The 72,089-nt window shown below is 30.5% G+C and overlaps 4 protein-coding genes across 6 annotated transcripts in view; 3 read left to right on the forward strand and 1 right to left on the reverse strand.

Annotated features, from left to right (window-relative positions):
• Positions 1 to 3,485, forward strand: part of LOC118048659 (cyclin-dependent kinase inhibitor 3) — a 3,570-nt gene extending 85 nt beyond the window's left edge. The window contains exons 1-3 of the mRNA XM_035058427.2: positions 1 to 578; positions 2,650 to 2,853; positions 2,980 to 3,485. The exon at positions 1 to 578 is cut by the window's left edge and continues 85 nt beyond it. Of these exons, the coding sequence (XP_034914318.1) occupies positions 118 to 578; positions 2,650 to 2,853; positions 2,980 to 3,049 (735 nt within the window). The 5' untranslated portion in view covers positions 1 to 117 and the 3' untranslated portion in view covers positions 3,050 to 3,485. The remainder of the gene's footprint in view (positions 579 to 2,649; positions 2,854 to 2,979) is intronic.
• Positions 3,486 to 18,858: 15,373 nt separating this feature from the next.
• Positions 18,859 to 21,699, reverse strand: LOC118048660 (cytochrome b5). The gene is made up of 3 exons (XM_035058428.2): positions 21,396 to 21,699; positions 19,402 to 19,468; positions 18,859 to 19,305 (listed from the first exon to the last, which is right to left on the reverse strand). Exons 1-3 carry the CDS (start codon positions 21,480 to 21,482, stop codon positions 19,055 to 19,057), a joined length of 405 nt encoding a protein of 134 aa, XP_034914319.1. The 5' UTR covers positions 21,483 to 21,699; the 3' UTR covers positions 18,859 to 19,054.
• A 10,797-nt stretch (positions 21,700 to 32,496) lies between these two features.
• Positions 32,497 to 38,677, forward strand: LOC118048662 (26S proteasome non-ATPase regulatory subunit 1 homolog A). Its single transcript, XM_035058429.2, has 13 exons — positions 32,497 to 32,827; positions 33,263 to 33,332; positions 33,674 to 33,779; positions 34,040 to 34,151; positions 34,219 to 34,387; positions 35,020 to 35,489; positions 35,579 to 35,714; positions 35,847 to 36,101; positions 36,192 to 36,412; positions 36,501 to 36,759; positions 37,009 to 37,241; positions 37,367 to 37,886; positions 38,088 to 38,677. Exons 1-13 carry the CDS (start codon positions 32,682 to 32,684, stop codon positions 38,409 to 38,411), a joined length of 3,021 nt encoding a protein of 1,006 aa, XP_034914320.1. The 5' UTR covers positions 32,497 to 32,681; the 3' UTR covers positions 38,412 to 38,677.
• A 3,365-nt stretch (positions 38,678 to 42,042) lies between these two features.
• Positions 42,043 to 44,362, forward strand: LOC118048663 (transcription factor FAMA). 3 transcript variants are annotated; one of them, XM_035058431.2, is made up of 5 exons: positions 42,043 to 42,201; positions 42,423 to 42,541; positions 42,637 to 43,341; positions 43,545 to 43,952; positions 44,064 to 44,362. In XM_035058431.2, the coding sequence occupies exons 2-5, from the start codon at positions 42,518 to 42,520 to the stop codon at positions 44,151 to 44,153; spliced, it is 1,227 nt and encodes a 408-aa protein (XP_034914322.1). In that variant the 5' UTR covers positions 42,043 to 42,201; positions 42,423 to 42,517; the 3' UTR covers positions 44,154 to 44,362. The 3 variants fall into 3 exon arrangements, with proteins under 3 accessions (XP_034914322.1, XP_073262119.1, XP_034914321.1); XM_073406018.1 differs by having other exon boundaries at positions 42,045 to 42,541; XM_035058430.2 differs by lacking the exons at positions 42,043 to 42,201; positions 42,423 to 42,541 and having other exon boundaries at positions 42,550 to 43,341.
• The last annotated feature ends 27,727 nt before the right edge of the window (positions 44,363 to 72,089 follow it).

The following is a 72,089-nucleotide window of genomic DNA, read 5'->3' on the forward strand; positions in this document are numbered from 1 at the left end:
TGGACCCGTTCTGTCTTTCTCTAGTAATTAACCCCACCCGCTTCCCCTTTTCAGCTCCCTCTTCCTTTCCATCTCCCTACATGAGAGAGAGGTAGAGACGGGTATAGTTTTCAAGAGATGGGCAAGTATATGAGGAAGGCTAAAACGACAAATGATGTAGCCGTGGTCGACTTGAGTTGTGGTGTCCGTACCCGAGCCAAAACCCTAGCTCTCAAGAAACAACAAGCCCTCAGATTGCATGCTTCCTCTGCCTCCCCTCCTCCCCCCTCGTCTCCCGCCGGATACCTCCAGCTTCGCAGCCGCCGTCTTGAGAAGAAACCACCTCCAGTTCCATCATTGCATCATGGCTCCCCGAGAAGGCAGCAGCAGAGACTGGGTGGTCAGAACAATAACAAATTGGGGCAGCAAGAAAGCCCTAGCCCTATTTTGAAACCGAGTTCGCGGGTGGATAAAGATTCCGGGTCGAGTCAAGAGAGAGAAGGGGGGGAGAGTAAAGAGGTTGAAGAGAATAATAACAGCAATAGTAAAGACTTGGGTTCTTTTGGAGATAATGTTTTGGACATTGAAAGTAGAGATAGGTGGGTTTTCTTACTTTTCTTTAATTTCTTGAGAAGTTTGAAATGCTTTCTTTTTTCTTTATTCTAGGGTTTTTTTGTTGAAATTCTGAGTAATGGTAAAATGGGGGGACGTTGAAGAAGTGTATGCGTCTGCCTTTTCTTTTCTTAAAAAAATTGCTTTTGGAAAAATTCGGGGCTTTTCTTTTTTCTTTTTGGTGTTTAATTTTAGGGCTTTCCTATTTGGTTGATAAGTTAATGGAAGGAAAGAGGGGTAATCGATTTGGGTTTTCATTTTTTTTTTTTTTTTAAATCGGGTATAGTTTGGGGTTGGGGAAATTTGTGCATTAGTGTTTGATTGCTGAGAAAATGAGAGAAAGAGATGAAAAATAGAAAAGTCGTGTGTTTCTTGGGGGTTTGAATGAGTTTTTCCATGCCTGTGCTTTTTTAATTGCTGAGAGTGAAAGAGAAGAATCTTGACATGTTAAAGCCTCAATTTAACCTCGTTCATGATTTGGGTTTTTCTCCCTCTTTTCTGGCTGTGTGAACTTTTTCAGGGTTTTCTTTCATCTATTTGGTTTAGTTTAAAGCTTTGGTTTTAATATTGGGGGCTTGAGAAGACTATAATTTGCATTTAAAGAGGAATTGTGGCAGCCTTTTGGGTGGTTAAGCTGTAACTTAAGCTTCATTTCTGTTAAAACAAAACTCGTAGCAATAAAGAAGAGAATTAAAATTTATTTCATTGCATCCCCAATAATTGCTTGACATAAAGAAGAGATTTTCTGCTTTACATATAGATAGTTGGAGTTTTTTCCTTTTTAAAATAAGAACAAATTGTGGTGGAGTCTTTTTCTGAAGCCTTACCTTTTATATTTTAAAGTGATTTTCTTTATAAGAATTTTGCTTCCCTTTCTGTTTGGTTTCTGAGAAAATGCAGCGTGGAGAAGAAATTTAAGATGTTGGATCTAACCTCAAGACTCTTAGTACTCTAGACCCATGAAACTAAAACCACGCTACCAATTTCTCTAATTCTCTTTCAAGTGCTTAAAACATCTTCCTTCATGTATAGTTTTTTTTCTTCACTGAAGTGTGATTTGCATCTAGGGGAATTAATGCCGTAACTTTGTTTCGTGGTTTTAATGAATTATTAACCATCTTCATGGATAACAGGTTTCGTATGACTTCATTGCATTTTGCGGGTCGCTGATTAAAAATTCCATGATTTTGTCTGCCTCTGTTTACTGGACTTTACACTGAACATGCTTTACAGTTCTTTCCAGGTTGCTTTTACTTCAATTTGGTTGTTACTATGCGGGCCCTTATTATACGTGTCTCAAAACAAAATAGTTTTACTTGCGTGTCCTCTTCTTGTAGTGCTCTCAGACATGGATGCCATTCCATTATTTTAATCAAAAGAAACAAATCTGTTCCTTTGGTTCTTCCAACAACAAATGGCTCTGCGTTTTTTAAGCAATATCATTATTGTTTGGTGTTTTTATTTTGAACATAAATATGCTTAGTGTGTGTTTTTCTTGTTATAAGACTTGGTTTTTATTTATGCTTGGACACAGGATGCTCTAACAGAAACTCTGATTTGATTCAAAGCCTCAAGAATGTTTATGTCTTGTTTGCTTCATGTAATGAGGATGGGATATCTAAAGTGGTTTTCTACTCCTTCCTTGATCCTTTGGTGCTTGTAACTATCCTCTCTATATACGAAAATTGAATATGGGAAATACAAGACCTCATTTTGGGTATTTTCTGTTGTAATTCCCGAAATTTGTGAAGTTTATTTCTTAGTTTTTTGTAGCTTGAGGTACATCATAGTAAAAAATTGGCACCTTTTGCAGAATGTACGCGGCCTGCAATGTGTTAATGGCTTGGAAAATCTTAAGTTTACATGCTGACACGATTCATGTCTCCTTTTTATTGTTTTTGGCACAAGCTTTGTATTTATTATCAGTTCTGATAGCTTTATGACACGGGACTTACATCATCATATGCAGTTGTTTCTCCTCATTTCATTATGCTATGTTATTTTCCCTTAGGATACATATTCACTGTGCCCATGTCATATTTATCTTCTTTGTTACAGGAGCACCAGGGAATCCACTCCTTGCAATTTAACAAGAGGCACAGAAGACACAAGAACCCCTGGTTCTACTACTAAGTCTGCGAGCCCTACTGAAAGTAGCAGGAGATTACAGAACTCAATGCAAAGACCAATCCCAACAACCCGTGAAATGGATGAGTTCTTTGGCCCCGCTGAAGAAGAGCAGCTAAGGCAATTTACTGAGAAGTATGTGCCTCCCATCTATTTGCTTATCTCATTTGAATGATTGCTTAGGATCTTTGGACTATCTTCTAATGTTTCTGCTGCGAAGTTTACATCCTCTTAGCTGATATAAATGCTGATTTTTGGCAGGTATAACTTCGACCCTGTTAGTGACAAGCCGCTCCCTGGACGTTATGAATGGGAGAAATTGGATCCCTAAAAGACATTAGCATTCCATCAGGACATTTCCTGCAGACTGATGGTTGATCTTGTGCTTAGAATTTTATAAGTAGCAGGAATTAGTAGTAGTTCTACCGGTGGTGTTGTTATTTCCATTTTCCATCACCTCTTCTTTTAATTGTAAAGAAAGTAGGTTTGTCAAACATGTGTAGACTAATGGTCTGTAACATAACAGGGGGTTATGAGTTACACAACAAAATACAAACCAAGGTCCTATGTCTAACAAATCTTCTGAGAGGGGAAGTGAAGATGTAGATTTAGGCTTCAGGCAATTAGGTCAGTCTCTCTGGTACAGAAATTTACTAGATTTTCTTTTTCACTTAGTACTGTAATTTCCTCCCCTTATTTGTCTATACCTGTACTGGTGCAACTTCTAAAAACTACGTGGAATAAGCATGACCCTTTTCCCCTATTTATTTTTTTTGTCTGTATCTCTGTCATCTACTGGTCTCTGCACAGTTCAATTTTGGCTGGTTTGTATCCATGTGAGACGGTGCATCGAACCTCGGCTTTTGATAAGAGGCTAAATATTGTTCATAACTGTCCAGTTATTTTAACTTTTTGGCTAGAATGGATGGGTGGTGGTTGCGGTAGGGTAGCTCATTTGGAGTCTTTAGATGTAGTGAAAGAATCTTGTCATGTCATCAAGTTCCACTTTTCACTTCAAAATTGTAATCTCCTGTTCAAATTTGTGCATCCTGAGGTAGGTGAATGGAATTATGTAAGAACTTTGCAAGGTGCTTTTGTGGAAGGGTAGTCGGAAATGGAGAAATAAGCTTGACTCTACTGTGTTGCTTTTTAATCTTGTCATCCGTCTGAACGGGAAGATTTGGTGTCAACACTTGACAATAAGGAAGTCTTGATTGTATTTTCCTTCGAGGCTGCTAAAATGGAGGTTGAAAAGAATTATTAAAAGACTTTGATTTCTCAAAACACGGGCGTGAACAGACAACAAAATATGAAATCTCTAGTGCTGTTGTTGTTCTTGTCAATGGCGGTGGCCAGAAAAGTCGAAAATCCATCTTGTTGAGACGGAGCCATGGAATCCTAGCAATAGAGCATGCGTGGATAGCAAGAAAGTGAATGATTTGCCAAATCCTAAATGGAGATAGTCAAATAGAGATGCCTTTTTCTTGTGGAATATAAGGCAATTTGGTCACACATGTAATGATAGGTTGCTGTGATTAGAAAACACATATTGGTGGTTATAGTGGTGGCGGTGGATGTGCCTTTAAATGGTTGAAATCAAGGAATCTTCAATTCCCAATAACCCTTTATTTGATTTCAAATCTTTGATCAATTCTTCAAATGAGCATTTAATTTCTTTGTTGATTTACAAAGGGGGAAGGCAATTTCAAGGAAACTACCTTAAACTTAACAGCAGCCTCTGCATGTTTGTTTTTGTGTTGTTTTGCACATCATAATGCTAGCTTTTTTATTTTTTATAAAGAAGAGTAATTGTATATACTATAGAATCATTTTACGATATACTGTTACTGTGATGGTGATTTTTTTTAAAATATTTTTTATTTAAAAATATATTTATAGTTTTTTTCAGAAACATTTTTACACAGTGAAAACAAATGACAATATCTGTGCAGATACGGTGTCCTTATTTTTCAGAATTGGGTGGACCCCAATATTGATTTTTTTTTTATATATGCTAAAAGCCTAGAGGTGGTGGTGGTCGGTGGGTGGCGGTGGTGGTACTATGGTAGACTGGTTTAGACCAGGGTGACCCATTGTGTGCATGGTTTTGGATCCAAGGTTGAATGAAGCTGTAAAATTTCCCACGCACGGACTGTCTCTTTGTGGCTTTTGAAGAAACTCAGGGTAGCTTTCTCGAGGCGAGGCCTGCCATTTTGCAGAAATTGCCAGACATTTTGTACCAAATGTTGCCAAGAAGCAGAAGTATGTTTTACATGTGTTTACAAGCTGCCGATTCTACGGCAAAAGTGGTCCTAGAAGACTTTCTGCTAGATTGATGATGACCCCATCTGAAGCTTTTCAAGAAAAAAAAAAAAAAAAAATGAGCGTAGCTCGGGAGATCTGCAGTATTTTCCACCCCAACAACCCTTCTTCTTCAACTAGTGTAAAGACTATTCAGGAGTAATATGGAACTTCTGAACAGCAGAAAATATCAGTGCATCAGCAAAAGAAAATCTCATCTGAATCATTGCGTGTTCCCTTGGCCAACGGCTGCTTGAATCGCAAAGAAACAACCGCCCTATTGAGTTAATGAAATCACTTGAGAGCTCCGATCATTTTCACTCATAAAGTATGGCGATTCAGTTTATTTGACCAGTAGTGTATAAAATGTTCATCATGGAGACAAGACTGCGGCTAGGGGTTGCCATGCCGGTCACCAGCGACTGCCTCTTTTTTAGGCCATCAATGGCCGGCATGCAGTAGCATCTCTAATGGCACGTGAAGCGCACAGATGAGCTACATGAGTTAGTGATGATAGGCTGCATGCCTCCGATTGGTACCTGCCGGAGAATAATCTCTAACCAGACGGCAGATTTTTTTAAATGGCCAACTCCTCCTTGATAAATGAATCACAATGTGCTAGCATTTCATTCATAGGGGACAATTACCAAGGTGTGGAATTCTTGTCTTGGGAGGAACGTGTTGTCACATCAGGTGTGGAATTAGTAACCTAGGTGGGCAGCACTTTATTTTTATATCTTTTATTTTATTTATTGATTTATAAAATTAAATAGAATTTTTTAATTCTTTGTTTGGATAATTGATGGGACTTTCGTTTCTTTACTTATGCAATGTTTTCACAGTCTAGTTCATTGATGAATTTTATATTCCAAACAATTTCTTTGATTTTTTAAATGTGAAGGTGTATTTTTTATTCAGTTGTAAAATTAGTTATGCTTTTCTTGTTTGAAAATTTTCAAACTCAGAGCATTATTATTTAGAATAAAATGTATATTAATTGGTATTTACTATTTTTTTTAAATATTTCATTGAAAAAAATATTAATTCAAACATTCTTGAACTTCTAATTTATTTTCTTCATTAATAGATTTTATAGCCAAGTATAAGATACCATCTGCATCATATCTCTCTCAATCTAGGTCCTAGAACAAATGTCTTTGGAGGGAGGTGTTCCATACAAAATAGATAAAAATCTAATCTTAGATCATTCCATGCTTAGCTATTTTAACATCTAGTCTATATGCATGGATTGAAACACAACTTTCTAGATCTGTCTTGATAGATCTTTATATCCAATATATAAGTTGCTTTTCCTAATTTTTTTATAGAGAAATTCTTGGACAATCAAAACTTTACTAATTAAAGTAAATATATGTCATTTCTAAATATGTCATCTATATATAATATTAGAAAAACGACACCATCCCTACTGGCCTTTTGTAAACACAAGGTTTATCTATATTTTTGATGAAATCAAATCTATGAATTATACTATTAAAATTGAATATTTCTACTCTTTAAAGCTTGTATAGTATATTTATACATTGCCTTCCATGTTAGTTTTTCTTTTAAAGACTCGCTTAGATCCATTGAGTTTTATCTGTTTAGGTGGATCAACCAAGTTTCAAACTTAGTTAATACATGAAGTCTATAGCTTCAGGTTATTTCTTGGAATAAATATCATATATTACTTACATGTAATTGGTAGGCTCATCAATTATGAGCAACATGTCATTCATAATTTTCATGAGAGGTTCTTGTCTCATTAATGTATGACATGTCCTACTAAATTTATAGAGATTTTGTATTTTTTAAGGTTCAAGCTAAACATTCAATGTTTTAGCCTTGTGAAAGTATTTATTTGGATGTAGTGTTCCAAGAGCTGTAGAGAATTTTATTCTCTTTTAGATAATCCTTGAAATATTAACCACTTAGATTCAATCGAAGTTTCTTAATACTTATTCCAATCTGTATTTTAATTTTATTACAATTTATATTGAACCTGAAAATTTTAAATTTAGGTATATACAAACCATTCATATAATTATCAGATCTATAAAAACATCATTATTATAAAAGAACAGCATTTATCTTTAATAATATATTTAAATCTTTTAAATATGAAATAAAATGGAAACAATGTTTTAAAATACTAGAACAAAATAACAATTATAAAGTTCTAGTATCAACCCATTAGGCAAAATAAAATAAGTAGTTCTTACAACTAATGCAACAACCTTTGCTTCATTACCGAGTCGTAAGTCCATTTTGCTTTTAATTAATCTTTTACTTTCCTTTAGTTTCTGCATGCAATTACAAATGTGAAAACCACATTCGATGTTCAATACCCAAGAACTATAATGCAAAGTAGTAGGATAATTTTCAATTATAAACATACTTGAAGTAGAAGCTTTATTAAGCTTATTTACTTTCACGGTTGTAAGGTGACAATTCCTCCTCCAATATCCTTCTTTGCCATAATAATGATAGGTACCCTTATCTTTCTTGATGCTCCTAGTAGGTTTGTTTGCTTTAGAGACAACACCATTATTCTTTTTATCCTTCTTCTTAGACATTCTAGAAGAACAGAGTTTTTTTCCTTTTTAAAGGTCCTTTCAACAGTCTTAAGCATATTAAATAATTTTGGCAATGTATTATCCAACTTGTTTATATGATAGTTCATAATAAATTGTGAAAAGCTTTAGGGTAATGACTGTAAGACCAAGTCAACACTTAACTCATAGTCCATGAAAAAACCCAATTGACCCAATTTCTCAATATAGCCAATCATTTTTAAAACATGAGTGTTCACTGAATAACCCTCCTTTATCTTGCAGCATAATAACTCCTTAAAGGTCTTATACCTCTTTTTCCTACTAGCCTCATCAAATAATTTTTTGAGATGCATAATCATAGTATGAGCATCCATATTCTCATGTTGTCTTTGAAGTTCAGGTGAAAAACTAGCTAACATCACACTTACTACTTGTTCATCATCATCAACATGACACTGATATTCATTCATAATTTCTTCTCCAGCATCCTCAACAAGGGCATTTGGAATTGGATTTTCAAGAACATACAACCTCTTTTCTTGCTTGAGAACAATTCTCACATTTCAGTTCTAATCCAAGAAATTTGGTTTAGTCAATTTGGTAGCATCAAGTATGCTTCGTAGAGATATGTTAATACTCATTTTGATCTACAAAACTATTTATATAAAGATAAAGAGTATTAGTTTCATGCACACATATTTAAATTTTAAATTTAGATAAGGTGTTTAATCCTAATTTGGTCTCCCATTATTTTTTTCCAAATTAATAACCCTCTATATTAATTTGAGAAATCTCGCTTAGATTTTTCTAATGGGTTAGGGTCTCATTTAATTTATCCGACCTTGAATGACTCAACAAATCAAAATAAATTAAATTAGATAGATAACATAATTTATCAATCATATCTCTATGTGACTCCTAGATTAGTTAGATGACAACTCTTTGTCCAAACATAGCATATATGTTTTGCCTAGCTCATACCTCTAATCTCATATGATTATGGGTGAGTTATCCAAATTATATAGGTTAGTTAAGTAGAACTTAATTTTATAGCATTAAGCATATCAATTAATAGTAACCTTGAGTGACTCGACAAATTATCCATGAATAGAATTTTAGTTTTATGCATATAAAATTGGATATACCTAAGCAAGCTTCTTTGAGTCATTGAAGGGAATTAGATAGTGAAACCCTAGGTAGTTATAGCAAGTTTTCATAAGTCCATTGCAAGCACTTCGGTTGTAGCCTTCATCACCATTTCTTTTTTTTTTTTCATCTTAGATTACATAATAATTTCCTATTTAAATTCCTATATTTCTAAATTAAATAACGTTTACATAATTAATTAAGAAACCTCGAGTTACATTCGAGAGGATTTGGATGAGAAAAGAATTACAACCTAGAATAAAAAATAAAGATAAGGCAAGACTTGTAGACCCTATTTAACAAAATTACAATCATTCAACCATCAAATAAAAACACAATCTCATTGGTCTTTAATATCCATAATCATCCATCATGAATAAAAATATTTTAATAACATGATAAATACATTATATGCTTCAATTCTAATTATTAGCTTTATGTGTTACTATAAAATAATATTTCTAACACTTAGAAATATTCAATCAAATCTAATTTGATAATTTCCCAAACAAAAAAAATTTTATTTAACAAAATTTCCATGAAAAACATTTTTTTTTCAAAATTTAATAAGAAAATTAGTCACATTAAAATTATTATTAATATCCTAAAATATTTAAGGATTCATTAAATAAATTTTCCAGATTAAAATACTCTCATTATCTTAGAAAAACCATTTTTCTAAATATTATTTAATTAACAAATTAATTAACTAAATCCTTATCCCATTAGGATATCATAAAACTTAAAAATTTGAATTAAACAATTTAATTCATTCCTAATCCTATTAGGAAAATAAATTATTTAATTAAAATTATTTAAGGTAGAAAATCCAAATTTTATTTTATTAAAAATAGTTTTTGATTAAATCCTAATTATATTAGGAAAATTAATTCTATAATTAATTTAATTTGGGTTGCAATTAAAATAAAATCAAATTTTATTTATAGGCTTAAAAAGGCATAAATATGACGGTAAAATAATATTTTATATTAAAATAAATCCTATGGTCATAAAATAAAAGAGGTGGGGTAAAATGATAAAATACCCTGAAACCCTAAACTCATCTCTTTCCCCATCTCTTTTTCCCTTTCTTTTACGATGTGTCGCTGACATGACACCTTGCCCTCACCACTAGCATGTTTTCCAGCAACAGCTGAGGCCGCAGTTGCCTACAACCATGTAAGGTGTAGTGCATCTGTAGTAGCATGAGGCTGCTTCCTTGCACAACTATGGTGGCTGATGCTACTAGTAGTGGGGCGCCCAGGGCAACCAGCAACAATGTTGTGCTAGGGTGTTGCCAACAACGACAATGTCCAACGCATTTAGCATTGCCAACCAAGACAATATGAAATATAATCTATATATTAATTATATTGTAGTTTTAATTTCTATATATTTTAATTAAGTTATACTGAATTAAATCATCATAGTTTAATTTCTGACTAGTGGTTCTTAATATTTGTGACCCATTAGGTTCTTAATATGTTGACCCAAAGATAAAATATAATTCTAATTAAATAAATTAAACAATTTCATTTATTATCAATTCATCAATTTATATTTAAAGATTAGGTGTATTGTCTAGCAATGTGTTATGATTTTCAAAATATTAGAAAAGTCATTAGTGGTTTAACTTAACCTTTTAGTGACCGGTTTCTTAGTGTAATTAATATCATTTCATCAATAATGTTTTGATTTGATACTAAAGCATGAAGTATGTTTGCCATGTTAAATCATGTTTGTTCTCTACATAATAGCCATTGATCATTTGAATAAGATTTGAAATTTTTTTCAAATCTCATTCCACCTTGGCTAAGGATTTCCCAGTCAATATTATTTGAGAACAGATAAAATATTTTTTGTAATTCATCTAGGGTAATAAATTATCTCTTGATCACTCAAGTACTTTCATATAATTCATGTTACACTCAATGTTTTTCCTTTCATTACCTTGATTAAAATAACATATAATAGGATCAAAGCATAATACTCTCTATATAAGATAAATTAGTGATTTCAAGTCTAATAATCATTTATAAAACTATCACATGAGCCTTTTTAAATATATATGTAATCACTTCATATGAAATTCTCATACGGGTCAGTTCAGTGTACAAGTTTTATAACAAAAACCTACATATTAGTTCTAGGTATCCCTTATACCTTAGTTTATGAGAACAACAACTTCTTTTTATAAATAAAAGAATATAATATGTACCATTCTCTATAACTCTAATGAATGTCCAGGATTTAAAAGAGCATTAACTAGAAATATTTTAAGAACAATATTTTGATACAATAGAAACCTCATAATTATAATATTTTTATAATTTTCTTTGTAAAATATTTTTGTTTTATAGACTTTATTTTTACTCTAGATTCATTAGTATTATATGAATATTAAAGATAAATTAAGCCTTTATTAATAATAAATATATATTTATATAAATATAATAATACTATATGTAACCAATTAGTTACGAGATATATTAAATTAATATCACCTGAAGCAATTCTTCGGATAAGACATCATTGTTTTCGAGCAAGTCATCATTTTCGATTTCAAGATTGGGAATTAAAAGGGAAGTTGTTTCCGGTGGTGGCATGTGGTTGATTAGTGAGGGAAAATAGATGTGCAATAGTTCAAGGCCTCCCTACGGTGATTTGGGTGTTGTTTTGGTGGTGGGTGAGGTTAAATGATTATTCTAAGCCGATTTGTACAGAATAAAATGAAAATTATTTCAGGTTTTACTTGAGAGATATACATAAAAGAAAATTATAAATTTTTTTTAAAAAAATATTTTTAAGAATATCATTTTGTTCAGAGCCCATGTTCACTTTAAACCGGCTCTGTGATTACTACGGTAGTGGTGGTTTGGCTTGGGGACGATCAGGGGGTTGTGGCTGCTGAATTCTGGCTGAAGTTTCAGAACGGGAAGACAGAGTAAGATGCATATTTTTCTTTTTTCTTATTTTTTTTAACTTGAAGACAATTTTTTTTATTTTAAAATAATAAAAGTCCTTATTTAAAATATAATAACAATTTTAAATTATTCTGTTGATGTTCTTTTTCGACGAACACCATTGAAGATGTAAAGTGTTACACTCTTATAGATTATCGAATGATTTATTTGGAAGTGTGGTTATGGTTGCTTTTTAAAATATTTTTTATCTTAAAATATATCAAAACTATATTTTTTTTTTAAATTATTTTTTGTGATCAGCACATCAAAACGATATATAACATACGAGAGAGAATGGTTATGGTTGTTTTTTAAAGTGTTTTTCATGCCGAAATACATCAAAATAATTTTTTTTCTAATTTTTTAAAATTATTTTTAAGATCAGCACGTCAAAACAATACAAAATATATGGGAGTATAATTGTGGTTGCTTTTTAAAGTGTTTTTTGTGCCGAAATGCATCAAAATGATTTTTTTTTTAATTTTTTAAAAATTATTTTTGAAATCAGCTCATTAAAACAATTCAAAACATATAAAATAAATTAAAATTTTTTATAAAAAAACTATATTTAAATTTGTTTAAAAATATGAGTTGGCTCACATTTTCAAACACAACCTAAACTGTGAAAAAAAAGAGAGGGTGAAATCAGAGAATCGGTGTAATTTTTTCTATATCAAATCATGAGGCAAAACTTAAATCCGCAGAAGGCAATAAATTTACCAAACTGAACAACTGGGAAAAGCTACCTGCAATAACTTCAATTGGGCAGTTTCATAGGAATCGACCTGCCCTTAACGTTCAGAAACTTTTGTACAAGCACAGTTATTGCACTGAGAGAGCACAGTAAAGTTTTTGAGTTTTAAAAGTAAAGTCTTTATCGCAATCACTGCTCTTCGTATCTTAAAAATAAAACGAGTCACTTTTTATCATCTTCTGCGTTCTCCTGCTCATACAGACGCTTAAACTTCGTGATCTGACCTAAACTTTCAACCATTTGGCGTTTTGCTATGAAGTGGTAGACTTTTGTCACTATTGCATTTGAGGGTGGATTCCTTTCTTCATCCTGCACAAATCTGCATTTCAAAAAGCACCGCAGATCTCAACATAGCTCGCACTGAATTCCATTTCTAAAAGTAAGATTTGCTCAGAAAGACGGTGTGATTTAGACCAAACATTATTTAATGCTCTGTCAATGGCCTCACGCACGTCGGATAAAGATTCTTGGACAAGCCCGGAAACATTAATATAAATTAGGATACATGATCTTGGTTGATTAACAAATCCACTTTGCGTTTATGACCAGCACTCAATAGAATGGAAACATGAATCATGATCCCAGTATTTTGAAGATCACAGACATCATATATTTCTCACCACTGTAATTTACATTTCTAAGGCTCTTCAACAAGAAATATACTCTTTAGAAACTACCAGGACATACAGGGATTGCATTGTTGATGATAAAAGAATTTATCTACAGTTGCACAAAGCCATTAAAAGCACATATAGCAAACGCAACCAATAAAAAAGAAAGAAGAAGGATTGGCCTTGATGTTGTGATAGCGGAATGAGAAGGTATCATCAGAGCCAGTTGCAATCCGAAATGGTTAGGGATTGGGTGCCTATATGGGATGCCAGAACCCAATTATAGAGTCTGATTGGCCGGTTCGTATCCAGACCACAGAAGTCCAAAGGGAGTTGGCACAGATTGTGGGTGATGTTCAGAGTTCTAAATTGATGTTTTCCATGAGGTCAAATCTCACTTCCTAATTGGAGTGCTTGATCTCTCGATAACAGGGCTGATTTCCTGAAGGAATCAAAGGAGAACACAAGTTGTACATCTTGAAAGTTTAATCTTTCTTTCAAGCCATTTGTATCTTTAAAGACCTTTGGCTTTAAGAGTGTCAAGAACAAGATATTGGCTTGTATGAATTATTTAAGTGACACAAGTGATTTCTAGGCTCACCACAACTTTGTCTTCCCATGTTTTCCACTTTATCGCGTTGTTAGAGAGAAATGATTGTCATGAGAGGTGATCTGGTTGTACCCGTAGGTGTGAAGGAGAGCTGCACCGATGGTTGTGGAGACGATGATGGATATTTTGCTCGAGATAAGAAAAAGGTTGGTTCTTGTGACAATAGAAGGAGAGAAAACAGGGAGGCTCTCGGTTGTTGCTTTTAGCTACTGTTTTGAATTCTGGTGGGAGAGTGTGTTGTGTGTGCAGGAAGGTTGTCCAAAGTTTAGGGGAAGTTGGTATAGCAGTGTAGGTGACGACTGTTTGAAAAAAAGGTTAGGGTTTATTTATTTATTATTATTATTATTTTATGAGTGGGGGAGAGAATCTATTTTTTTCTGTTGATTTTTTAAAAGTTTTTTTTTCTTTAGCTTCCCCGAACCTTTGTGTGTACATTCCCTGTTACATTTTGTTTTTTCCTTCCTGATTGCGTGGGCCGAATTCAAACTTGGTTGCTAAGCAATTCAAAATCACTTTAGATTTTAAATTATTTTTGCACTTTTAGTTTCTTATCCAAATATTTTTTTTATTTTTTTTGTATTTTGATTTTTTTTTAAAAAGGCAACATTAACATCAACTCAATGAGAAAAATTAATCAATAACTTTGAATTTTAAATTCTTCTGAAAAGACATTGAAAATGCTAAAAATTACACAAATACATTAATAACATGTTTTTATATCTTGAGAATATTTAGAAAAACAAGGGGTAATAGACAATTTCCCCTCTCTTTAATTATAATGCTTACAACAAAAAAATTCGTAAGAGACTTTAGACAGTAAGCTTGTAAAAAGAACAAAAAAAAGATAAAAGGTTGTGGATTTTCTAGATAAAAAAATATCAATCCTTTGAAAAGTATCAAAAGTGAGGGCTTAAAAGCGAACTATCTAGTAGGTGAGAGCTAAAAAGCATGCTAAAAAAAGAGAGAGATAAAGCTCTAGCGTACTATATAAGAGATAAGGGCTGAAAAACGTACTTAGAAGAAAATAGATATGGCTAGAAAGCGAAATAAAAAGAAAAAAGATAGAGCTGGAAAACACATTATCTAGTAGGTGTGGGTTGGAAAGCACACTCAAAAGGAAAGAGATGAGGCTATAAAATATATTATCTAGTAGATAAGAGCTGAAAAGCACACTCGAAAGAACATAAATAGAGTTAGAAAATTTATTATTTGATATGTGAGGACTAAAACACAATTAGAGTGAAAGATATAGGGCTAGAGATGGAAAGTATTTGTAAGGTGAGAGATGGAAAGAGCACTCAAAAGAAAATAAAGAGGATTAGAAAGCATTATCTAGGAGAGAAGGGCTGTAAAGCACACCCAAAAAAAAATTGATAGATTTAAAAAGCACACTTAGAAGGAAAATGAAACAACCAGAAAGCACACTCAGAAGAAAATAGATAGGGTAGAAAGCACACTATTTGGGAGATGAGGGCTGGAAAAAGCACTCATAAAAAAAAATAGATAGGACTATAAAGTACATTATCTGAACCCAGTGACGATCTTCATAAAGACAATATAAAAACATAACGATGAATGTTTAAGGTATAAGTGTCCACTATTACCAAGCAGATACTTAGAGATGAGTTAGGTGTTTCACGAATCTAAACCCTAACTTATAGTTATAGGATAAACTGTTAATGTCCCACCTAACTTGCATCATTTATTTGTTTGATATAAACTATGGTACTTATGTGCTTTCTAATTATTGGTCTATTTAATTGTCAAAGCTAGTCTACTCTAGTAGAGTGAACTGTAGCTTTATGGTCAAGTGTAGCCCTTCTAGAGTCCAAACATATAAAATAAAATAAAGACTATCTTTTTATTTAATATCATAAATATATTTTACGTACAAGTTCATAATCTTTTATATTAAAAGAAAAAAATATTTTTTTATATATTTTTAATGTAGGTCAAGTTCTCATTACTTTAATAAATTAGTTATTAAATTCAACATGTATGTAAAATAATAAGACTATTTTTGTGATTTTTTGGAATTCTAAACTATGTAAATATGATTTATTTTTTAGAAAATTAGTCATATGCAAATCAATATATTTAAATGTATTTGTGAAAAAAAAATATTTTTTTGTTGTTTTTGGAATAATAATAAGAAGAAAAGGCTAATTTATTTAATACCAAAAAAATACCTCACGTGTAGATCATAATCCCAAATATTAAATATAAGAGGGTAGAAAAAGTTCAAGGACAGGAAAAAAAAAAAAAAAAAGCAAAATTTTCCTTTTTAAAAAATCAGAAATTAAATAAAAAAAATAAGGCTTTATTGTTTGGGGAAAAAATTTTTTTATTTAATAACAAAAAAAAATCTTTCATATAAATTATAATCTCGAATATTAAATATAAAAAGGGTAGGAAAGTGAGGGATTGAAAAAAAAATCATAAAATTATTTTTTAAAAAAATAAAAAATTAAATTTAAAAAATAAGAATTTTTTTTCCTAAACAAGAAAAAATCAGTAAAATAAACTGTCAAAAATTCATATGCCGTAAAGATCAAAAAGTGTATTTTCCCTTTCTGTAAAATTCTGTCAGACCAAATATGGTCTTAAGTGACACAGAGCCACACCGGCTGGGCTCTGTGTCATTTAAGTTTGTTCGGAATGGACCTCTAAGAAAACAAAACTCACAAAAGACCAATCCATAAACAAAGTTTGAGTGCCTTCTTTCATCCTTTGGAAGATTAAAATGAAGAAATCTAATAAACTAGTAGTTCATGCTTCAAAAGTTTGAGGATTAAACCTTAAAAAAATATTAATGTAAACCATAGAAACAAACACACAAAAACGATGCACGCAAATAATCTAGGAGTTCATGCTTCAAAAGTTTGAGGATTAAACCTTCAAAAAAAAAAAAAAAAATAGGAGACAAAGCTGCTTCCTCTGGACTTTGCTGCTGGACTGCTGCTGGAGGCTCACGGTGCAGCTGCTGGACTGTCACTGTATGGAGAGGATGGTGATGTTGGTTCAATGGAGGTCACGCTGGTGCTGATGGAATGGATGTCACAGTGCTAGTGCAGAGCTGGAACAGGAAGAGATGAAGTTGCGCTGGTTTAGAGCTACATGGCTGAGAAGACGATAGTGCAGCCGTTTCTGGTGCAGAAAAGAAGAAGCTGTTGCCCGCTGGATGTGAGGTGGTGAGGGACATATCAGTGCTGGAACCTTGAAGGCTGTAGGCTCACGGGTGTGGATTTTTCAATTTTAGTCTCCTATTTGATACAGCTGATGCCTTGGAAGACTTATAACCAGGTATTATCACGATGGAAGAAGTCTAAGTTTGGGATGAGGTTAAAACAATGAGGGGAACTCCAAATTAAACGTCTTTTTTTAGAAAAAAATGAGGATTTCTTTTTCTTTTTTTTCCTTAGTTTTTCACAATGCCTTTATTCTTTCTTTTTCCTCTGGTTTTTTACTGGAATGAAGGGGTGGTTGCCACGGGTTTTTCTGGTATGGAAACTGGTGATTTGAATGGTGTGTTAGTTGCTGAAACTGGTCTAGTTTGGAGGTGGTTTTGGCAGGAAATGTTGGAGGAGACGGGCTGCTGCCACTGCTATTTTAGGGGCTATTACTGGACTGATTTTATGGGCTGTCGGGTATTGTTTCAGGCTGAAAAACAGAGAAAATGGTGGCTGCCGTGAGGGAGAGAGGATGGCTACGTCCTTTTTATCAAAATGGTGGCTTCTTGAAGTTGCAGAGATGGTGGCTACCGAGGCTTAAAAGGTAAGTTTTTGTTTGGCTGTGTTAACAATGTTTTTCTAGCTCTGTGCAGCTGGCAAGTAGAGGATACAAGACTGTTTTTGATAAATAGAATAGTGTTAGATAGTGTTTTTGAGAAAACATTTACAGGTGATTTCGGAGCAATTGAGGACTGGAATTTATCTTAATTTGAAGTACAAGTGACGGGGTGTATAAAGGGGTGTGAAGTATGCGTGGTGTGGTGAAGAGGAGAGGTAGAAATTAGGGCTATAAGATAAGCATCTGGGCATTCTTTTCTTTTGTTTGAATGGGAAGAAGATAATAAATAGTAAAATTAAAGGTTTTTTTTTTATTATTATTAATTTGATCTCTTGGAACTTTGCAATTGAACCCAATCTTTCCAAAAATTTTCAAATTTCTTATAATTTCACTTTAATTTTTTTCAATTGGACCTAAATTTTAGTACTTTTTACAAAGTGATTCTTAGTCTTAGATTTCAACATTAAACTTTGTTTTAAATTAAATCTTTATTCAGTTTATTTTGTCAACATACTTTAATCTTGACTATTCTTCTAGTATTTTGATTTTTTACAGCTAAAAAATTTATCTCTTCGTGTTCCAAAAATATCTTTGGTTTTTAAATTTTTATTTTTTTTATTTTCAAATAAAAAAGAAAAATATGCAAATAATTTTTGGGAATCCAAAATTGAAGTTATGACAATTTCTTTATATATATATATATATATATATATATATGTTATAAAGTCTTTTAAAAAACTTTAGATAGTACGTTTATAAAAAATAATAAGAAAAGGGATGTTGGGTATTTGGGTGCTGACTCTTGGCCCTTGGTTCATGATTGTGTAATGTGTCTGTAATCTCTATTTAGGCGATCAACTTGTAATTCGTGACCGACTAACCAACCTATGCGTAAAAAATATTTAGGATTCTTTATGAATGATCTCTGTTCGGGCAACTTGTTCATGTGTTAAAAATGTGTTAAAAATATTTAGAATTTTTCATGAATGGTTTCTGATTGGATGACCAGCCCGTTAATGCTCCTATATCATTAGGTTTTTAGATGAGTGTTTTGATATTTTCAATTTTCCAATTTCATGAACAAAACCCCAATCAGGTTAAGGATGTTATGTATAATTTATGCACAGCGAGGATGCAAAATGTCAACATTAAGGCTGTATGCAATTTACCCTTTTAGTGTTCTAGGGATTTGCAAAAGTTCCTTTGCCCTAAAGAAATCAAAATTATCCATACACACAAGGGAGATAACAGTACAATAGGAGCATCCAATCATCAAAAGAAATGAATTCTAACCAGTTTCAATCGTGGCTTCAAAATCAAAGGAACCCCTAAAAATGTAAAAACAATCGTTAGGTCAGCAAACATCAAAGGGAAGTGGTAGTCTGAATTACAGATGAAATACGAGACAACATGCCTGGAAATTGCCAATCAGTTTATTTTTCATGTTTCAATAACAGAGTTGCAACTGAGAGTTGTGTAGTATGGCATAGCACAGGGCCAGAACAAGCTCAAGCACCACAATGGGACTACACTACGTTTCTGAACATGGAATATAATAGCTTAAATAAAATACTAGTTGTTCGTGATTGGAACATGATCCGACAATCTTAGGTTGATTTGGTGTACATGCGGATTCCAAAGGCCAAACCCAATATGGCAAGAGGAACTAGGAACTGGAGGATCTTGATAATGAACTCGGAGGTCTTATCTTGATTGTGGTGAGGCTGCTTTGGAGTCCTGTACTTTGTTTGCGGAGGGAGAGTCGAAGCATCGATATCTCCAATGCAGTATTCGCCCATCATTTCTCTGGCACTATCACTATGACCCACATCTTCAAAATCATCAGTTGCATCCTGCCCTGCAAAAGAAAGATGAGAAGTATGAGTCCGCCTGGTGTAATAAATGAACTAAAAACTACAGAATATGCTTCAAATGGCCATAGTTAGGGCTATACCTGTAGAAGACAACAAAACCTCATCCCCACCAGGGTGGTCTTCCATGAACTTTGTCACATCATAAACCTGTTCCAACCAACAAAGATGGCTCAGAGATGAGTATTTTGTTTGAAGGATGCATTGTTTTTCTCAAGGGGGAATGTTTGAATTTGAACATCAAAATAGATTTATGCAGTTAGGAGAAAGGTCTTCCATTTGCTATTCCTTACATATTTTGGATATGGAACAGTGTGCTCCTACCAAACCATGGAAGAATCAAAAGATTCTCAATGATTAGAGCATCTCAAACCAGAGAGCTAAATAAAGAGCTAAATTCAAAAAAATATCCTTTTAACTTTTGTTTCTTCTTTTAACAATTCCAACGGCGCAGGTAAATGAATAGCTAAAATAGCTATTCAACATGTGCAAAGTCATTTTTACATGTTTATGTAGAAATGACCAAATAAATTACCGTTGCCAACAGCTAGTTTTATAGCCGTTGGCCAACAGTTTTTTTTTTATTCCTTTAAAAGCAAATGGAAATAAAATTGTAAATTTTAAAATCGAGCTCTCAAAACTAGAGAATAAAAGCTAACAACATGAGAAAAGGCTTCTTCTGTTAGGCAGTCAATAGAGAACAAAAAATAGAGCTCTGAAAACTAAATATCAAAACTACACCGAGTTTACCTACCTCATGATACTGCTGGTTCTGAATACCCCTCCCATACCCCACTTCCTCTTCTCAGAAGCAATACCTTAGTTTCAGCCTTTATTTTGCTGTATATGCTAATCTCTATTGTAACCTTTATTTGGTAAAAGCTAACACAAGACAGAAAGAGCACAGCTGCATGTCTTATTCTGCTTTTATATGCAAATTCCATAGTTTTCAATTATTTAATCAGCCCTGATGAAGGATTGTGTTGGATTTAAATATGTGCTTTCAGGAAGGCCATAAACTTCATTGTACGGCATCGGGATGAATGGGAAAGAAAAATGAGCAACACTAAGTATTTAAATTCCTATGAAGATTCAACTTTTGTACATATAACTTGCAATTATAGCAGAAAAAAATTGAGAAAGATATTGCTGTCGAACTTCTTCTTAAAGCAAAGACAGTTTAAAACCATGCAAGGCATGGTCATTTTGTTTTTCTTTTTTCTTCTTCATTTGATAGTTTCCTTGGCATGTCCCCTATATTATGTCCTAGATTGCCAAGCATGGACGATGGATGTAATAATCGTGCTGGAGCAGCATTGGTTGCAAGAGTTTCAGACACAATTCAATTCCTATTTACTTCCACACTGAGAAATACAAAGGCCTGATGAGATTTACTTCGAAACAACCAGTAAAACACAGAGAATACATTTAGCAATTTGGAGCATTTCATAACTATTTAGCACTATACAAAAAATGTTTTGAAATTTGGCAGCTAATATAGAATCCCCCACATAACTGAATGGCTAATGCCATGATAAAGCATGTACTTTCCTGCCTAACCACATGATCTGGTAGTAGAATAAAGAAACTACTGGCAACCTTCCACTCTAGCCGAACCATCAAAAAATCACATGAATGCAAGATTTCAGAATTCTAATTATTACTTAGTTCCATTGGTGGTGCACTATCGAACTTCAAAGGAATCAAACACGATAAACAGCAATGAGATCCACAAAGACAGACACGTAAAACCAAATGAAAAGGCACAGGAACCAGAAGAATATTTGAATATCAGAAGAATGAGTCAAAACCAGGTCTAAAGCTGAAAACTCAACAAATCTAGGATAGGAAGTCGGAAATAACTAAAATCACAGGAAACATAACAACTTGGTCTCACCCATAAAACAAGATCAGATCAAAAAACAGCTAAGTCTAAGAGTAGCCGAAAAACAACCACATACAAAGATCTCAAATTTCCTCACTTGGGTCCAAGAGATCAAACCATAAAATCCACAAAAGAGCAAGAAAGAACAAATCTTTGAAGAGAAAAACAACAAAACTCAATAACAGATCTCACCTTGCCATTGATAATAAGCCAACAGTCTTTATGATTGTTGTGCACGGTCACTTGTTCAAAAGTGAAAACTTTGCCATCGCCACCCATCTCCTTTTTTCTCAACTTTCTATTGATGGAACCACAAAGTTGAAAGGACTGGCAAAGATACAGGCTCGGGGGGCTCAGCTTCAAGTGTCAAAAGCAGGTTGGTGGTGTTTGATTAATAGCTTGAAGAAAGAGATAAATCTGTGGGCCAAAAAACCAAAGGAGACCGTGTGTACCACACCACCCACTAAAGAGGAATGAAGTCAAGAAATGGAGCAGTAATTTAATGGTGGCAGTGAGGGTCATTAAATAAACTATATTTTCGGTAAGAAGTAGGTGCATGAGATGGGGGAGGATCTATTGACTTTTTTATTTGTTTGGTATAATGGTTTTCAACATTGCATTTCTTTCTATTGATTTCCAAGTAATTTCATTGATAAAATTATTTATTTAGATTTATAAATTATTTTTTGATATTTGATAGTATCATAAAAAATAAATAAATAAAAATATTCTTTAGAATTTGATTATGTCATGAAAAATAAGTTGGAAAATAACTTTTTAATTATTTTTTTCAAATTTATTAAAATAATGAGGAATAAATCTTATAAATTAAAAAGTTGAATGAGAATAAAATTGAAAAAAAATCTAATTTCATAAATTATCTTACATAAAATAAATAAAAATCAAAATAATGGAGATCAAATCTAAAGGAAAAAAAATTAAAAGATGATGAAATTAAAATAATAATAATAATTATTATTATAATTTCATAAATTATTTCAAATAAAATAAATAACAATTAAAAGAATAAGGACCAAATTTGATAGATAAAAATTTCAATTAAAAAAATAATAAGACAAAAGCAAATAACAATCATAAAAATAAAGACCAAAGCTAATATAAAAATCAAATTCTAAGTGATGAAATTAAAAAAAAAAAAGATTCAAAACAAAATATATAGCAATTAAAAGTTAAGGGACCAAATTTGTTATAATCAGTAAATAATATGATATTTCTTAATTTTTCACAACTTTTGAAAAGTGTTTTTCGTCCAAAATAAAAGAAAAACACTTTTTCTAGAAATCAAGTCAAATTTTTCTTTAACTGAAAAGTGTTTTCTGTTTATCAACTTTTCTAATAACAAATAAACATAGAAAAGTTTGAAAAATAAATTTTAAAAAAACCACTTTCCACCAAATACACAATATCTTAAAAAATTTAATCTAATAAATAACAAGCAATGATATATTCCTAACAAACTAAAAACTCATTAGTAAAAATTATATTAAATTCAAATAGCATTAACCTTCATGCCAAACCCGATTTTCTCTAGGACGAACAAAAAAAGCGGAATTGGGATACATTTTATTTTTGGTCTTATAGGCTATTTAGAATTGTGTTTAAAATGATGTTTTATTAAATTTTAAAAAAATATTTTTACTTAAAAATATTATTTTTAATTTTTTGAATCATTTTAATGTATTGATATTAAAAATAAAAAAATTATTTTGATACATTTTAAAATAAAAAATACTTTAAAAAATAATCACTGTTATATTTTCAAACATTTCTTATAAACCATTGGTGGACCAAATACTCCACTGACAATATACATGGAAACTCAAAGAATAATAATCAAATAAATACAAAAACCATTTATTTATAAATGATAAAAAATGTCCAAAAAATTATAAGAAATTTATACACACACTAATCTTAAACATTTTAATGTACTGATGCCAAATACTCCACTGACAATATACATGGAAACTCAAAGAATAATAATCAAATGTATAATTTTTTTTGTTAGTTAAATATATAAAATATATAAAGTCATTAAATAATAATCAAGTGGTGTAGTAATGTTGATTTATTTGCCCAATTCAAAAGGAAGAGACGCCGGATGAATCAAAAGACCGCCTATTGGTTTTTTTTGGACTTTGAATAAGATTGCATGCGGTTTCTATTTCATACTCATAATGCATTCAAAGTCGAGCAAAAACTAAAGAGATTAACTTTTTATTTCCAAAGTGTATGTGTATATATATATATATATATATATATATATTTGATTTCAATTTCTTTGTGAAACCATTTATTTTATAAATGATTGTCTCAAAGAAAATTAAATAGATTTTTTAAGTCACTTGTCCAAGTACACATGTTTAACGTAAAATAAATTACAAAATTATAAGCACCCTTAACCTAAATTATAAACATATAATGCAGTCGTAGTCTTGATTTATATACACACACACACTAGTGATATGACCCGCGCGATACCGCGGGTTAATTTATTTTTGCTTAAAAAATATCAAAAAAACTAAGGTTAAAAAGTGTTATGTCTTCTGTAAAGTTATACCCAAGAGTCTTGGGTTTGGCTGCAACACCTAACTTAAGAGTAATATTTATAATATTAATAATAACATTAAACTTGCATGACGTAAGTTTAAGTCGGTTTGACTGCAACACCGGACCCAATAGCCTTGGATATGGGTCTGACTGCAAGGTCGTGTCATAAAAATTATGATAATCAAATAGATTAATAAAAAAAAACTAACATAAAGAAAAAAACTAACGAAGAAAAATAATTTTTTTTTAATTAACTGGGTTAACCCTTCAAACCAATTTAACCCGGCAAATCTTGGATTCATGTCGTGAAAGTTTGATAATTAAATAGGAAAAAAAAATTGATGGGTTACCCATAATTAATTGGGCTAACATGTGAAACCAGTTAATCCATCAAACCCGAGATCTGTTTCATGAAAGTTTGATAACTAAATATAAAAAAATTTAACCTTAACAAACTAAATTAAAAAAAAAAATTAACTAAAAAGAAAAACAAACAAAAAGCATCAACCTTTTTATTGTGGACTGCATTGTGCAGTTCACAGTCAAAGGTAAAAAAAAATAAAAAAAATAAAGGCATCAAACGATAACTAAATAGAAAAAAAATTAATATTAATGAACTAAATTAAATAAAAAAATATTAATTAAAAAGAAAAAATAAAGAAAAAAAACATATAAGAAGAAAAAAAACAAATGAAGAAAGAGAAAAAAAAAATCTTAATTAACTATGAATCAATTGGGTTAACTCCTTCAAATCTGGGATCCGTGTCATAAAAGTCTAATAATTAAATAGAAAAAAATTAATATTAAAAAATAATTAAATAAATAAAAAAAGAAAAAAGAAAAAAACCAAAGGCATCAGCTTTTTCACTATAGATTGCACTGTGCAGTCAACGTAAAAGGCTTAAAAAGAAAAAGAAACAAAGGCACACGCCACGGGTATTTTTTTTTCTTGTATATTTTCTGCAAAAATATACCCAAAAGCCTTGGGTTTAGTTGCAACACTTGACATAAGAGTAATATTTATAATATTAATAATAATATTAAACTTACATGACTCAAGTTTAAGTGAGTATGACTACAACACCAGACCAATAGCCTTAGATGTGGATCTGACTGTAAGGTTGTGTCATAAAAGTGTGATAATTAAATAAATTAATTAAAAAAAAAACAGGAAGAAAAAAACTAATGAAGAAAAAGAAAAAAAATTTGAAATTAATTGGGTTAACCCTCAAACTAAGCTAACCCGTCAAACTTGGGATTCGCATCATGAAAGTTTGATAACTGCATAGAAAAAAAAATTGTCGGGTTAACCCATAATTAATTTGGTTAACCCATGAAACCAGGTTAACCTATAATTAATTTAACAAAATAAATTAAACGAAAAAATTAATTAAAAAGAAAAACTAGAAAAAAAAAATATGGGTTAACCTGTTAAATCCAGAATGCATGTTATAAAAGTTTGAGATAGAAAAAAATTTAACATTAACAATTTTTTTTTAAATATCCATTAAAAAAATAAATAAAAAAACAACATAAAAAAAAAGTAAAAAAAAAAAACGAACGAAAAAAAAAAGACAGCTTAGCTTTTACTGTGGACTGCACTGTGCAGTCCATAGTAAAAGACCGGGCCCTTTTAGCTATTTATAATATATATTGGCGTCCGGGTTAGTTTGTATGCAATTTGACTAATTCTATAGATTCTAAAGTTAATAATTATATAAATATTTAATTACCTTAAAATTTATGAGATTCAAATGATAATATCTATAAAATAAATCTAAATTCTAACTGCTGTAGCATCAGCCCTCAGAATTCACATTCACAGTCTTTGTTTTTAAGTTCTTTAGATTCGATCGTTGATCTTAACAAAGCATATAGACGATCATGATACACAAAGTCAGTCTTATATTTTCTTGGCCTGTCAATGTCTGAAAACGTGGAAAAATAAGCCCAGCGAACACGAAATAAAAGAATAAACGATTCGAAATAAAATAAACCAACAAGAAACCTCATTATTCTCTCAAGAAAAAATAAACAAATAAGTGGGGCAGAAACTATACCAAACACTTCATCCAAGTAAAAAAAAAAAATGAAAAAAAAAAAAAAGAAACTGGGCATGGCTACTGCCTTCTATGTTTCTGATATATATATATATATATATATATATATATATATATATATATATATATCAATTAATAACTAAAGAGTTATTATATTACATATTAAAACTTTATCATTGATTTTTTAAAAAGAAAATTTAGACACGACCATCTTAACCGAAACCCACATCTCCAACAAAAAAAACTTAGATTAAATTGAGTTTAGACAATCAATTTTACATGGGGTGACCAATTATTTTAGGAATTTAGGGTTAGTGTTAGGATTTAAAAATTGGAGATATGAGTGCAGTTTATAACATATTAGGAGAGTAATACAAAATATGAATTCTTGTAACTGAAAATACAGGTATTTGGTTGGTTTCAAATGAGAAAATAGAGAGAAATCAATTAAAAACATTAGATTAACAAGAAAAAGGGGGCTTTTCCATTCTCCCTTTTTTGTTTCTAATTTATCAATAATTTTTCCCTTTTTTCTCACACTACTCATAAATATATATATTATTTATTTTTTCGCAGTCATATTTCATTTGAAATTTGATTTAGCTTGTATTATATCTGATATTATCTGAAATGTTTTCAATTCCCATCAACATTCTCAATATTTCGATGAAAAAAACAAAGAAAGAAGATAGAGACTGGTTTTGACAACAGCCTTTTTCTTCTTTTTTATTAAAAAACATAAAAAGAAGCAAACGTGTAGATTTTCTTTTTAATAGATTATTTATCTTGTGCTACTATTTTGTTGAATCTTAAATCTCTAAGAACAGCAATGATTATTTTTAATTTGATTTTTTTTTTTTATTAAAAAAAAAATAAATCGAATTAAAAAAAAAAAAAATTGAATCGAAACAAATTTAAACTGACCTGTTTTCAGTTCGGATCAATTCAGTTTTTTAGGACAAAACCGATTCAAACTGATTTCATTCGTTTTTTCAGTTTGGCTCAGTTTTTATGGTTTTTCGGTTTGGTTCGGTTTGGTTTTTTTGGTTTCAGGCTTATAAAACAAAACCGAAACAAATCAGTTTTTTCAAAATTATAATCGATTTAATCAGTTTTTTTTTTCAAAAAATTTTCAATTATTTTTTTTTAATTTTTTTAATTTAATTAATTTTTTAATTTTTTTCTCATTCCTATCTCGAACCCATTAACCAAAATTCTTTAACATCTCACTCTAAACACTTGCCAGGACATTGTAGGGTAAGGGATCATATGTTTTTTTTTTTTTTTTTTTTTGCTTTTAGATTTTCGGGGATAGAAGAAAAGGATTGTTTGTTTTATACCTTTAGTTTTTTCAAAAGAATAAACTCGACTGCCATTATCACAAATTTTCATACATTGATTATTTAGAAAGAAAAATTAAATTTGATGGACGTACAAATTGATTGAGGGTACTTCTTACACTTGAATAAAAAAACTTTACGAACCATTTTTTTTTTTTTAATTTTAAAAATCTTAGTAGTTCTTACGTTGGAAAACAAAAATAATAAAAAACGTTTTCTATTTCTTTTTTAATTTTGAAAATATAAACAGAAAACATAAATCACAAATGATACCAAAATAATTCCTAAATAACATTGAAAAATAAAATGTCATCATTTTATTATTCAACAATTATATCATATTTTTGTATTTAATACCTTTTTATCCAGTGAAGTAAATTCAACTTTTAATGAATTCAGTTTATTTAGTTATTATGTAATGAAAAGAGCTACTCTATCATGTATCTCAAGACTCAACTTGACTTTCAATAAATCGAAATACAATTTTCTTTTAATAATAGAATGATGCCTCCATATTTTACAAAGAGAATAAAAGTTTTTGTTTATGAAATGTATTTTTAATAACCATGAATTACAAAAATGTTAAGAAACTCAACAGAGTCAATAATCCAAGTAATAAGTTTGATAAATTAACATGAAATTATTTAGCCTGATTCAATATGTTATTATTTTGATATTAAAAAAAATCTCATAATGAATTTTTTGAAAAGTCAAGCCATATTTTTTTTGTTATTTGATTATTTTTATTTGTACCCTTTAAATTAAGGTTATATCAAAATAACTACATCACTATTTAATTTAAAATCTAGGATAGATAACAAGTAGAGTCACCACCCAAGTATTATAACAATATCAAAAACTTCCCCCAACTAGAATATTATTTTTTTAATATTAAGATTATTATGCTTCTAGTTTTGGTGTTTATTCTATATGTTTTTTTTTCCTGGTGAGTTGTACAATATCCATCAAAAGTTGATTGATTACCTTAGTTGTAGGTTGTTGTTTTTTTTTTTTTCCTTTTTGTTTCGACTACTTTTCTATCAATCAAAACAAAATCCCTTTATGAAATGATCTTAATTTTGATCCTTTTATATTAGCCATATATTAGTTACATGGCCCATGCTACGTGATGGGTCAATTTTAAAATAAAATAAAAAAGTATTAATTTTTTTTACAAAATTATATTTAAAAATTTTAAATCTGGCTATAACACTGAATCAAGAGTAATATGTATTTAGAGGAATAATCTTTCCTACATATTGACTCTAAGTTTCAAACCCGAGAAGTTAAGCGAGGAAACAAATCTTCTCTACTGTTCAACCTACTCCTTAGATGGCATTTGAAAGTTGTTCTAGGATACGAGATGCATGAGAATTTTTACAACAAATTATTTGTTATCTTAGCTATTTTTATTTCTATTTAATTTAGAAAAATATTTTTTTATGTTGTTTTTTTTCTATTTAGTTTATGAAATCAAATTTTGGTTGATTATCTTGTATTTCAGCATATTACTTGAAGATAAGTATTTAATAATAAAGTCACATATTACATAAATTTTTTATGTGGTAATTTCTATTTAATTTTAAAAAAAATATGTGATTGATTAAATCATATATTGTGTATACAATTATATATAATAAATTATAATCTACTTTTCTATTTGATTTTCTTCAACATTCATTTGTTAAAATATTAAAAAAAACTAAATATAATTGTATATGTAACCAAAATTTTAAAAAACTATATTTAAAATATAATTAGAAAAGAATGAAAAAAAGATAATAAGATTGAGATTTTGACCTAAAACCAAGGCCAGGTATGGATGGACTTGGAGTTAAGTGTAGGCACACCTAAGTTGAGACACGTGTCATGTTTAAATCCTTTAAGACGTATGAGACATATCATCTAATATTATCTTGCTCAATAAGTCTTGCAAGTTTGTAAGGAAACTCACCAATCACTAGTTTCTAAAGACTCATTTTATTAATGTAAATGTCATTTAATCAATCAGTTGGTTGCATGTGAGACTAATTTTGTTTATGTAAAAGCACATTTATTATTAATAAAGACATTCTTTATTTTTAATATTCATTGATATTTGATTAACGAGTCAAGAGTAAAGATGATTTCCTACCTTAAACCAAGCCACATTACAACCCTTGAAAAAACCTTATAATTTGTGAAATGCATGTAATCTAAATGATGAAGAGTGAGATGATCCACAAACTTGTGGTAAATTATTTCTATTGGAATGAATTTGAGTGAAATACTAACTTTTCAAACACACAAGAATTAAGTGATCATTCATGGGAGGTCTATTATTTGGTTGTTTTATTCTAAAAAAAACACTTGAAAAACAATTTTAAATTGATTGGAATGTCATTTATGATATGTTATTTTGGTTTGAGAGTTTAATTGTTATTCGTTGATTGCATTAAAATTTTTTACATTGAAAAAATAAAATTAAAATTTTGTCTAAGGATGTACAAAAGTTAAGTGTGAGGGAATTTGATCAATGTAAAATATACATATGTTTTTATTCCTTTTAACTAAGTTTTTAATGTATTTTGAGCTTATTGAAAGTTATTTTTATGAGTTTGGCATGTTTAAGAGACTTTATGAATTAATTGCTACAAGATAATAATTTTTGCTTTTTATGTTTTAGACTTTGCTTTTTTGTGACAGTTTTTTCACTAAGTTATAGTTTTCAAATATGAACGTGAGATGAATAAAAATTAAAGTACACATTTCAAACTTTTCAGGAAGTTATGTGTAGAAATCTGAGTTGGTTTGGATCTCTAATCAAACCTGCAAAATCGGGCCGAAATCTTACTTGTAGTAGGATTCTATACTTTCATATTACAGATTCAAACGAATATATATTGGCCTCAAATATCAAAACCATGCAATTCCAAAGCACAAAATCATCTATATATTTAGGATTCCTAGCTTTTATGAAAGTATGTCAGGTCAGTATAAAATCATTTTGAAGAATGAAAATCCCAGATTCAATCTAAAAGACAAGATTGATCTCCTGATCTGATGAGAAAACTAACGGTGTCAAACATCCCACTACTACTGAGAGTTTGGCATAGAAACAGTGGGCCTTAAAATCCAAAAAAGATGCAAACCAAGCATCTAACATTCTATAAATGAAAGAATATGGTTGGAATAGCTAAATATTGCAAGAAACCAAGTAAAAAATAAAGTCGTGATAACGATATAGTTAGCTTTCAACACAAATTCTAAGGGATTTAACCAATCTTAATAACAAGATAAGGAAGAAGAAATTAAATAACATTAATGGCTTTTAATTAGGAGAAGAATATTAACGAAAGACAACAGCTGAGAAAGAGAATAAAAAAGCAAATCACACCAGAAATAACTCTTTTATTCTTCTTTGTAACATTCTTTTCTCTTTATTTTTGTTAATTTTTCAGTAGTTATAAACTAAATTTGGTTTTCGGTTTCAAGATGAGAATATACAACATCTTAATTATTAAGTTGTGAGAAGTAACATTATCATTGTAATTCTTTCATTATCAAGTACTTATTTATATTTTAGAATTATGCTATTGATTTCTATTTATGCTTATTGATTTGTTTTTGAGATGACATATATGTGATTTCTAGTTTCTTTCGATCTATAATTGTTCTGAAGCAAATGAGTTTAACTTGATTGATGTAACTATCACTTTAATTTATTAGGGAGGAATAAGCTAAGTTAAATTGCTTAAGTTTTGAAACGGTTGCTTAGACTAAATTTTACAGACTTTGCTCCTAAAAATTACTACCAAATGAATTAAAATTGCTTTTCAATATTAAATTTATTTGATAGTAAGAAATTGATTAGAAAGCTTATCTAATTAATTTACTCATAATCTCCTTAATTCCCCTTAACTTTAAGGGACATTGAATTTATTTGCTTAAATTGAAAGAATATTTATTTTACTTTGATAATCAAATAGATTTACATGAATAGATGTCTAGATCTTTAAACTTGAGTTAACGAATATCAATTTATTTTTTTTTATTTTTAAATTTTTGTTTCTTATTATTTTTATTCAAATCCTCTATTCTTTTTTATTTTAGTATATTATAGTAAGATTAATGAATTTTCCTTTGGGTTCAATATGGTTTTTCATAATCATACTACAAATTTATTTTGTTTGTGTAATAAAGCTAGAATTATATTTTAGAGATTCCAATGACCGACGAATCCTTATCTCTAAAGGTTGTATTTTTTACCATAATTCCAATCCTAATATCTTCTATTTAGGATATAAAAAAACTTAATTGAATTTTTTTTTTTAAAACTAACTTTTTTAAAAAAAAATTTGATGAGATTCTACAATGAAAACCATGAACTTCATGTCTTTCGGTTTTTAGCATAATCTAATCATATTATAAACCAAATTATAAAAGCTAATCCATGATATGATGCATGAATTTAAAAAGCTAATCCTAGATAATAATAATGGTAATTCAAGAATGCTATTGAAATATAATATAAAAAAATAATTTTAATGTGAATAATAAATATATTTAATGATAAATGTAAAAAAACTTAAATTAAATAATGAATAATTTTCAAATTAAAATACCACCTTATATAATATGTAAAAAAGTAAAAATAATGCTATAAAAATCTACTATTTTTAAAATGATAATACATTTTTTTTAATAATTTTTTAATTTATCAAATATGAAATGACGAGTAAAAGGATAAAAAATATATAAATAAAAAAAATAGGACACAAAAACATAATAACTGAAATTATCCAAAATATTTATAAAAATCAATCTAAAAAAAAAAAAAAAACTAACATGAGAAACAAAACTGAAAAAAATCAGTTATTTTTTTTTTTTTTTTATGAACTCAATTTGATTTAGCTTTAATTTCAGATATTACAAATAAAAAAAATAAAATCGATAAATAAAAAAACAAAAAAAGATTATATATAATTAAACCTAAATAAATAACCAATTCTTTTATATAAAACAGTCAAAACTTTAATAAAAATAACCTAGTTAATTTTTTTAACTTATTTAGATTTATTCAGTTTTAATAAAAATAAAATCAAATCAATTGAATATATTAGCTTGATTTTTTAATTTTATTTATTTTAAAATTAAATAAAAATTAATTCTATTGAATTTCTTAATGCAAAACTTAACCATTTGAATGATCCTTATCAAACGACTATTGTTTTCAAATCAAATTCCTAATAATCGTTATTGTTTTTTTTTTTTTTTTTTTTTTTTTTTTTTTTTTAATTTTCCTGTTTTTTGTATTTCTTGACTTGTCGAGTAAGTTTACATGAAATAAAGAGGAAACAACTTCATTCCACTTAACCCTTCCACTCTCTCTCCCTCTCTCTCTCTTTCTCTCAAGCAATCTAGGGTTTCAAAATCCCCCATTTCGAAGCCCTCAAATCAAACCAAATCAATATAGTTGACGCAAACCCAGTTCAATTAACGAGCTAGGGTTTCTGAAATCTCAATCAATGCCGGAAACTATGGTTAGCTCTGCGGGCGGACTGCTGGCTATGCTTAATGAGAGCCACCCTTTGTTAAAACAACACGCTCTCTACAATCTCAATAACTTTGTCGATCAATTTTGGCCTGAGATCTCTACTAGTGTGCCTATAATGTAAGTCTCTATTGTTAAGATTGAATCTTTTTTGGGTTTTCTTTGGCTAGGGTTAACATGTCTCTTTTTTACTGGATTTCGATCTATTTTTGAACAACACTTTGAATAAATAGGACTCTTCAATGTTGAAAATAAAGTGATGTGTTTTATGAGTAATCTTGTGTTAATTTAGCTTCAAAGTTTGAATTCTTGGGGTTTTCTAGTGAATAAGAGATTCCTGAAGTATAGGACTTTTTTTGGTGGTTTCAGAGATGGGGTTTTAGTGTTGGGTAATTAGGATTTGGGGCTTATGAGATTGAGAAGATTTCAAGGTTTTATTATTTGCTGGGATTGACTTGAATTCTGAAGTTAAGATTCATGTGTTTTAGCTTGTTGTTTTGTATTTATAATGTGATTGTGTATATGAGTTTTCCGTAATTTTTTGTTGTTATTCAGAGAGAGTTTGTATGAAGATGAGGAGTTTGATCTGCATCAGAGGCAACTTGCCGCATTGCTTGTTTCTAAGGTATTGACTTTCTTTTTCCTTGTGTTCCTTCTCTATCTCGCAGTCTCACATAGAAATAAGAGGAAAAAGAAGAGAATGGATTGTAGAATTTAACAATGTCAAACCATCCAAAGTCCACCTCCTTATCTGTACATATTTTAGGAAGTTGTATACTTGTATCTTATTAGGAACCCTTGTTTGCAACATTTAAAAACAAAAATGCCTCAAATAAAAATGCCTAGATTAAAGTAGGCAAATAAACTGATAAACCCTTGTTTAAAACTGATTAAAGTAGGCATTTGAGTTTTTGGACAATGACCACCTTAGTCCTGTATTAAAATGAATTACTGTTTCATCTTCAGGTTTTCTATTACTTGGGTGAACTTAATGACTCACTGTCGTATGCCCTTGGAGCTGGATCCCTCTTTGATGTTTCAGAGGATTCTGACTATGTTCATACTCTTCTTGGTACGTTGCTCATCAACTTGCACTATTTTCTTTACCTGCAAACCAGTGAAATTACTGTAAAGAGACTAATTTTAGCATGCCTCACAATTACCTTTAAATAGGATGAGATGTTATGAGAATTTGTCATAGCATGCATGAAGTTGTCAACACTGTATAGTTCAAGCTTCTATTGTTTGTCATATATTTTGTGAAGTGTTTCAGGGATGTTATGAGGAGACTTTCCTGGTCTACTTATATTTTGTCTTTGTTCCTATCTCCAGCTAAGGCTATTGATGAGTATGCTAGCCTAAAGTCCAAGGCAGCTGAATCAAATTCTGATGGAGCTGATGTGGATCCTAGGCTGGAAGCAATTGTGGAGAGATTGCTAGACAAGTAACATAAATTCATTTATTTTTTATGCATCTTTGTACTACTAGTTATCTTATTGTTTCTCCATTAGGTGCATCATGGACGGAAAGTACCAGCAAGCTATGGGAATTGCAATTGAATGCCGAAGATTAGATAAACTTGAGGAAGCTATCATGAAGAGTGATAACGTCCATGGAACTCTGTCCTATTGTATTAATGTTTCCCATTCATTCGTTAACCGCAGAGAGTATCGGCTTGAGGTTAGTTTGTTTGCATTCTAGCTTTCCTAACTAATATTGTCCCATGTTATTGCCATTGCATGGAAGTGATCATGTGGGAGTATGTTCAACACTGCATACAAGCTGTTATGTGTATTGTTTGTTGATTGTCCACTGTTACAACTAATAACATTGTCTTTGGTTGGATAGGTTGACATTTGTTATGAATTTTATGGCATTTTCTATCTTTATCACAGTTTTCCAATTGCATTGGTGGGTAATACTTAAATTCTTTATTTTGTCTACTGGTCTTAATACATGAAATCATGAACGGCAATGCAATTTTTTTGTTGTAAAATATTGGATGGTTTTCGGGAATTAACACTTATTGTTTTTCTGTGAGTGTTTGTTTGTGTTTCCTCACTCTTTCCAGTTCCTTTATTTTTTCTGATCACTTGTCCATACTGCGTGCCATGTTGCATAATCTCTGGTTAGTTATGAATGTGGCAATGGATTCTGAATTTCATAGATTTTCTTGCTGTTTGGCTTCTTTTATTAAAAATCACCCTATATGGAAAGTTGTTGAATGGTCTATTTATTTCTATTGAAGAAGATTTGTGATACAAGTTGATGACTGTTTGCTGTTTTTTGTTTTGTTCTTTTTTTTCCTGCAGGTCCTCCAGCTTCTTGTTAATGTATATCAAAAGCTGCCTTCTCCTGATTATTTGAGCATTTGTCAGTGTTTGATGTTCTTGGATGAGCCTGAAGGTGTAGCTAGCATATTGGAAAAACTTCTACGCTCAGGAAACAAGGATGAAGCTCTGTTGGCATTTCAAATAGCTTTTGATCTTGTGGAGAATGAGCATCAGGCTTTTCTTTTAAATGTTAGAAACCGCCTTCCACCTCCAAAGTCTCAAATTTCAGAGCCAGAACAGCCAAAATCCATGGTTCCAGATTCATCTCAAAATGAAAATTCTAGTGCTCCAGAAGAAGTTCAAATGACAGAAGGAACCTCATCTTCTACTGTGCATGAACCAGATCCAAGTGAAGTAGTGTATGCTGAGAGGCTGACAAAAATCAAGGGAATTTTGTCAGGAGAGATGTCAATACAGCTGACTTTGCAATTCCTATACAGTCATAATAAGTAATGCTAAAAAGTCTTTTTTTTATTTATTAACTATCTTAGCTTCCTATATGCCTTTTTGGTTAATAATACTTGTTATTTGCTTGTAGGTCCGACCTCCTTATATTGAAGACAATCAAGCAGTCTGTTGAGATGAGAAACAGTGTCTGTCATAGTGCAACTATTTATGCTAATGCAATTATGCATGCTGGAACAACTGTGGATACATTTCTCAGAGAAAATCTAGTGAGTCACATCTTTGTTTTATCTTTAATTTTTTTTATTTTTTTTATGCTTTGGTCTATGCACGTCTGTTGTATATGTTTGTGCATCCTCATAATTTATGCTCAACTATTTTTGGCTTATATACCATGTCAGGACTGGTTGAGCAGGGCGACAAATTGGGCCAAATTTAGTGCAACAGCAGGTCTTGGTGTCATCCACAGAGGTCACTTGCAGCAGGGCAGGTCACTGATGGCCCCTTACTTGCCTCAAGGTGGTGCTGGTGCTGGTGGTGGAGGTAGTCCATACTCAGAAGGTGGCGCTCTCTATGCTTTGGGACTCATTCATGCCAACCATGGCGAGGGCATAAAAGAATTCCTTCGTGAAAGCATACGTAGCACCAGTGTGGAGGTGTGCTAACTGTTCCAATTTTCTATTGCTTTCTATATGAATAAAGACATGTAGTTAATTATGGAATTCACACTGAAATGTTTTGTTCAGGTTATTCAACATGGTGCATGCTTAGGTCTTGGTTTGGCAGCTCTAGGAACCGCTGATGAAGATATCTATGACGACTTCAAAAGTGCATTGTATACTGATAGTGCTGTTGCTGGTGAAGCTGCTGGTATCAGCATGGGCTTGCTCATGGTTGGGACCGCAAGCGAAAAAGCTAGTGAGATGCTTGCATATGCACATGATACACAACATGAGAAAATCATCAGGTAAGTATGGGGTTCATTTTTGGTTATTGGCTGAGCCCTCAGCTTTTATATTCTGCTTTTTTGCCTATATATTCTGCATATACTGCAGGGGATTGGCATTGGGAATAGCCCTTACAGTTTATGGAAGAGAAGAAGAAGCAGACACGCTAATCGAGCAGATGACACGGGATCAAGATCCTATACTTCGTTATGGTGGCATGTATGCATTGGCATTGGCCTACAGTGGTACAGCAAACAACAAGGCCATTCGCCAGTTGCTGCATTTTGCTGTATCAGATGTGAGTGATGATGTCAGGAGGACTGCTGTTCTTGCACTTGGATTTGTCTTGTACTCTGAGCCAGAGCAGGTAGGTTCTTTCTTGTGTTTTTCATTTTCTTTTTGCACTCCATGGCCCATGGTTGTTATTGCTGTTGTCTTTCCAGTATAAATGCTTGACATCGTCAAGCATTAAATCATCTGTTGATATTTTCAAGCTCTTGCTTGGTTCCTTTGTAGTTGACCTTTTTTTTTTATGTTTCATTACACAAACACATGGATGTGCATTTATATTCTGTTTTCTGATTATGTTATAACTTTCTGCACTGTTAAACTGCAGACTCCTCGAATTGTCTCCTTGCTTTCAGAGTCATATAACCCACATGTACGATATGGTGCGGCTCTCGCAGTTGGCATCTCCTGTGCAGGCACTGGCTTGAGTGAGGCTATATCATTGCTAGAACCTTTGACGTCAGATGTTGTTGATTTTGTTCGTCAAGGTGCCCTGATTGCAATGGCTATGGTCATGGTCCAGATGAATGAAGCCAGTGATTCTCGTGTAGGAACATTCAGGTATTGCAATATAATGTTGTATTTTTCCATCTGTTTTACTTAACTAAGTCTAACATTTAGTGCATTTTAATCATCCTGCTCCTTTTACAAAGCCTAACCTCACTTCTGTGAACCTGTTATTGCAGACGGCAATTGGAAAAAATAATTCTTGACAAGCATGAAGACACAATGAGCAAGATGGGAGCAATCCTTGCTTCTGGAATACTTGATGCTGGTGGTAGGAATGTGACTATAAGATTGCTTTCCAAGACAAAGCATGATAAAATCACTGCTGTTGTTGGCCTTGCTGTTTTTAGCCAGTTTTGGTACTGGTATCCTCTTATCTATTTCATAAGCCTGGCATTCTCACCCACAGCTTTTATTGGACTCAACTATGACTTGAAAGTTCCAAAATTTGAGTTTATATCAAATGCAAAGCCTTCTCTGTTTGAGTATCCAAAACCAACTACCGTGCCTACCATGGCGTCTGCTGTCAAACTTCCTACTGCAGTTCTGTCAACATCAGTGAAGGCCAAAGCTAGGGCCAAGAAAGAAGCAGAGCAGAAAGCTAGTTTAGAAAAGGCGGCAGGAGCTGAGTCTTCACCTGCAGCAACAAGTGCTGGAAAAGGAAAAGCATCTAATGAGAAGGATGGGGATGCTATGCAGGTAAATATCAATTATTGATGTTTCTTTACCTTGTATTGATGTTGATGTGCAATTACATTTTCATTTTGAATGGAGAAACAGAACTGCTAAAATATATCAGTCCATCATCATTTTATTCTGATGCATTCTCCAGTTTTTAAGATTGGCATATCACCTGTTTTGGATGGGATTATTTACTGCGTTGATTGCCTGTTTTGACAGGTTGATGCGCAACCAGAGAAGAAAGCAGAGCCGGAGCCTTCTCATGAGATTTTGACAAACCCAGCCAGGGTTGTTCCAACTCAGGAGAAATTTATTAAATTTATGGAGGATAGCAGATATGTGCCGGTGAAGTCAGCACCTTCAGGGTTTGTTCTCTTGAGAGACCTGCAACCAACTGAGCCCGAAGTGCTTTCTCTTACAGATACACCTTCATCTACAGCATCACCCACAAGCGGTTCAGCCACAGGACAGCAAAGTTCTGCATCAGCCATGGCAGTTGATGAGGAACCCCAGCCTCCACAGCCTTTTGAGTACACCTCGTAATTCTGGTAATTTCTCATGTGGGAGCTCAGGATGTTCGGTCTGTAAACTTTTTTAATTCTTCATATATTTCTATGTTTTGAGGGGCTGGGGAAAAGGAGAATGCGGCAGTTAGACTTCTTCAGGAAGATATCAATGTATAATTCCCAATCAAGAATTTATTTCTGCTAGAATCTGGTGCTGAACAGAGTCCTAGTTTCTCCTATTATTTAGGACGAGTTACAGTGCCTTGGGTGCCTCTCCAATCTTTGAAGAAAAACTTTAGATCATACTGTTTCTCTTATTTATCTACGAGTTTAAAATCACTTATGGTGTACTTAGGGGGTGCTTGGAAGTGGTTGTTTTTGGAAGTGTTTTTTATTTTAAAATATATTAAAATAATTTTTTTTTAATTTTTTAAAAATTATTTTTGATATAGCATATTAAAATAATATGAAAATATTAAAAAAATATTAATTTAAAATAAAAAAATAAAAAAATTTAAATCTTTTTGACTAAAATGTCTTTTTTTTTTCCCCTATTTGTTGCTTGGAAGAAAACTTTTGATATTCCTTTTTCCATTTTCAGTGGAAATTATAATTGATCACAGTGACCTTCGTTTAGGACATCTACCTTGGTAGCAAAAATCTCTCTCATAACCATGTTCAGGCCTTCAATGGATGGCTTCAAGACACGAGTGGACTTCTCTTTTAGTTTGCGTTGCCCTTTTGCTGTGGTTCACAGCAAAAGCATCTCCCAGGAATTTAGTTTACAAGAGCTTAGCAATAAGAACTCTGCTCCATGGAGTAGAGCCTTACGAGAAAGTGAGAATTATTTGTGGTCCATGCGGAGTTTGATCTTTGAGATCTCGAGCGAAAATTCAAGCTTCAAAATACATGTATTACAAAGAGTAGTGGGAAAAGACTGCTGCCTCTTTAGCCTAAAGTTAATTCTTTTAAAAAATGTGCCCTCCCACGATCATATGCTCACAAATATGATTCTAGACCCGATTGCGCATATATAGAACCTCCTAGAAAAGTTTTAGCCCGATCCAATAGCTGGTGTTGTTATCCACTTTTGAACCCATAGCTGGTGTTGTTATCCACTTTTGAACCCAAAAAAATCATGAAAAGAAAAAAATAGAAAAAAAAAAATCTAAAATACAAAATGATATACATGAAGAAAGCCAAGAAAATTGTCCAAGTTGGTGGTGAAAAACCAAAATAACAAGTGGAAATGCTGGAGGACCAACATGTATATGATTGACAAAATTAGCAATCCAATTTTGATTGACAATGAGCTTATTTGGTGAAAATATTTTTATTTAGGGTAAAGAAATACAAATTTGGATAACTAAGGACTTAATGAGAATTTTGGAAGGCTTAATTAATTTTATTGAAGACTTAATTGCAATGATATTTGAAGTCAATTTAGGCTTTGATTGGAAAAAATTAGAGTTTGGAAGTTAATTTTCAATTTTAAAGAGTTAATTTGGTCAAATAAAGGACTTAATTGCATAAATATTGAAGTTTGATGGGCAATCAAGCACTTAATTAAAGAAATCCCAAACCAAAAACCAAACTGAAAAAGACATGTGATTGTAGGGGCTAAAATTGACAAATCAAAGGCAAATTGAAGAAAATTAAAAGTTTGATGGTTAATTAAGGGTCAAAGTGCACAAATAAAAAACTAAGGACTAATATGAAAATGACACTAAACTTTAGAGCTGATGATTGAGTTTGATAAGGATGAAATTGCATAAAATTAAGAGTTTGAGAGACAATTACAGGTGCAATTAAAAACAATAGGAAGAATATGGACTCAAATGAAATGTGCTAGATCCCAAAATAAAAACCCTAACTTTTAGGGTTTAACCTAGATAACGTGTTGTTCAGCTACTATTTTAGCTTCTTCTTTGAAAATTTTGGTTGATCGAATAGGTATTTTCAGGCGAATAAATGTGGTGTTTCCAACCATCTCTAGGGCTGTAACAACGAAAACAACCCCTCTACAAAGATTAGTTACTCTCATCAAATGTTTACATTCTATTTTTTTTAAACGAACTCAACAATATTTTGTCATCGATCAATCATCACTGTGTTTTCAAATTCTAAGCTGATCGGGTTAACATTTTTAAACGAATAAATGTGGAGCTACAGACCTCCAAATTGTGTAAGGTTGGATTCAAATGAAAGGTGTGCATCTTTTCTACCAAGATCAGGTGGTCTTAATTAATTTTGATTAGCAAATGATCTATTTGGTGAAAATATTTTTATTTAGGGTAAAGAAATACAAATTTGGATAGATAAGGACTCAATGATAATTTTAGAAGGCTTAATTAATTTTACCGTGGAGTTAATTGCATTGATATTTGAAGTCAATTTATGCTTTAATTGGAAGAAACTAAAGTCTGGAGATCAATTTATAATTTTAAAGAGTTAATTTGATCAAATCAGAGGCTTAATTGCATAGATATTGAAGTTTGATGGACAATTAGAAAATTGATTGAAGAAATTCAAAACCAATGACCAAACTTAAAGACGCGTGATTGTAGGGGCTGAAATTGACCAAATTATGGGGAATCCTCAATAAAATTTGTATCAAAATAGAAATATAAAATTGACAATATAAAATGGACTCGTTAAATAAACTATTATTTATATTATCATAAAACACCTAAGTCACAAATTCAAATTAAATTTCTTCAATTTCCAAACAAATATAATTTTATAAAATCTCAAACAAACCTTATCATGTGCAAATTATATATTAATACAACAAATTTCTATGAAAAAAAATTATAAAACGAGTAAACACCAAAAAAATACATATACAATAAAAATATGTAATAAAAATTAACATTTTAAAATTGAGTTCAAATAAAAAATGAGTAGTTTTGCTTATTTGAAGTGAGGAATCCTCAATAAAATTTGAATCAAAATATAAATATTGACAAACTGAGTGTTAGGGTGATTGAATTTGTAATGAGAGGTTGATTTGTGATAAAATTGTTTTGTGCGTGTGTGTGTAGGGAGGGAAGGGTTGTGATGTTTGTTGTAGAGAAAAATAAAGGAAAAAGAAAAAAATACAAAAGGGGGAAAATATGGTCGTTTGTCAGGTCATACATAAAATATTATAGATGAATTTAGCAACAAATTTAATTATGCTAGAAAGTCGATCTGTTTGTAAAAATAACAAGTCATTGTATTTCTGACTGTATTTTTCATTGTTTTTTTTTTCCACTGTAATTTTCTCAGTATATATTGAAAGAATATTTTTGTTGGTATTCACTGATGAAATATAGTAAAAGACTATTCTGTCAATAAAAGTCATTATAATCTAACAATAATTTTTTTTCATTGATATTTATTTATATTTATTAATTTTCTACCACTGTAAATTCAATTCCATGATAATCAATATTATCATATAATTTTCAAAGGTCAAAGTTGAAAACACCAAATCTGCAGCCTTCCATCTTTAATTAGAGTCATGAAAAGAGGCGGTAAAAGCAATGAAAAGAGCGTTGTTGGCCTGTGAAACACATAAATAATGGGAGGTGAAAGTGAGGTGAAACTGTGAGGCGGGCATTAATCCAAAAGGATCATCTCTCTCCCTCTCTCTTTCTTCAAGTCAAAGCCAGCTCTTCCAGGCAATCTTGGCCCATCATGTAAAGACAACACTCACCACCCCAATCCAAGAAATTTTCAGTTGATATAAAATCAACTTCCATGGTGGTACCCCATGCTTCTTCTGCTCTTCAAAATATCATAACCCCACTTCATTTTCACCATTGTCTTATTATACTCTCACTGTATGGTCTCTCTCCAATCTGGTCATTGTGGCAGCTTCTATTTTCAATCACTTCCATGCAACTTTGTTTCATATTTTTTTGTACTCTAATCAAAACCTAGTGTTTAATTACAACTACACACACACACACATATATATTAGTAGCTAGTGTTATTGCTACAGTATTTACTTGCTGTTAATTTGATGGAGTCATCATGTTTTTGTTTTTTTTTTTACTTTCAGGTGGACCAAGTTAAGGAAATTTGACTAGCTAGCTAGGTCTAGCTTGTCCTTGCATGAGGGTTGTCGATTAAAGGCATTCACATATATATATAGCAATGGATAAAGAAGAGAACTACTTGGTATCTTAGCTCTCATTATTGGTATTATTTGTATGTTTTTGTTGATAAATCAATTCACCACAATGTTATTTTGCTCTGAGCTTGACTACTTGCAGGCAAGTTTTGCTGGGCTAGATTACTCTCTAGACCATCATCTTCATCAACAACAACACCACCACGAACTCATGAAGCCGCGGATAGGTGAAACTTCTGGTGACGATGACAGCAACAATGGGATGATTTATTATATGCTCAATAATCCTCATCAACATCAACCACATATGTCATCTGGGTTTTGTACTTCTACTTCTTTCGATAAATTGAGCTTCGCTGATGTGATGCAATTTGCAGACTTTGGGCCTAAGCTGGCCTTAAATCAAACCACGATATCTGAGGAAGAAATTGGGATCGATCCAGTTTACTTCCTCAAGCTTCCGGTTTTGAACGACAAAATTGAGGAACAATCTCTAATGGTCCCTCAACTAGGTGGAGAAAATGATGAGCGGTTTACAGGAGTGAGTAGTGATGAAAATAGGGAAGGAATGGTGGGGGAAGAGGGGGGTGTTAGGGAAGATGAAGAAGCTAGGCTTTCGGATAATAACTCGGTGCAACTTCAGCTTCTTGGAGATCAAGATCTTCAAAACAAGAACTCTAAACCAGAATCGAAGAACAAGCGAAAAAGACCAAGAACAATCAAGACAAGTGAGGAAGTGGAGAGCCAAAGAATGACTCATATTGCAGTTGAAAGAAATCGAAGAAAGCAAATGAATGAACATCTTCGAGTCTTGAGGTCTTTCATGCCAGGATCTTATGCAAAAAGGGTATCAAATTTTAAGTTCTGTTCAATAAAAAAAATGAAAAAGCATCAGATTTTATGCGTTCCATTCAAGAAAAGAGAAACAAAATTTGCTTGTTTTCATTAAACAGATCTTGAATTTTTTAGATCAACAACCAAAAAAATGGAAACCATTCTGCTTTGAGGGAATTCTATAACAAGATCATATTGGTTTTTGTGGATATGCAGGGAGATCAAGCTTCAATAATTGGTGGAGCGATAGAGTTCGTTAGAGAATTGGAGCAACTCCTTCAATGCCTAGAATCCCAGAAGCGGCGAAGACTAATGGAGGATTCCGCTGTTGCAATCCAACAACCTCATCCTCCATTCTTTCCTCCTATTCCTCTACCAAATGATCAAATGAAGACTCTGGATCTCGAGACTGAACTCCGTGAAGAAACCGCTGAGAACAAGTCTTGCTTGGCTGATGTTGAAGTGAAGCTTCTAGGGTTTGATGCAATGATCAAGATCCTCTCTAGGAGAAGGCCAGGTCAGCTGATTAAGACCATTGCAGCACTGGAAGATTTGCAGCTTAACATACACGACACCAACATTACCACCATTGAACAAACTGTTCTCTATTCATTTAATGGCAAGGTATAAAATCAGCTGCTCAGGGTTTGTTCATTTGACTTTCTTATTTTTAAAACTTCTTATTTTTAAAACGAATCAACCTTGAATATACAGTAACTTTCTTCTTTTGTTCAGATTGAAAGTGAATCTAGGTTCACAGCAGAAGACATAGCAAGCTCAGTTCAACATGCATTCACTTTCATCCATGCAAACAGCTGCATGTGATGCAAATCTAAGATGGACAGAAAAGATGAGCTGTTGTGTATTTCGTTACACCTACTCTTGGATTATCTTTTTTTTAGCTACTTTCTTTTTTCTTTTTCCATTGGATTTCCTACTTTTATTCTAGAAAAAACCACTGGTTACTGATCTAGCAACTAAGTATTGAATAGTTTCGGTTGGTGTTTCTAGTGAGCAGATGTGTATGCAGTCCATCTTTCTCTTTTGATTTTCTATCTTAACTACTGTGTACTGTGGCAATGGTGGGTGGTGATTTCCTAATCATGCAAGCACTCTCTTGGCCTTTTCCTTTTCCTCTTAATTATTTGTTGCATGGATCAATATTCTTAGATGCTACGCTAGATAACAACCGAACATTTCAAAACCATCACCATTGATAGCCATCATAAAAGTCAATCCAGTTTATGCCATAAGTGCACAGCAAGATCTACTACTCATGAGTACATTATTTCTCTCCCTCTCCTCTCATGTACCATATTTAATTATTAGTTGTAACATATTTCATGTTATCTAGACCACGCATTAATTAACATTGGTCTCTCCCTCCATAACATGTGTTATTTTTATGCACTTTACCTTAATTGAACGAAACCTGATTGTTACACGTATGTGGTGTCATAATAATCATTCTTCTAGATCGGGATCTTTATGTGCGAGTAAAAAAAAAAAGGAATTATTGTTTTTTATCAAAAAAATAGGTTTGAAGTCGCTATATAATATTTTAGTCACTAGAACCCTAACTAGTCTTCAGAGTTTGAATAAAAGAACTGGTCGTGTATAAGAAAAACAATATCATCCCTAATACATCTTATCTAATTTAAATTGCATTGTTTATTTATTTGAATACTAAGGCAGTGTTGTTTTTTTTTAATCGTTGGCTTGTCTATTGGTCAAAGCATGTTCACTCCAATATAGTGGAACCATGACTTTATGGGTCAAGCCTAACTATTCTAGAACCCAAACATATATATATTTTTTATGTTTTTGTTTCTTTTACTATTTGAAAATACACCTTACATATAAGTTCATAATTCTTTGTATTAAAATAAACAAATTATTTTTTTGGTGTTTTTGAAATGTACGCCAAGTTTTCATGGATTTAATAAACTTGTTATTGAATCTAGAAATACATGCAAAAACATTAAAAAAAAAACTTTTTTTCTTGAATTTGGTATTAAAAAAAAATGCTAAATCCTATGTATTGATTTATGCAAATATGATTTTTATTTGAGAGATTTGTCTATATACAATTAAATATTTAAATGCATTTTTGAAAGAATTTCTTTTGTTGTTTCTTTTACAAGTAATAAAAAGAAAAATATGAGAGACATAAAACTTTTTTTTATTGCAAATAGGTCCCTTGAAGGCATAAAATCAAATTAATTAAAAAGAAACAAGGGTTTTTTTTAGGAAAAAAAACAAAAAAAAGAAAGAAAAAGGAGCAATGTTGGTAAAATTAGTAGGGCATGTTTGGCTAAAAAATATAGGCTTAAAAATTACCTTAAGGTCGTATTTGACAAGCATGTCTTAAGGATAAAAAAATGCATTTTCCCTTTGAAAAAACTCTAAATAACGAAACTCACTCTTAACACTGATGGAATTAACTTAACTACATGGGTTGGGCTTCTCAGCCCAAGCTCGAAGGCCAAAAAACATGACACAGGTAAAATAAAATAAAATAAAATAAAGATCAAAAGCAAAACTTTTTGAATCTCATCCAAGCACACGAAGAACAAATGAAGAACCTAGAAACCAAGTTATAAATTTTGGCTAAAACGTGTCAAATCAAAGGCATAAAAACATGGAGTATGAAAGATTGAAGCATAATGATGCATTGGATTACAAACCAAACCAAGAAGGGCTTGAAATCAAACCCGACAACAAAGAACACAAACCCATATATTCAAACTTCCAAGGATTGATTAATACAAGACAAACAATTGATTGAAAAAAATGACAAGGAATCATAATATATAGGTCTAAGATTTGATCAAAGTACTTTAGGTAGGCTAAAATAATAATTTATGAGAAATCAAATTTGATTAGCTATAAACATTCAACCCCAAAACCCACGAAAAAATCTAGAAAATACACAAACTTAGAAATTGACATAAAAACCTAGAAACAAGCTTTAAACCAATAATTAAAAAAAAGCTTCAAACATGTTTGTATTGACATGCTAAAACACTAAAACTCTGAAGAACATAAAAAAGCATACGGAAACACAAAAAAAAAAAGATTTATAGAAATAATAATAAAAAAGATTCAGCCATACAAACCACATAAAATAAAAATTAAAATCAAAAGGCATATCCTTAAGTACAAACACTGTTTTATTGATTAACATCTATTCTTGCTTCATCAACCTAACATTTCATCAATAACAACATATAGTCATATTTTGTTTTTTTAGAAACTAAAAGAATCAAAACAAACTTATCCACCACACTAGATATCTAAACATGTTGAAATGCCTCTTAAACAATATTAATAACATCAAATTTCAATCCTAAAACAACAAATTATGCATCAAATGCTATCTTAAACATACATATACATATTAGTTCAAACATGAATAAATGCATTTAAACATAAATACCAACAACTAAAACATAATATTTGAACAATAAATAATCATACAAGAGTCTTAAAAAAGTATTAAAGGAGGAGTGGGTGTGTCAATTAAGTTACACCCCCTCATCAAAGGTAGGTATATACCTTGTAGATGCAATGATATTTTCATCCTTCTTGTCTTCTTTTTTGTAGTTTATTGTTCTTCTACCTTTGTTTCCAGCTCCCTTGATCCTTTATTTTGTGCATCTTTTCTTTTTTTTGAACATTATTTTTTTGGATTTTCTCTCAATAAATCAAGAACTTCTTTCAATTTTCTCTTTATCTTCCTTTCAATTTCCTCTATATTCCTTCCTTTTTATCTTTTCCTTGTCTTTCCTCTTTATTTTTTTCTATTTTTTTTTGCCTCTAAAGCAATTGTCATTTTATAAGCCAACCCAAAATAGAAAGTTACAAAATCATGGTGGATTTGCTAAAAGGATTGTAGAAGATTCTTATTCTTTCTTTTCCAAAACCTACCTTCCAAAAATGATGGTGCATGGTCTTTTTTTTTTTCTTCTTGTAAACCGAATCCAATCATGGGAAATCAATCATGAAGTCTTTTTTTTCATGGATGAATTTGTTTCAGCCATAGCTAATTGAGTTGGGTATTTTGTTAAGAACATTATCGAGATTGAGATATAAACATACCATTGATGGACCTGAATCTTATATAGGGGATGCAAATTTACCATTGAGAACAAACCACACTTAATTAGAAGGTTTAGAACTCAATATTCATTAATTGAAAGGTTGACTATCAATCAACTTAAATCTGCCAATCCAGGGGAGGTTGATTGGAGACAAGAAGTTGGCTAGTTTTTTGAGCCAATTGAGGTACAAATATTTGATGAGGATAACTTATTCTTGTAGAGAAAGCATTTCTCAATCAATTGGTGCTGATTACAGCATTTAAAGTCACTGGAGATGACACATTCATTCATCTGATAGTGACATCTCAACCAACCTTCTCGGTTGAAGAAGAAGAAACAAAGATTAAACGACATTCACTCATTCTTTTTATTAAAGTCTAAGTAACATGTCATTTATCTAAACCATAAAAATTAGGGTTTATAGATAGGATTGTTAGGAAATTTCAATGCAGTCCTTATTCTTCTAATTTTAGTGTATGCATCATTAATTTTCCCTAAAACTTCTTACTCTTGATAGTTGCATCCCTGGAAACATCGATTGAGATCTTATAATTCATGTGACTTTCGCAAATTAGTCATTGGTTTATAGATTATGCAATTTGACCCCTATTTCTTATAAAACTTTCAATTTATCTCAAATTAACCTTAGCTTGATCAATTTTAGTTCCTAGATTTTTGCGGTTTTTGCACCTTGGTCAGTGGTTTTGAAGTTTTGAAAATAAGTCTTTAATTAACCTTTAAACTTTTAATTTCTTTCAGTTAAGTACTTCATTGCACCAATTTGTCTCTTTAAAGTTTTAATGGGGTCCTTTTTTACAATTATAGCAGATGGACTCGAATTAGTCCTCCAAACATAATGTTTTTTCAATTGAGTCCTTGAATGAATCCACAAAACCAATTAAAAGTTTAATCTTATTTTTAAACTTGATCAATTTTTTCAGGTTTTGCCAAATTGACTTTTAAACTTAATTTTTATTTCAATTAAGTCAATTAAACATAGTAGAAGTTTAATTAAGTCCTTAAACTTAATTAATTCTTCTAATTTTGGTCAAGTTTGGATTTCAACCTCGAATTTCTTTCCATTACGTCTTTCTTCAGCCTATCTTGTTAAAATATCTCAATCTGACTATTCTTTTGATATGTTGCAACTCAAAGGTTTATTTCCTTGTGTCCTGAAAATAATATATATATGTTATATAAATAATTTTTTAGGACCCAAAATTGGGTTGACACTTGATGAAAGTGTCATGACCTATTTACAATGTGGAAATGCTTGTAATGATAAACTTACAATTATTGGTAAGTTCAATGATTTTTTAGATTTCAATTATTACTTATTCGAAGGGCTTTGTGCAGAACTTAAAGCTCTTATAACTACTTTTACATCGGTATCCTTTGTTGAACTACACTTTTTACTGTTAAGACATAAGTTTATCTACAAAAACATTTTTTAGCACCTTTTTATTCAACAAGACAATGATGTTGAGACCCTTTATCCAATAACTCACATTACCCAATCTATTACACACTATCAAGGTCAAAGACGGTCCCCTGTTTCATATATTAGTGAGCTCCCTTGCTATGTTAATGCTTTTTTTTTTTTTGGTGATTGTAGGGGGTTTAACCATCATACAAGAGGTCATCAATAACATGGTCATGGTCCAACCTATAATACTTATTGTAATTTTAGATTGTGATAGCCTTAAAATCGGTCTAGGTAATTGGGATCAAATATTACAGTTTACAGTTAATTGACTTAGTGAACTAAATAATATTGACAAATTCATTTACTAGCTTTGATGGTTTTGATTTTCTTAATTGACACCTAGATACTGGAGCCATTTATCATGTCATTCCGGTTATTACTAGCCTCTCATATTTGGAGTCATATAGTGGTTTAGATTACCTTGAAGTGAAGGGTGATAAAGGTTTTTTAATCACTATTGTTGGTCATTCTCATATTCATACACCTAATTACATGTTAAAATTTTCATCTATCTTACATGTTCCTAGTATAACAAAGTTTTTTACTCTATGTGTTAATCTCTTATTGATAATAATGTCTTTTTTTAATTCCATTATCTTTTTTATCTTATTAATGACTGTATTTTTAAGACTATTCTTCTTTCCAGCACTATTAAAGATGGTTTTTACATCCTTCATGCTCCTTCTTCTCTGCCTAGTTCTTGTGCTTTTTTCTAATATTTATGTGTCACTTGAAATTTGGCATTGTCATCTTGGTATCTTCATTTAAGTGTTCTACAACATTTAATTTCCAACAAACATTTTTCTATGTTATTGTCTTTTTTCAATTTCAATTTTATTGCTTATCCTATAGGAAAATATACTATATCAACTTTATGTCCTTTAGAATATGCAAGCACTGCTCCTTTAGATTTAATGTTTTGTGATGTTTGGGGTCCTTCCTTCATTTTCTTGGTTGAAGGGTACCATTATTTTGTTATTAACGTGGATCATTTTACTAAGTTCAATATTTATTTTTATCCTATGTTTGTTAAATCATAATATCACATTTTTATTCAGTTTTAAAAAATTTATTGAAAATTAATTTTATACTTGTATCAAAAGCTTACAAACTAATTAGAGGGTGAATTTAAAAGACTTCACACCTTTTTTCATTATTTTAGCATTTTTCATCGTGCTACTTTACCTTATACTCATGAGAAAAGTAAAACTATTGAACTTTGCCATTTGTATATTGTTGAAATAATTAAGCATTTTTTTCATTTATTCTTATTAATCGTATGTCAATTACAATTATGATATTTTGGTTTCTACCTAACTATATTTTCTTTAAAGTTTTTTGATGCTTATGTTTGCCATATCTTTGACCATATAATCATCATAAAATGACTTTTCACTCCTCATCATGTGTCTTTCTAGGTTATAGTTCACTCCATATCAGTTAACGGTGTATATACATTTGGAGTAAAATGATATCTTAAGTGGAAATCTATTGTGATTGTTGAAATTTCTACCTTGACCTATAATGACACTTGGTCCTTGATACTATATGATTCAACCATGAATATGATGGGTTGTAAATATGTATACAAGATCAAATTCAAGGTAGATGGGACTCTTGAGGGCTATAAAACATGTTTGGTGGACAAAGTTTATCATCAATAATAGATGGTTGATTTTTAATAGATATTTAGTTCAATGGTGATCAAGCCTTACACCGTTCGAACAATGTTTAATATCAGTGTTACTCACGATTTGTCGGCTTATCATCTTGGTGTATATAATATTTTTCTTAATGGATTTCTTCATATGGATAGGTTTATGGCTCAACCTTCTAGCTTTGTTGATCCTCAATTTCAAACTATGTTTCTAAACTAAAACATTCTTTTGTGGTATAAAAGAAGCACCCTATACATGGTTTGACTGGCTTATTCAGTTCTTCGTTTCTTCGGGATTTCATAGTTTTAAAGTTGATATATCCATGTTCATTCTTCATTCTATCGAGGCTATACTAATTGTATTGATTTAAATTGATGGGCATTTTACTTACTAATGATAATCTTGTTTTTTCCAGCATCTTATTACTTGTTTGGGGTACTAAGTATGTCATTTGTAACCTTGCTTCACTTCACTATTTTCTTGGCTTTAAGCTTTCATCGACTGTATACAATTTACTTCTTTTATAAAAATTATACATTATTGAAAAAAAATGGAATGCCTAAGTGTAAATCTATTCCAACTTCTATGGTAGTGGGTTCTCTTTTATCCAAATCAACTAGTTTCGATCCTATCAAATTTAGGCTTTGTTTGTTTGTTAGAAAGTAGTTTCTTTTGGAAAGTAGAATCTTAGAAAATGAATTATTTTTCGATGTTTAGTAGTATCATGAAAAATAAATTAGAAAACACTTTTCATTGTTTGACTATGTCATGAAAAATAAGTTAGAAAATAACTTATTTATATTTTTTTCAAGTTTATTAAAATAATAAGGAACAAATCTTACAAATTAAAAAGTTAATGAGAATGGAATTGAAAAAAATAATCTAATTTCATAAATTATCTCAAATAAAATAAATAACAATCAAAATAGCGGAGATCAAATCTAATAGATAAAAAAATTGAAAGATGATGAAATTAAAAATAAAATATTACAATTTCATAAATTATTTTAAATAAAATAAATAACAATCAAAAGAATGAGACTAAATCTGATAGATAAAAATTTCAATTAAGCAAATGATAAGAGAAAAGAAAATAACAATCATAAAAAAGGGATAAAAGTTGATATAAAAATCAAATTCTAAGGGATGAAATTGAAAAAAAAAAGATTTAAAACAAAATATATAGCAATCAAAAGTTTAAGGACCAAATTTGATATACTCAACAAATAATATGACATTTCTAAATTTTTTACATCTTTCTAGAAAGTGTTTCCGCTCAAAATAAAAGGAAAATATTTTTCAGGAAACCAAACTAATTTTTTTTTATACTGGAATGTATTTTATATTGATCAACTTTTCTAATGACAAATAAATACAAAAAATTTTGGAAAGTGATTTTTAGGAAACCACTTTCTATGAAATAAACAGGGCCATGGATAAGTAGGTGGTCTTCAATATCTTACATTCACATAAACTAACATTTACTTTGTAATTAACAAGGTATGTTAGTTCATCCATTCTCCCACTAACATTCACTAGTTGGTAGTTAAATGCATCTTACATAACCTATGTGGTATTTCATCTTTGGGTTTGCACTTGACTCGTCAGAGTGATCTCTCTCAATGAGTTTAATAATTATGATTAAGCTAATAATGTTGATGATCGAAAGTCTACTAGTGGTTATGATATTTTTCTTAGTTGAAAATTGATCTTTTAGAAATATAACAAACAACTCATTGTTGCTCGATCTTTTATAGAGACAAAGTATAAAGTCATTGGTAATGTTGTTGCAAAATTACAATAAGTGAAGTCTCTATTTCTTGAACTTGAAATTTTTTGTACAACTTCTTTTTAACGAAATGTTAACTTATGAGCCATTTATCTGACAACTAGTCCAGTTTCCATGTTCGCATAAAACATGTGAAGATTGATTTTTACTTTGTCCATGACATCGTCACTAGCAAGGATGTCCAAGTTTGATGATTAGATTGTTAATGTTTTTAAAGATGATATCTTTTTCATATATCTCCACAAGGGTGAGAACATAAGTTCGATTCCCGAAAAGTACACTTATTGAAAGAGGCAACCACGAATTCCAGAACATGAACTAGTCCAGCCTTTTAAAAAAGAGTATGGGATACCCGGGTCAATGACCAAAAAAAACAAAAATACTTGCAGAGTATTGAAGCAATATGATTAAATATAATTTTAGGCTGTTATCTAGTTTATTAACATTACTATATCTATATGATACATTATAAAAAGTTTATTAGGGTTGGCTATCTTTTTCCTACATGCACACACAAACACAGGAACTTAATTAGGTGAAAGCTAATCTGAGCACAACTTTCAAAACAAGAAACGAGTCCGCGTGAAGTGTCATCGTCATCCTTCCGATTCATATAAATCTACAATGGGTTGACTTTCGTTTTTCCTTGTAAGAAACAAATTCCTGCTGGCAGCTAGTACTATGGTAATCAAGCGTCTCTGGCCTCTTGTCCTCTGCGTATGTGGTTCGAAAGATGCTCTGGGAGAGAGGAGAAAAATGGGTTGTGGAGACAGGCTCTGCTGTCGACGCTTGAACCACGATGACTTGCACTTATTCAGAGGTGGAAGGTCAATGACTCACGTACCTTCTTGCAGTGGGTTGACTTGTCAGAAATCAAGATTTGGTTGTAGCAGGCTGCACCCAGATGTTGCCATTCCCTTTAGGGTCCCTTCACTGGGAATTATTTTAGATTTCCACAGATTCATCCCCTCCAACCCGTTTTTTGATTTCAGTTCAGTCTTGCTTGACCACCCCAGTTTTGGCCTCATAAATGCATGGAAATTCGGTGTTGCTCGTGAGCTTTACCCTGTCCAGAAGGTTAAATCTACGAGACAATCATCAATAGATATGAACAAAGCTGAACGAAAGTGAGATTCTTACATTTGGTTTTAGGATCAAATTCATTTTAAAGTAGTGCTGGTCATTTCAGTTCACCGTGATAATACCAATGTTATTAAAACCATACCACCCCGCCAGTTGATTTGAGACCTAGTTAATTTAATGGTTGAACCAGTTCGGATAAAATAAAAGACCGGTCAATGCAACAATCCGGTAAAATCAGGTCGACCTGGCGGGTGACCCATGACCCAAGCGAAACCCGGATGAGACCTAGTGTTTTTTTTTTTGTTTTTTTTTTTCAAACGTGTTTTTTCTTCTGTACCCTTTTTTTCTCATATTTTTTTAGTTGGTTATTGATATCTTTTAAAGTTCACTATATAAATATTAGAAAAATATTTTATTTTTTCAATGTGAAATTTGAAACCCTTTAGTATACATATTCTATATTTCCAAGAAAAAAATTATTTTTCTCAATGTGGAATTTGAAGTCTTTTCATATATATATACTCTATGTTCACAAGAAAAAAGTTAAGTTTTTTCAACGCGGGATAAAACACCTTTTGGTTTAAATACTTTAACTTAAAAATATAATATAATATCTTTTTAATATGAGATTTGAAGCACTTTAATATAAATATTCTATGTTCACAAGAAAAAAATTATTTTTTTCAACATGGAATTTGAAGCCCTATATATATATATATATTCACAAGAAAAAAATTGTGTTTTTTCAATGTAAGATAAAAAAAAAAATTTGATTTAAATACTTCAACTTATGGGATAAAAAAACATTTTAAAATATTCTTTTAAACTTTATTATTTACAACATATATAGCCTATATTCATATGAATTGTTTCTTAATTTTTTCATATGAAATATTAAAATTTTTATTATATTTTTTTAAAATTTTTTCAGGTTGACCCGTGAAATCCAGGACCCAGCCCCCTTGATCGGGTCAACCCCCGAGTCAGGTTTGATAACTATAGATTAATACAAATCTCCTATTCCAATAACACTAAACTCTTAACTATCTAAAAGGGTTAAAAGACTCCATATGCACTTATCGTCGAATATATTTATATGTTTTTAAAGGTGTATATTATAATATCTTTATATAATATTCAATTATCAAATATTTCCTTCCATCAATTTTTTTCATCCAAATTGATCGAATTGCATTTTTTTTAAAAAAACTTATTAAAGAATTATATATTTATATAAAAATATAATAAATATAACTAGAAATATTGGGATATATAATAAAGACTAGTCTAATTATATAAAGACTTAATGTACCATTTATACAATAACTTCCTATCTATTAGATTTGATCCAAATGGAATGTTCAAGATGGCTAACAACCCAGGTCATAAATTATTATGGAAGAGAAGGAATTAGGATCAATTATTTGGAAAAGTATTATTAAAAAAACTTAGTCTTTACTGTGACCCTCTCATATTACTTTGATTCCAACAATGCGTTGTGTTTTTTTATTAGTTTGTTTTTTTAATCCCTTAGCTTTTTTTTTTTTTTTTTTTTTTAATTTGATCCGTAGTTTTACATTAGGTTGATTTATGCTTTGATTTTGTGATTTGTTTCTATTAGTTTCGTGTGAGGTCCTCATGGTGTCGGGAAACAAATCCAACTCTTAGTTAATGCTCGATTTGACAAAACCGAACTCAATTTAGTTCATTCAATACAATCTAAAATTTAGGGGCCAAGTTGAAACTTAAATAAAATTGTCAACCCATTTCCTTTATACAAAAATTAAAAAGGCTTAGTATTTTACATTGACCCTCCCTATAGAGCACCATGGATTTTAATAGCTCATTATGTTTTTTTTTTTTTTTTTTTAACTTGTTTTTTTTTTTTTCAATTTGATCCTATTATGCTAGGTTGATTTAGGCCAAGACTTTATGATTTCTTTCAATTGGCTTGGTGATTAGTACTTAAAAGTGCATATTTATTAAGGTTTTATATCATTATTTTGCACTTAAAGTATCAATAACTCCTTAACTAAATCATGTTTTATAATAACAAGTCTAATACTATAAAATGCCCTAATATATGGTAAATGTTCATCTTAAATGCAGGCCTATCACATAAATAAAAAGATTGATTGATGAGTTCAAGTATGGAAATTAAAAGGACAAAGAGAGGGCCAAACTTAGAAAAAAAATATTGGTGCACTCCAAACTGGAACACTGTTCGGTAATTGGGTCATATCTCGAATTCTAGATGTCCAAATGATCTCAAATGTTTACACAGATTCAGTAAGACATAGGCCTATAACTTTCATGTTTTCATCAAGATCTAAGAAGGTTGTTTTCAAGTCCAAATTATAGCAACAATAGAGAAGTCTGAATCTGTCCTACAGCCCGAATACTATTTAGTGTTTGGCTCATATCTTGAGTTCTAGAAGTCCAAATGACCTCCATTTTTTTTTTTTGGAAATCTGAGTCAATTTCCTACAACTTTCATGTTTTTCAGAGGATCCAGTTCGGATGGTAGCATTTTTGTTTTATTCAGACAAGAAGATAAGGATTTTCACCAAGTCAAAAGTTGGCCACCTACTCAACAATTAGTCATCAAATCAATAATTCTAAATTTTGGCCTATAAAAGGAGGCATTTGCCATGCATTTGGGGCTTGGTTGTTCAGATCAAGTTCAGCTCTTCATATAATATCTTGTTTATGTTTTTCATTTCCTTTCCTTTCCTTAGTTAACTTGTCTCTTATTTATGTTCTTGTTTTGTTTATTTATGTTTCTCTTCTTAATTATGTTTAGCTAATTTTATTATGTAAAGGTGAAAAGGTTACACTAATGGTGTAAGAATAAGTATAGTGTAAACTAAACATGGACCGTAATGTTTAATATTAACATGTCTTATCTTTTTATCTTACTAATTCTTAATACCTTGCTTGTTAAATGCTTAATCTAGATTTGTGTTGTATAACACTTGGTACAACAAATGCTTGGCACTCTCATAGCCCAACCGTATGGTATTATCTACACCTAGGCTATGAAAGGAACTTGATTTGTTGTTAACATCAGTTAACATCATGAATTCCTGATAATATTTAAAAGTTTGGTGTTATGTAAATAAGATAATTAATATGATCATGTTAATAATTTATAATGAACTATTAATGAAAAATCATCCGATTGGAACTCCTTTTGTGTGTGGTTTCCAATTGAATAATAAAAGTTTATACTATACTTGTTTGAAATACCATTAGTGGATCCTTTAACCTTGAAATTTGTTTTTTTATCATTGTTTAATCCTTACATTAATTGTTCATCTCAAAGTTCTCATTAATTTCTTCATCTTCTTTTTTTATTACTACTACTACTACTACTACTACTATTACTACTACTGCTATTATTATTATTATTATTATTATTATTATTGTTGTTGTTGTTGTTGTTATTATTTACATTCTGTTTATATTATATAATATATCTCTTTGATCTTTTCATAAACTTAGTATATAGGCTGGAAACTTTTGACTCGATCTTTTAGATCATTCTCAGGTATAATAACGCCACGTACTAAGTATTATTACTATTACTATTACTATTACTATTACTATTACTGTTATTGTTGTTGTTGTTGTCTTATTATTTATAATTTATACAATTAACCTCTCTGTGGTTCGACCCCGGTCTTGCCGGGTTATTTATTACTTCGACACTCCTGCACTTGGGAGAAGACATCAATCTTTTGGTTGTGTCACTTGGTGCGAGTTCTTCACGGTGTAAGGAACAAATTTGACACTAGATTGATTCTTGATTTGACAAAACCAATTTATTTTTTGTTCATTAAAAACAATATAAAATGTAAGGGCTAAATTGAAACTTAAACAAAATTTTCAACTTCTTTCCTAGAAAAGTCATAGATCACAGGAAAAGAATTGTTGGCGTGTATTATAAATGTGCCAGCATGTGGTGGGCCTTTCACTGGACTTCGAATGGGATTTTCGCCAATGTTGTCTGAATCATCTTGGTGGTGCATGTCTTTTAAGGCAATGTTTGTAATTGGGAGAGGTCTGGTATAGCGTTGGCGACACTTTCTTCTATTCTTTCTTTTCCTCTCCTTTCTCTCTCATTTCATTGGTTTTCACACCTCACTTTTTCCAAATTAGGAATAAAAGGGGTTGTTAATTTTTTTTTTATATTAGATTTGGTTTTCATTCTTTTTATTGTGATTTTCAGCAACAATTTTTTTTTTTAATTTCATCCCTAAATTTTTGGTTAGCTAGGAATTGGATTTCATAATTTATTTTGATTATCTTTACAAATGTTTATCCTAACCTTATGACTCAGGTCATGAGTTTGAAAGGTTCATCCAGGTTTGCATCTTTTATTTTTTAGTCCCTTTTCTTAATTGATAATTTTTCTTTCAATTTCATCCTTGTACATTTAACTATTTTTTAATACGCTTTGTAATTTTCTCAATTTAATTTCTTTTGAGTTATCATAGTCTTACGATTTGGATTGCGGGTTTGGCATGTTGACTGTAGGTCTGTTTTTTTTTTTCTCCAATTTTATCCTTTAACATTGAGTTGATTAGGAATTGAGAATCATGATTTTTCTAATTTTCTTTCTAAAGGGATGTTTTAGTCACACAACTTGAGTTGCGTCTTTGGTAGGTTAACCCAGATTGTGTTTTTTTTTTTTTTTTTTTTAAATGATATTTTTCCCCATGTCTCATTCCTTCAATATTTTGTTAATTGGTATATTTATTTATATTCTTTTTATGAGGGTTTCCTAGTCTCATAACTCGAGTCACGTGTTTGATAAGTTTTCCTGAGTTAAGCAAAAAAAAATTTCAGTTTCGTCCTGCAATATTTTATTGATCGGTATATTCTTTTATATTCTAAGATTAATTAAAGTTGTATTTCATCTATTATTTTATTGAGTTCCATTTGATTTTAGCTTTTTTATCAAGCAAGATTATAGAAATGTTATCATAATATTAGGAGGCATTATTTTTTTGTGAGTCATCATGATTATTTTTTTGTTAATTTAATTTATTTACCGTGGTTGCTTGTTTCTATTATCATATAATTGAATAAAATACATGTATTAAACTCGGTAGGAACTATGATCAAAGTTGTGAACCTTTCTTGCTTTTTGAAAACACGCTCTCAATACCTGAATATTATTTTTTACGTTATATGTTTTTAGACCCAACTCGTGATGTAGCACAAGCCACTAATTTAGTAAATAAACCGAATGGAAACGCTGTTATTTTGTGCCTCTAAGCACATGAACAATATTCACTCACTTCAACACAAGAACTAACACTGTAGTTATATGAAAAAATAGCTTTGGTCTCTGAAATTTTGTAGTTTTATAATTTGGTTCTTAATCTTCATTTTCGTCACTTTTCAGTAATTGAATTTTGAAAAAGAAGCGAAAAGTCGTTGAAAATGGCGAGGAGAGAGAGGATTTGCCCAACCACATTCCAGCAACATAAAATGTCAATCTTGATGTCAATAGGTTTGTCCTAAAAAAGGGAGTTCAATTAGTGATGGTTTTACTCATCAATCATACTAAAAAAAATAGATCAAGGCTCATAAAAAACATATTTAGTTTTTTTTTTTTTGGAGTAATTTTAGGATGTCTTGGGGTTTAAAATAAGGTAATTTAAGTTTCTAGGTGTTTTAAATGTTCTTTCTAGTCAAAATATGCTAAAAAAAAAAAGATTTGAAGATGAAACATCTCAGGCTTAAAAAATTATTGCAACAATCGACACATTGAGCAGACAAGGCATAGTCCGCTCATTGTAAAAGGGTGTAGGTTTTTGAGTTTGGTGCAAGCTCATGCATGTTAGGTCAAGCCCAGTTGAGGCTAGGTGTGTGAGCCTAGCCTCCTGGGTGTATAAATTTTTTTTATTTTTTTTTTTATTTAAAACTACTAATTGCAATGTTAATTAACAATCGTGGCCATTATGATGAGTTGTTTTCTTAAAAAAACAACATGCTACTAATAAAAAAAAAACTTGGTTTTTTATATAAAAAAAATAAGAAAATAGGAATTTTGCCTCCAAAAACAAAATTTTTCAATCCTTTATTTAATTTTTTAAATAAATTTATTATAAAATTTCAATCTTGCGTAAAGAGTGAGGTAGCTTTTTTTTTTTTTTTTTTTTCTGTAAACTTATCAACACGTAATTCTAATTACTTCTTAATAATCAAATCTTCCAGAAGAAAAAGAAGAAGAAGTATCCCACGATTGCTCTTGTTCTGCAAGGAATATTTTGCTCGTAGTAATCTATATGAACGGTACATGCTAGCAGCACTATTGTGACTAATTAATGTTTCTATTCTAGTTCATGTAAAAAAAATGATATGGATTCTCAAAAGTTACCTCAACATTAAGATAAGAAAAAAAAGATAAAAAAAAAAAAAAAAAAGGTGTGCATCATCATGGTTCAAAGATAGAAGCGAGCAAAAAACACAATTTGTTTTTTTTTTTTTTTTGTTTTTTTTTGTGCTGGACTTTATTTTCCATATTTCCCATTTCCATGTCAATGAACAAACACTTTTGGAGAACCCATGAATAGTCACTGCATATTAGCTAAAATGATTGAGCATAGAACATCACAGTGATCCAATATCAATCGAAAAATGTACACACGAACATCTTCTATAATATATAGTGACCATATATACCGTTTGGTCAATAAGTTGTTACCATGGAATTTTCTTATATACGAGGAAGATCTTGCTTCCAAGTTAGAAAGGTAATGTTTGCAAACGATAAGGAAATATGATGTTACTCAACATATATATTGCACTATACTGTAAAAATGTTCATACAAAGAATAAAACATACAAAGGAAAGAAGGAAAAGACAACTTTAAAAGTTATGATCGAAGTGAGGGAGGGGGAATTGGAGATTGTGAAAAAAAAAATTATATGATACCAAAAATAAAAATAAAAATCATAGTAAATAAATCAAATAAAAAATATGATGATGATGGCTTGCACAAAAAATATACCAATATTATCAAAAGATTTATATAATCTTGTTTGATAACACAGTTAAAATTAAATGGAGTTCAATAAAATAATATCTAAAAACATATTTTTAATTAATCTAAAACTATAAGAGAATATATCACTTACCAAAACTTTTAAGGCAAAAACAGGGAAAAATATTCAATTTAAAAAAAGATAAGAAAATGACTCAAGTCATCTTAGGTGAACCTGTCAAACATGCAACTTGAATTATAAAACTGAGGCATCTCCATAGAAAGTAAACAAAAAAAATAATTATGATACCTAATTGTAAGCCAATCTAATATTGACAGGCAAAATTAAAAAAAAATAATTAAAAAAAAAAAAAGAAATCAATCTGAGTTAGCCTATCAAACTCATAACCAATGTTATGAGATTGGAAAAATCAAATAGAAATCAAATTGAAAAAATTATGAGATCTAATTCAAAACTAACTCAATGTAGAAGGACAAAATTGAAAAAAACCAATTATAACCAAAGTAAACTCGGGTGAATGTTCTAAATCCATGACCACGTTATAATACTGTGATAGTCTCATGAAAAGCAAGTCATAAACAATTATAAAGTTCAATGTCTAATCAATCTAATATTGAAGAATAAAATACAAAAAATTGTTGTTAAAAATTACAATCAAAAGAATAAAGAACAAATTTGACATAAAAATATTAACAACCCCCTTTTCTATTTTAGAGAGAGTTAGTTGAAAGACAAACAAGAAGAGAGAGAAAAAAGAGAGAAAAATAATAATAATAAAAAAAAAAATGGATTGCTAGAGCTGCACTAGAGCACCAACACGTATATGTATAACCTTCTAAGGAAAATACTGACGAAACGATTCCAACAACACTAGTGAAGGCCCTTTTAAAGTCTAGAGAAAGGAACATGCATTACCCAAGAGCGACTTCTCCTTTTAAACACTAGCATGTGAGTTACATGCGCCAATTATTTTTTTCTATTTGGTCCTTGCCATGGCTAGAAAAGAGACTAAAATGTTTTAAAGTTTTAATTTGGTTCCTAAATTTTAGATTGTTTTGAATAAACAAAATTGAATTTGATTTTGGTAAATTGATGATTAACCGAGCGTCTAATTTGTTGTTCGACACCATTAGGACCCTATACTAAGCTCAACCCTAAATCAAACTAATGTAAGAGGATCAAATTGAAGAAGAAGAAGAAGAAGTTAAGTGGCAAATCAAAACAAATGAAAAATTAAAAAAAGATATCAGACTGTATTGTTAGAATCTACAATGCAATATAAGGGATCTACGATGAAAGATTAAGCCTTTTTAGTTTATTGCACTGGATATTTAGCTTGTGCTATGCCATGGATTAATTTTTTTTTTTCAGCCATAAAAATATGTAAAGACATAATTGTTTGAAAACATGGCTAATTACTAATTTAAGCTCAAATGAACTAATTTGATTTTTGGTGATTGTAGATTCTACTTGATTGTGAGATAATTGACATCTCCTTGTAGGTTATGTCTTATCAATTTGTGAGCATATTTGTTACGTGACAAATGTACGTAATTGTGTAAATTATAGTGAAACAATTCGGGTAAATTTTAACGTAACCTCATTTTAATTTCAAACATATATACCCCTTCTCAATTGAGTTTTAAACTTGTAAACAATGCTAATTTGATCCCAAATATTTTTTAAAAAAAGTCTTTCTATTAATGTTCATCAATACTTTTGTCAAATTTTATTCAAAATGATGTTTTTTTTAACATGCACATTATACCGAAAGTGTTAGTACTCATTAACAATTTTATTCAAAATAGAGTCCAATCATGTTGAAATGTTGGGAAATTCTAAATATATCACTACCAGAAAATAAGCGAATACAAACAAAAATATCAATGATTTTTTTTTCCATCTGTATATTGCAGTGGTATTTAACAATTGAATATTTCTATCGCTAACTCCATTGGTAAACACCAAAAAAAATATATTGTTGGTATATGTTGAGGGAATCGTAGTCGGAATAGAAAGAAAAGGAAAGTCAAATAGTGTGATAACGTGTAAGTTTTTACAGATGTAGTTACTGACATAATCACACCAACAGTACAATTCGTTTGTGAATATACTGACGAAAGTTTTCCATCAATATATATCGACGACATTACAGAAGGTATTACAATGGGATTCAAAAAGACAAATCGTACGATAGCATGGCATTGATACCGATAAAATTATCGACGGAGTCACCATCAAAATAATTCTGTTGGTAAATTCATCGGTAATATTTAATACATGACTTGGTGCTTGACCCTCCTTTCCCCCTCCCTCATTTCTACTTCTTTCTTGTAAAATTTTTCTTTGCAACAAAACAACCAACCTCCCCTCAATTTTAACGCAACTCAACCTTTCATAACTTTTTCAACCATCACAACACTTAGTTTGTCAATATCCGTATTTTGAATGAAATTTTATTGAGGATTCTCCACCTTAAGTAAGAAAACATATCCCTTTTTTAAAAAAAATAAAAATTTGAACACCATTTTAAAATGTTAATTTTATATATATATATATATATATATATATATATTGTAGTATATGTATTTTGTTTGAGTATTTACTTTTTTTATTGTTTTTTTTTATACAAACTTGTATAAATTTATGATTTGTATATGTTATGGTTTGTTTTATATTTTGTAAAATTATATTTGTATGTAAATTGTTGAAACTTATGTCGAATTACTGACTTAGGTATTTTTTTTCTTGTTTATGTTTGTTTCCCGGAAAAATAAGCAAGTTTGAATTGTCTAATTTTTTGAAGTTTTAAATTAATTTTATAATCAATATATAAGGTTTAATAAGAAATCGTTTTTGTATTTTTATTTTTAAGTAACACTAAGTAGGATTCTAGTTTTTGAGTCGATTGAATGGTGTGTATATTTTGATAATTTGTTATTAAATTGTGTCTCTATGGTCCATATTAGAGTTTTGATATACTTATGATCATGTTTTTTTTTTGTTAGTCACATTACATATAATTTATTCTAATTTACCTCCATTATCAACTTTGTTACTTTGTTACGATCAAACTTGGAGTAGCTCTTGTTTCTCGGAGTTTTGAAGTAGTGATTTTGTTTTTTTAGCTAAATCAATAAGTTTTTTCTTTGCTATCTATGCCCCACCAAAAATGACTTGTTAGACTTACCAAAATTATTACTATTTAATGTGGTGATGAATCATTACCCAAAATTTAATCTTCCTAAATTATTTGATGATTAGTCAAATTAATAATAATATTTATGTCGTGAGTGCATGTACACTTATTTTAATGCAATGATCTTTGCTTTGGTTGTGATGTAGTTTTTGTAATACTTGATATTATTTATGATAATTTATACATCAAACATCCTATAATTTGATTTTTTTATATTTTATCATCACATTTTAAAAAATTACAATTTAAATTCTCAATTAAATTTTTAAATTGAACAAAATAACTACATTACGATCATATATAATATATCAAAAATTTACAAGCAACAAATCACACAAGTTCCTTTTTCCTTCTCTCTTTTCAACTCTTTTTTTGTTCAACTCTAATTCAATTCAATTGAAGCTTTATTGAGAACCCATAAATCTCCCAAATGAAAGACACTCGAGTCGATCGATTACCTCATTCTGGGCAGTGGCGACACCTTTGTTGTCTGGCTTGCAACTCAATTCTCTAGTTTATGACTTAGTTTATTTATCCCCCTCCTCTTCCCTTCTTCCTTTATTTTGAATCGGCGAATTGATGAGCATAATTGTTAAGTGAATTCCAGTGAACCCTTTCATGTCTTTTTTTTTTATTAGATTTAAAATAGACAGTTGGACCCCACAAAGAATTTCTTTTCGATCATTTAATTCATTGCTGTTTTTGACTTCTTGATGCACTCAACATGATTTCTTTGTGTGTTGGACTGAATTAGGTCAGTGAGATCTTGCTTTTGCTATGCAAAGTATGCTTATGAAGTGCAAGTTGATCATGAGGGTGATAATTTATTTAATTTTAATTAATATAGGTGTTCAGGTTATTTTGTGTTCATCTCGACTAATCTTACAGGCCATGAAGTTAATGATTAAATAAGTCTCTAGTGACTCTGAGTTTTATAAAACTCGAACTAATAACCTTTAGAGAACAAACCCAGAACCTAACCAATTAAGCTATACCTCTTAGGGTTAAGTAAAATCATAGTCGTAAATGATCCGACTAAGTAAAAATTATTTTAATATATTTTTAAATAAAAAAACACTTTAAAAATAATAATATTAATAAGTATAATATTGAAGACCGCCTAATCATTCGGATACCAACTAAACTAAAGTAACAAAATTGTGTCAAGGTCACATTTTTTTTTTTTTTTTATTAACGTGGGTATCCGGAACATCTTACACGTACCTCGACTAATCCTACAAGCCCTAAAGTTAACGACCATGTCAAGATCACTTTTACTGCATAGGAATATATAAGCATAATGGTATAAATTTTAACTCTTGAGACAAAAGTGAAATGCTCAAGAGCTTTTATTGTTGTTGTCCTTGTTCGAGCAACTCTATGTGATGAAACAATTTAACTAGATTTATTTCTTTTTTTTTTTTAATGTGATCCAAATCTTTCTAAATAATAAAAATGGAGGATTTGTATTGAGTGATGTTTGTTAATGGTCATTAAGAATGTAATTAATAACTTAATTTTATATGGATGAAACCTTAAATAAAATCAATAGATTTATTGTATTTGAGAAATGTCTTGATTCTAGAATACTAAAGACTTTCATTTGATAGAAAATTTCATTCATTTGTCATTTGAAAAAAAAAAGGTTAAAAAAACATTTCTCTATTTTTTTAACGGGAAATAAACATTAAAAAATAAATTAATAGAAAATATTTTTCAATAAGCTTATGAATATTGTCAATTTAAAAGAAAATGTTTGGGATAAAAAACATTTCATGCAATATTCACCAAACTAACTACGATAACCACCAACGTCTATCAATCATCATCACCACCAATACTCCACCGCCATCCACTATAATAATCATTATTCATCACCAAAACTAATATCTTAATATCAATGTAATTACCATTTTATCATCATCTCACTATAACTCATTGTTAGGTAAAAAATTATTATATACCTATGATTTATTTGTTTTGATGATAACAACATATTAAATGCATTTAATATGTATCGCAAACTCAAAGTATTATTATTGTAGAAATTGCTCCACATCAAATTAAAGCTTTGGATTCCTTGGATCTTATATGGACTTGACAATGCCTAAACTTTACATTATGAGATCAAGTCTTTATGGAATATAATTTGGCATCATAAAATTATTTTCATCCTTTTAAAATATTTTATTTTTAAATTTCCATCCAAATTTTTTTTAAGTGCACAAAATATCACATAGCAAAAAATACCTTATGAAAAATTATTTCATTGTATATTTTGGTATTTTCACTTATATAAAAAGCATAATATCTATTATGTTCTCTTTCACCATGGGTTTTTACACCTTTATTTATTATTATCTAAAGTGGCAAACTTATAATTTTGAGAGAAATGTGCTCAATACTCTCTTCTTGTTCTTGCTAAAACTTTTTTTCTCTCAAAATTCTCCCTAGCCATTTCTAACAATGGTGGAGATCACTTGGCATAGCAAAATTTCTTATTCCTTTTTATTCCATGGGTCTAACCACTAGTCTTAGGTTTTGCCTAACATCTCTGTTAACTCTTTAATCTTATAATCTTACATATTGATGCTTTAAAATTTTCTCATTTCTAAATCTTTTCTCATTCTCTTATTCTATTGAAAAAGCTTTGAATCTTAATTACATCAAAATCCCTCTTTCACCTTTAGGAGTTAGATTGCATTTCCATAATGACTTAAGTTTAATCTTTGTGATTTTATCTTATGAAGTTAGATAACTCTTATGAGAGTTATAGTTATTGTGAAAGTATAAGTAGCACTTGAAACCACTTGGATAATCTTTGGTTGAGAGCCATTGAGTGATAGGTTTGATCATTAGCATGTAAAAAGATTGGGTTCAATCTTAATCTTGTAAAAGCATCGGGTTTGATCTTGAGCCTGCAAAAGAATTGGGTTTGAATCTTGAACATGGAAAAATGATTATGTAAGGATTGATCCCGAGTCATAAAATGATTGAGTTTGATCTTGAGTCCATAAAATGATTGAGTTAAATCTTGAACCTCCAAAAAAGAATTGGGAAAGGTTTTCAATCTTTGACCTGTGAAAGAGATTGTGTAAAGGTTTGGTCTCATTCATTAAGAAGATCATGTGTGATAGTAAATATTTGAACAAAGGTTCAAGGAATGGAGTCGGTAATTGTTTGAACCACTATAAAAATTGGTGTCTCTTTTATCTTTATCTCAGTTTACTTATGCATTAATTAATTGTGTGTTGTTGTTATTGTAAAAATTTAAGAGATAAACTGTTCTTGAATATTGTTTATGGTCTTTAGCATTCTTGAAGTAATTGAAGATTTATCTTTAAAGAGCTATAATCTTAGATAAAATCATAATCCAACCCACCCTTAAGCTATTTTATTCTTTCACCCTTATCTACCTTCACCTTGACCTACAACCTTTACCCACCATATTATTACCAATATAATCATAATTTTATCATCATATCACCATTACTATATAACACTAGAACAATAGCCACCATCATCAACACCACTACTATAACCAACTTGTTATTAAAATAATAATCTTTTCATCACTCTTCCACCATCATCATTATCACAATAGCCATCATCATTAGTATCACAAAAACTACAACCATAATCATAATTAAAGCTACCATTACCTTAATCACATAAACATAAAAAGATAAAACTTGGAGGATGTGTGTTGATTGTCATGATATCAACAATAGTGTGGTAAAGTATAGACATCAATTTTCTATGTTAGATGACATGTTAGATGAATTTCATGGTTTATGTGTTTTTATTAAGATTGATTTAAAAAGTGAATATCATCATGTTAGAATGAAATAAGGAAATGAATGAAAAACTAATTTTAAGACTAAGTATGGTTTATATGAATAGTTAGTCATGTCGTTTGGTCTTACTAATACACTTAGCATATTTATGAGACTAGTGAATCATGTTTTGCATACATTTATAAGCAGGTTTGTTGTTTTTTTTTTTTTTTGATGATATCTTAGTATATAGTAAAAGTATAGATGAGTATATTGAAGATTTATGATATGTGTCAAGGTTGTCAAAAACGTATTTTTGACACGACACGAAAAGTATAATATAAACTCGAATCATAAATTCGCAAGAAAAGTTTTCTACATTGAGATAATAAAGAGTGGAATTATAAAACATGGTTCAGCAATTGACAATATATAATAAAGTGAAGCACTTGATGGTATATAATAAAGTGAAGCAATCAAACATGCAAAATATGCAATCCATCATAAGAGGAGCATGCGTCCAAGTTCTTTTTATTGTCAAATCTTAAAAATGAAATTCTCAAACAAAGTGGAAGATTAAGGATAATATCTCAGATAATATTTAGGCTTAAAAACTAAATTTTAATCACAACTAAACCCGAGTTCATCACTTGTCTGGGTTCAATTATGCTGGTCACTGCCAATTATATAAGTAAAGATTTGTTATTTGCTACCAAAATCTCCCAATAATTTTAAATTCCAAGATCAAGTTTCTCTTAATGAGCTTTCAAATAAGCTTCCCTCTCTTCTAAATATGCAAGTTCTAATCAAAGTAATTCTAACTCAATGACAGATAACTCAAACTGCAAATAAAAATACAATGTGGTGATTAAGACCATACAAACCTCAAAATAATTGATAAGCATGCTATTAAAGGTTGTTCCATAAACCTTTTCCCAACCAATGGCGCTAGAACCCCATGACAACCTCTATAGGTTAAATAAATTCAGCATGAAAGCAACACTTCTTAGTTTTCTTCCATACCAGAAACGACCATTTGAGTTATTCTAAATTAGAAAAAGAAAAAAATCAATACAAATTTCACCAGTCATTCTCAATAAAGGATCAAACTCAAGCAATTAAAAGTAATTATCTAATTTATGGAATTTTTTCCTTTGATTTGTGAAATACAAACCCCTGCTCATCATTCCCATTCAAGAATCGACAACAATATTCGAATCGAGGATCAAACTCAAGCAATTAAAAGTAATCATCTATGATTGATTGAACAAACTCAGCATTTCTTCAGTTGTGGTTTGGATTGATTCAAATGCACTAAACATGTGAAGAATAAGAGACATGATCTAACAACAAAAATAAAACGGGATTGAAAACTATAATTGAAGAAAAAAACATACTTTGAACTGAAAATCAAACCAAATGCAGTATGTGGACCATGATCATGAGGTTTACTGGAAGAAGAGAGCAACGAATCTAGCATGATTTAATTTGCAAACCTAAAAACTCTTTCTTTCTTTCACCTGCAACCAAATTAAACCAAACCAAAGAGAATTGAAATCGAACCAGAATATCAAGGACATCAACAACAACAACAACAACAACAATAAAAAATCACGAATTAAAACAACACTTGCTCTTTTTAATAGCTGAGCATATATTTTTATACTGGGATTCCTATGAGCTAAGATGGTAGAGAGAAGGGCAAGATGCGTCATGCTCTTGCTACAAGTAACTATTGCTAAGTAGATGATTTTGAGAGAAAGAAAGAGAGTGGAGGCGTTGCTGGTATTAGTCTGCTTCTGTTATGGTTGAGTCAAGATTTGAGAATCAGGGAATGTGAGATTTGGGGAAAATGGATTTTTTGTTAGATGGGATGGAGAGGAGAGGAGAGGATTGAGAAGAGTTAGTCAATGGGTTTTGTTAATTCTGTCAAACTCGGTAAACTTAGCCCGAGTTTACCAAGTTCACCGAGTTTAATCGATTTTAATCGAGTTTGATCGAGTTTTCTAATTTTCGAGTTTTCTACTAGATTTCACACGATATATCTGTGTTGATTCGTAAAATCATATGATTTTATGAGTCAACTCGCGAGTTTGACAACTATGATATGTTTTTAATGCTTTAAGGAATAAAAAACTATACACCAATTTTTTAAAAAATATATACTTTTTGCATGGAAAAAAGTTATTTTCCTTAAATATATTGTCTATGCAAAATGTATAGAGATTAGTGAGGAAAAGGTAAAGGCTATCTAAGAATAGCCCAAACCTAAGTCAATTAATAAGGTAAAAAGCTTTCATGATTTGGCTAGTTTTTATAAGATGTCTTAGTTGTATCCTAAAGGAGATAGTCTATTCCAAGTTCTTAAACAAATCAATGTCAATGCATATAAGGTGAATCTTCCAGGTAAGTATAGCGTTAATGCTACTTTTAATATTTATGATCTTTCTTTGTTTGATGTGGGTTATGATTCAAGGTCAAATCATTTTAAGGAGAGGGGGGATGATTATAATCAACAAGCATCACTGAAGGATTCATTAAAAGGTGCCAATTAGACCAATTACAAGGTCAATGGCCAAGAAAATTAAAAAGACATCCAATAAGCTAATTTAAGATATTTGAGTCATGTCAAGTATAAAGATTACAACAAAGATGATCAAGCTTTAATTAATATAATTCATGCAAAGGAAAGATCTGGTTATTGGGCTTAAGGCAGCAGGATTGGGCTTATTTTCCTAATATCAGTTTTGTATTAATGAGCATAACTTTTAATTCAACCATTGGATCAACTTGAAATTATTCTCAAAGTTTTTAAAGGCTTTTTTCCCTACAAGTTTAAAATTGCATAACAATCATACATAAAAAAGGTTTTATGATAAAATCTAAAAACTACTATTTGAGAATTGCAAAATTTTCCTAGTTGATTTAGGATTCTTTTTCTATTTTATTTAGAGTTTTTTGTTAATTTTTCATCCTTTTTTAGGATATTTTATCTAGTGTAAATAGGTTTATTTAGTTTGTATTTAGGTTTTGAAGATATATTGATTATTCAAAAATAAAACTTGTGTAAGAGAGCTTGCTCTTACTCTAGGCTCTTTATGGAACTTTAAGAAGTTATCAAAGATTACTTATTTATGGTGTTTATCCTTACACCTTCATTTATTGGTTCGTTATAATTAATGGATCAAGGTTTTCATCCAAGAACTACAATTATTTGGTTTAGATAATCACTAGGTCGAGTTCTTTTCAACTTGATTTTAGCTTTCTTGGGTTGTGTACAATCTTGATTGTGAGTTCTAGGATTTTTACCCTCCGAGTTTGCATCTTTTAAGTCTCTAGAATAATCCTAAAATTAGTATAAATATGTATTATTAAATAATTGTAATCTAAATCTAAAGTCATGGACCTTCCGCTTATATGAGAGTAACATAATATAAATGAGATAAGTTCCACTATGCTTCTTTTATACTTTCTCTTCTCTCTCTTTTTTTTTATCCTTAAAAATATGTTTTCTCATCATTTCAATTGCAACTACAAACATTTCAAGATACTTATCGATGAATATGAGGTAGTTGTAATTATAGACATTTAAAAGTTGTTCGGTGTAGATTACATTTTAGATAAGATAATTTTTTACTATATTTGCAAACAAAAGAAATGCCATGCATCCATTTAGATGGTTATTGCTCATTATTTCAATGAGAATGTAAAATGAATATCAATTGATATGTTGACCAAGATGGTAGGTTTCTATACCTCTATATTCTTAGTGTTATCCTAATTATTAATGGGAAAATAAGGGTTATTATTTTGGTTACTCGAACCCATGAAGGAAATAATAATTGAAAGAAAAAAAATGCTATAAGACAAATGAATAAGTCATGTTCTAGATATAAGTTTGTATTAATCACAAATACCAAATTAAGCTAATAACTAAAAAAAGTAACGTGAAAACAATAAAAATTAAGAGAAAAAAAGCTTGATCACTCAAACTAAGCTTAGTCCAGAACTAAATGTAATTAGGAACATCTGGATTCCAACTTAGACATTCAAATTCCTCTCCGATTCATTTGCATCAAGAACTTCAACATTTGAATTTGATGACACTTCTTTATAATTGAAATTGGATTGTTTTCAAATGAGATTTGAAAAAGAGTAAAATGGAATTAAATGAGAGTCTTGAGGAGTTCAAATAAGTTTTGAGAGTGAAAGAGTGATAATTAAAAAGTGAGACGAAAAAATCTTAAATTTTTTTTGTATATAAATAGTTTGGGTTCAAGTAAAATATGAAAGGACAAAGTTATGTTATAAATAGGTAATGAATGCAATTTTAAAAATTTTAAAAAAATTCATTAATCATGAAAGTAAATTTTTCAAAATTTAAAGATATAACTAAATTTCAGATCGGTTCGAATTGAATTAAATAAAACAGTATTCATAACTTATTTGAAATTCAACTTTATCCCTTAAGGTTTTACTCGAACCCAAATTATCCATAGAAATCTTTATCCATTGAGTTAAAAATCAATCACGTTTAAGTGAAATTGATATTTTTAAAGATAATAATAATAATAGACTTATATTGATTAAAATTATCAGATGATATCTTGAATAAATTATTTTTTATAAAAATATATTTTAAGAAGT

Source organism: Populus alba, chromosome 17 (genome assembly GCF_005239225.2).
Source record: "Populus alba chromosome 17, ASM523922v2, whole genome shotgun sequence".
Lineage (NCBI taxonomy): Eukaryota > Viridiplantae > Streptophyta > Magnoliopsida > Malpighiales > Salicaceae > Populus > Populus alba.

Bases quoted from the DNA above. Each gene is read 5' to 3' on its own strand.
- LOC118048660 (XM_035058428.2), bottom strand. From the start codon at position 21,482: ATGGGTGGCGATGGCAAAGTTTTCACTTTTGAACAAGTGACCGTGCAC. The intron at 19,469-21,395 runs GTGAGATCTGTT...TGGTTGGAACAG, and splicing joins GGCTTATTATCAATGGCAAG to GTTTATGATGTGACAAAGTT. The intron at 19,306-19,401 runs GTATAGCCCTAA...TTTCTTTTGCAG, and splicing joins GGTTTTGTTGTCTTCTACAG to GGCAGGATGCAACTGATGAT.
- LOC118048663 (XM_035058430.2), top strand. From the start codon at position 42,574: ATGTTTTTGTTGATAAATCAATTCACCACAATGTTATTTTGCTCTGAG. The intron at 43,342-43,544 runs GTATCAAATTTT...GTGGATATGCAG, and splicing joins CAGGATCTTATGCAAAAAGG to GGAGATCAAGCTTCAATAAT. The intron at 43,953-44,063 runs GTATAAAATCAG...TCTTTTGTTCAG, and splicing joins TCTATTCATTTAATGGCAAG to ATTGAAAGTGAATCTAGGTT.
- LOC118048662 (XM_035058429.2), top strand. From the start codon at position 32,682: ATGCCGGAAACTATGGTTAGCTCTGCGGGCGGACTGCTGGCTATGCTT. The intron at 34,388-35,019 runs GTTAGTTTGTTT...TTTTTCCTGCAG, and splicing joins GCAGAGAGTATCGGCTTGAG to GTCCTCCAGCTTCTTGTTAA. The intron at 36,413-36,500 runs GTAAGTATGGGG...CATATACTGCAG, and splicing joins CAACATGAGAAAATCATCAG to GGGATTGGCATTGGGAATAG.